The sequence below is a fragment of the Lactuca serriola genome, chromosome 5 (genome assembly GCF_051521515.1).
Source record: "Lactuca serriola cultivar US96UC23 chromosome 5, Lser_US96UC23_V15, whole genome shotgun sequence".
In the NCBI taxonomy this organism is placed as follows: Eukaryota; Viridiplantae; Streptophyta; class Magnoliopsida; order Asterales; family Asteraceae; genus Lactuca; species Lactuca serriola.
Genome location: NC_136412.1, coordinates 233,860,530 through 233,932,618, shown reverse-complemented (window position 1 = coordinate 233,932,618; position 72,089 = coordinate 233,860,530). Strand labels below are relative to the sequence as shown.

Sequence of the window (72,089 nt, the reverse complement as noted above, 5' to 3'; positions counted from 1 at the left end):
TTAATTATTTTAGGTATTAATTGACACCCTTTTTATTTAATTTATTGCATTTTACACCCAAAGAATCCAAATAACTTTACAAGAATTAATTTTCGAGTAACAGAAACCTAACGTCGTTAACGGAAAGATTTTTGGGTCGTTACAATATCAAAATACTATTTAAATTTCTAATCATGTGAGAAAAATAATTAATATTAAACTATTGTATATATTAGGTAATTCAAAAATTAAGTACACACATATATATATATATATATATATATATATATATATATATGTGTGTGTGTGTGTGTGTGCCAAATTTGACTTAACTAATTAATCCTATTTATCCATGTCTAATAATTTGCTAGTTAAATCATGAGAACGATTAATTGAATTCAAATCCCTATATAAATTTTGAACTAAATATGTAATGACCCAGAGTTTCAACACATGTATCTACATGTATATATATATATATATATATATATATATATATATATATATATATATATATATATATATATATATATATATATATATATCAAAGTTTTCTAACAAATGCAAAATTCTATAAAATTAAAACACTTTACATCCCAAGGTAATCGTGGGTTTACAATAAAATCTGACGTATAAATTTAAGAAACAATGGAGAAAAATAAATAAAATTATTCTACTATTATAACTCTTTTTGCTCATATCTTCACATACCTCGACTGCTACGTGAACCTGCAAATCATGAAAATATCTACTACATCAGACCATATGTCAAGTGAGTTATATTTTATTATGGTTTCATGTTTATCTACACGTCTTCTAATATTCACATCTTTAAATACTCTATCTTTCTTCTTTAGTTTTTTCTTATACTCTACAGTATAATCTCTTCTTCTCATAGCTTACACGACTATTCTTTCTCATTCATCTATCTATTCTATCCGTTTCTCATCTTTGTATACTCTACCTTTTGTCATAATTTCTCATACTCTACTCTATTCTCAATCTTTTTCATCTTATATTTCTCTACTCTTTCTATACTCTACTCTTCTTCTCTACTCTTTTCTTCTCATTTCTTACTCTTTCTTAGCCTCTTCTTAGGCTCATCCCATACTCTATGCATACTTTATCTTCTATTTCTTTATCTTTCTCACACCCTTCTTTCTACATCTATTTTCTTGAACCGTACTCTTATCTCATCTCATACTTTGTCTATTCTTCTCATACTCTATGCATGATCTTCTCATAAGCTTACTTTAATCTTCACACATATCTTACTCTTAGCATGGATGTCTCATTCCCTACTTACTCTTCATCTCTCAACTCTTAACTAAAATGCCTTAGCATTTTATTCCTATCTAGACCGAGTGGTACCATCTCATACTGTAATCTCATATATCTTCTAAGGGAAAAAAACATCCCATTAACATTACCGGGTACACTCACCCAAACTTACTCTCCTCTTTTATGATCCCTTATGGATCATTAAACATTCTTCTTCTCTTGAATCCATCAAGGATTCCTTACTTTTAATCCTTCAATAACTACATCTAAGTTCTTTAAAGAACCCACTTACCTTTTTCCACTCATGGAACCTTTCCTCTATTTTCTCTAACAATACTCAATCTTATTCTCATAGGAATCTGTAACGTCCCAACGTTTAAGAGCAAAAATTAATAATAATAAAACGATCATCGAAAACGTTTTCATAAAAACATAGTGAAATTAGAGTATGTCAATAATCAGCAAAATACATCAGAGTCAAATAAAATGCGGAACAATATGGTGTGTGCGATGCGATCAATCAGAGCTCTTCCCTTTCGATCCGGAAGTACATGAAATATAAATTGAAAACCATAAGCATGAAGCTTAGTGAGATCCCCAAAATACCCCATACAATACAATACAAACATAACATTCAATCATATTTGGGTGCTCGCAACCCTTTCGATCTCTTTCAACCGGTATTGGGTATATTTTAACCCTTTCAGTCTCTTTCAACCGGTACTGGGTATATTTCAACCCCTTCAGTCTCTTTCAACCGTTATTGGGTATATCTCAACCCCTTTGGTTTCTTTCAATCGATACTAGGTATTTTTCAACCCCTTCAGTCACTTTTAACCGATATCGAGTCTATTTCACCCCCCACCATCACCACATAATATCATAACAAAAGAGTCATAGAAACATCAAGTAAATACAAGCATAATGGATAATTGTCACGAAGACAATCATCATACAATAAGTATAAACAAGTGGGTCGGAATTGGTGCCTTTGACCCACGAATACAGTGAAGGAAACTCACCTCAACCGGCTGAAAATCAGATAGACGCTCAGACTACTAATCCGGATAATCCTTGTGCTAATCAATCGAATAAAACCCCAATTAATAATTAGGCCATAAACCATAACCAGGAATCTAATTCATTTGTCCAACTCCCAAGGTAAAACACCATTCTACCCTTTCCTTACTTGACCCAACAAACAAAGCCTAACCCAAATGGCTCCAAAAGCCTAATATGGCCCAAATTCCTACATGAGTCCCAAAACCCATTATGGTCCTAAATCCAAGAAGGCCCATATCCTAATAATGCCCCAAGGTCAACAAAAACTATTGGCCCAACAAGGCCTAAACGCTAAAAGTCCAAATATGACCCAAAAATACAAAAGCCAACCAACCCTTCCATTAAGCACTTAATCGGTTAAGCTACTAAGCCAAACTCTCAGATATGATCATAAATGGTGTCTTAACACATAAATTTGGCAACTTTACACTCTTTCATGACTTAATGGGGTCTAGAACTCAAAAAGAACCATAAGAGTAACTCTAACTCATGCATGAGCCAAGATGACTCATCAAGATTGAATTTTTATGAACAAGGGACCTCAAAAATGCCAAGATCAACCATTCCTAGCTTTTGGAGTAGCTCATATTCTCAAACACGACTTAAAGAACCATAAAATCATAAAAAAAAAAAACAAGCCCTAAATAGATCTACACTAAAGATTACAGTAGGAGGTTCTCGTGAGTGTTTTTGTCAGAATGGTTGGTTTCCTGGAGAGTGGCAAGGAGTGATTTTGAGGACGAAATCTAATTTAAGTCGGGGAGAGCTGTAACAACCTGTTCCGAATCATTTCCTAATTCAGGACCGTGACCCAAACATCAATTATCATAAGGATTTAATCCCTTTGGGTGGGGTTAATGTAGATTGGGTGATTCGGGAGTTAGGTTTGCATTTTAGATCCCAAGGGTATAACCGTAAAATATCAGTTCGGGCCTTTTATGAATTTTGGAGTTAAGTTTAGAAAGCTTTAAGGCAAGGGAGAGTTGATAAAAAAAACCAGCCCTAAACATTTGTCCAAGGGCATGCACTGATCATTCCTCGGTTCTACTCCCACTCCCATAATGGCTTACCTCATTCCGGTGAATGTTACAATCCCATCGCAAACTTACAACACTTCCCTGATAGCCTATCATCATTATGTATGTTATGGCTACCACGTAGTCTTAAAACATTCCCACATCAACCTACCAACCTTATGAATGCCTCAGCTACCCGGTAGTCTTACAACACTTCCATACGGCCATGGTCTCAACCCATGGTCTTGCTCTTCATCTACCATACCAGCCCACAACTAATCATAGGTCAGAACACATTGTCTATATCCTAATCAGGATTTCGGGTCATGCCCATAACTCCAATGGCTTCATTAGATATGAACAGATAGAGAGGCTCTAACATAACCCTCAACTTGGATCCAAAATCATATCTGCTATGCATAAGAACGAATGCACCAACCTTTCGCTGGAAGTTCTGAACCTCCAACCTTGCACAACCTCAATCCCAACTTCCACTTAGACCGGTTTCCCACTTGTCTAGGATGTAGAACTTCTCCTGGTTTCGCACCTAATTCTATCCCCAAAATCCAAATAGTTCACCCCCACTTGAATTTGACTAAACCTTGTCAGATTTACAAAATTGATGGGTTTCCAACCCACCTTACTTCCTTACGATTCAAATTATTGACAACTTGAGCTTACAAGAGCTAGCGTTTCATCGCTAGCCAATTTTAGCGATCACACACATTCCTTATCCAGCTAATTACTTCCCGAAATATCAGTTGGTCTAATAATCCCAAGCACTTCCCATGATACAGCTCCAAACCTTTAAGTCATTACTGCTCGTGACAAGATTATAGCCCTTGACCGGAACAGACATATCACTAATCCAACTGCCCACTCACCAAAGGTTCTTTGCATTATAACCGTCTTCAACCAATATGATTAAAAAACTCCTTTGTCAATTCTAACGTCTAAACAGGCCCACATGACCTCCATCATCATCCACTTGCTACCGCCCTGTCCCTAGTAACGATAGTGATCGGACCCTAAAGTACTTCCATAACCATCTTTCATCACTATTGTGTGACACAACAACTCTGAGCTCTGACTCCATTATTGACTAATCAAGCTAATATGTCCACTGAACTCCCAAGTGATACCCTGGAATTGTTTTCACCAATGACCTACAACAACTTCCTAACCATCTAAACCCAGCTCAACAAGACGTATCCCACTCATAACTCTATGCCTACAAAAATAACATATAACAATCCTTGATAATATAAACTAGGCAATCACAAGGGACTATGATTCTTACATGAGGACTAGACTAAACCGAACAGAACGTCTCAACACCTACTTAGATAAGCATAAGCAACTAAAATGCATGAACAAAATACATACCTGTGAGGTCCTAAAGTCTTGTCTCTCCCCCCTGAAAAATCATGGATGATAGGGTTTGAGCCGGCCCAATCAATAATTGTGGTCAACTTGCCCTAAGCTGACTAGGCTGATGACATCGATGACATAATTCTACCTCCACAGTGCATTTTGGCGAAGGTGGCCCTTCCACCCGCACTTGCCACATTTGGACTTGCCATGCGCACACTCATGGGTTCCTCCACCCTTAGCACAAATGTCGCGGCCCCTCAGATCCCTATCACCAGGCATGACTAGATCAAATTGCTTAGATGAAGCTAGCAGCGTCAGATCATGAGTATGCTTCCTCTTTCCTAGTTGCTCCCCCAGACCGAGCTCCCGTTTTCAAGTCACCTCGATCGTCCCATCAGTTTCGTGAAGGGCCGTCATCTGATCCTCAAACTTGGCGACCAATCTATCAGTGACAAGACCAATAATGCAAGGTAACTCCTATTGCAAAGTTCTCAAAACCTTAGTGGCAATCCAATCAAGGAAGCGATCCCCCTGAAAGCATGATGAATACCCTAACTTTGATCTGTCCTGGAAAGATCTAGCAATAAGGTCCTTCTCCCTGAAAAATTCTAAGTCTCCATAAGCCTTGATCTCCCGATGAACATCCAACTGTCATGTTGCAATCTCGACCCGAAAAGCTTCAAGTCGATCATCCAAGAGTTCCATGATCCCTTCCTTGATGGTACCAAACATCACAGGAGTTTGCTCCAAAATATTGCGGGTGATCTCCAACGAGATAAATTCCCACATCCGCTCATCCAGCAGCTCATCACCAGCACTTGAGCCTGAATAAGATCGTTCTCCACGAGTGCTCATCACCATACTGAAAAGCAACCATACACATGATCAAAAGATACCCAAAGAATCCTCATCCATAGGTTTCCTAGATTCTACGTGACTATCCTCGATTCGAATATAGATCATGTGATTTTAGTAGTACGGGCCCAATACTACTATCCACACCTATTCATACTTTCCTCAAGAATCACCCCGAATCCTATAAGTCACCTTCTCAAACAAGTACTCCAAGTACTCGCAACACAACGTATCCGAACCCGCTAAAAACACTTCCTAGGCTCCTTTAGGTTACCGACCTCCCCCTACCTAGGGATTTCAACGGGACCAAATGGGAACGGAATTAGCTGCCCCCGCCCCCGCTCCCTAAATCACTTGTTGCCCCCGCTCCCGGTCCCGCCCCTGGTTCCCCCGTTTAAACAGCCCCCGGTCCCGCTCCCGGTTACCTCCATCGCCCCCGGTCCTGCCCCCGTTCCCCCGGTCCCCCCGGTCTATGGGCTTAAAAATGGATTTTTTTGGTAAAAAATTGCCTTGTTTTAGACTAAAAAGACTATTTTTAATAACTTAAAAAGCTTAAAACCTAATCTTTTAGAAACAAAAAATAACATTAAAAATCCAACATTACAAAACACCAATTCCAACAATCTTACAAAGATAAATCCAATATTACAAATGCAAAATACGACAAATCCAAAATTACAAATATAAAATACCAACATGTCCTACATCTTCAATATCCATTAATTTCCTTCAACCCTTCATTCATTGACATTTGAATATCCTCCCTAAATAAATAACAAAAATAATAATAAAATAAATTGTTATCTTAGTTTATTCAATAAAAAACCACAAATTTAATAATTTTACCTCAATTCCCTCGTCGTCTTCATCGGAATGTAAATCATCACCATCAATAGCACCACCTAACCAAGAAAAAAAATTAAAGGTAATAAGAAAATTATATTAAAATGAAAAAAAACAAATAATGGTTCAAGCAAATTCATACATACATTTTTTTGCATAACTTATGGTGAGAATGCACCCCTTTGGTTCCATTTTTGGTTGTATAAGTAATTTCCTTTCTACAATACTTACAAACCGCCATTTTGGTTCCATTAAATTCTTCATAGGTGAAATGACGCCACATTGGAGATATAAATTTCATTTGTTTCTCGCTACAGTTAACTGCAGAATTGGCGGTATCATTAACTGTGGTTGAATCATTGGGTTGATTCGGCTCTGCTGAAGACATAACTACAAAAATCTGAAAATGGTTCACACAAATATACTAATCATCATTATTTTTTCATAGAAATAGCAAAATCTATACACAACTACACTATGTAAATAACTACAGTAAGATCCCATAATCTGTAAACAACCACTATAAAACCTGTACACAACTAAAATCTTTACACAACTACAATACGTAAACATGAGTATATCATGAAATATAGTGAACAACTACAATATGTAAACATGACTATATTACAGTGAGCAGTGAACAAATTCAGATTTGCAGCCAATCAAAATAAACATGAGTATATCATAAAATATAGTGAACAAGAAACTAGCAGTCAACAACAGTCAACAAAAAACCACAAAAACTCAAAATACACATGACTTATTTCCGATTTAGTCATTAATGTAAGAATAATTTTTTGTATCAGAGATTTGAAGATGAATAACTTAAAATCATTGGAACCAATTTCAAATCTCCGGTTTCAGCCCCTAAGGTAGTGGTTTAATCTGGATTAAACCAACAGTGCAAGCATATTTTTTTTGCCCCTAAGCCCTAAGGTTTAGATATTGGATACAAGTAATTGAACTTGAGATTGAGAAACTGGAATGCATGAGATTGAGAAACTGGAATGCAAAACTTGAGACATTTGTGAGTTATTTATCAAATAGTCAGATCTTTAACAGAGTTAAACTTGAGATTGAGAAACTGGAATGCAGAAGGTTACAACATTACCGTGGAAAATGGAATGCAAAAGGGGGTCGTTGCAAGCCTACGACGCTGCCTCGTTGCCTCATTCGTTGCCTACGGGAGTCGGGAAGAAAGGACGCTGCCTCATCTTCACTCTTCCGATTTCAATTCTTCATTTGTCGGTCCGAAGTCGGAACTCGGATTGTCGCTGTCGGTCGGAACTCGGTCACTCGGAACCTAGTCGTCTTCACTCTTCGACTTCAATTCTTCATTCGTATAAGGAGTAATCGTCTAATCGAGTTATGGAGTAATTGAGTATTGTGTATTGACGGAAGTTGGAACACAGAAAAGTTCAAGCCGTGTCAAGGGGTCTGCGGTCAAGCTCAAGCACTCAAGCCCTAATGGCCTAATTTTTTATTTTAAATTAAATATATATATATATATATATATATATATATATATATATATATATATAAATATAAACGGGGCCCCCGCGGGAGTACGGGACGGTAATACTCACTCCCGGTCCCGGTCCCGAAAATAAACGGGAGTTAATATCGCCCCCGTTCCCGCACCCGCTCCCGAATTTTTTTAAAAATTAGTCCCGTACGGTATCGGGGTCCCACGGGGATTTTTGACATCCCTACCCCTACCATCAGCTGCTGAAGAACTCCCACTAATATCCGCTAACTACTTCATGACTACAATCACATGCCATAAAGCTTAGATAATCCTTCAAGTAACAAACTCAACCCTACAACGGTTAGGCTCAAATGATAATTGCGCAATAGAGTCAAATCTATCTCTCTAAGATTATTTAACCTTTACAACAAGTGACTTGACACATTTAATTAATAGTTAACTCATATCACTAAGAGTCCCACAAAGCACAAACCAAGCAGCATTCGTGCAAAAACACTCTAAACCACAGAACAAACAAAGAACCTCCGAAGCTCACTTACTACCACCCATGCAAGGATCTTCCACTCTCACTACTGGGTGCCTTATGCATGCAAATTATACACAATACAAGATAAATAGACTGTCGAATAAAAGACTCTACCCTAGGACCACAACCAAACGAGGAATAGGAAATAACGCCAAATCAATCATTCTAGGTCTATATGATCCTAAACGTATACAATTTTTTTAGAATACACTTAGCAATTACTTCTACAAATACAAATTTCCAAATCTAGCCTAGCTTCCGATCCTCCTAGGCTACGAGGCATCACAAATCATTCCAATCCATCCAACCATCTGAAAATCTATTATAGCATGCAATTCCATAAGCACAACCAATCAGGCATATAAAGGCATCTCGCCTAGCATGAAATTTAGAAAGATCCTTAGCCCTAACCTAGCATGCAATTTTCATAACATAAAATCATAACAAACATGTATGGGTATTCAAGGAATTGCTTACTTGAGCTCGGAAGATTGCACACACCACACCCCTTTCTATTATTAGAAAATCTTAAAATAAACCTTTTATTTTATGGAAAATCTACCAAACCCTTAGTTTGAGTTCAGACACACCCAAGAGTATGGCTGAATCCCTAGGCTCTGATACCAACTTGTAACATCCCAACGTTTAAGACCAAAAATATCATTTTCATAATAATAAAACTATCATCCAAAATGTTTTCATAAAACCATAGTGAAATTAGAGTATGTCAATCATCATCCAAATACATCAGAGTCAAATAAAATGCGGAACAATATGGTGTGTACGATGGGATCATCCCTTCGATCCGATAGTACCGGAAATATAAACTGAAAACCGTAAGCATGAAGCTTAGTGAGATCCCCAAAAAACCCATACCATACATACATAACAATCAAACATATCTGGGTGCTCGCAACCCTTTCGGTCTCTTTCAACCAGTATTGGGTATATTTCAACTCTCTCGGTCGGTATTGGGTATATTTCAACCCCTTTGGTCTCTTTTAACCGATACTAGGTATATTTCAACACCTTTAGTCTCTTTCAACCGATATCGGGTCTATTTCACCACCCACCATCACCACATAATATCATAACAAAAGAGTCACAGAAACATCAAGCAGATACAGGCATAACGAACAATTATCATGAAGACAATCATCATACTACAAGCATAAATGAGTGGGTCAGCGTTGGTGCCTTCGACCCATGAATACAGTGAAAGAAATTCACCTCAACCCGCTGAAAATCAGATAGACGCTCGGACTACTGATCCGGATAATTCTCGCACTAATCAACCAAATAAAACCCTAATTAATAATTTGGCCATAAACCATAACCAGGAATCTAAGTCATTTATCCAACTCCCAGGGTAAAAGACCATTCTACCCTTTCCTCACTTAACCCAACAACCAAAGCCCAACCCAAATGGCTCCAAAAGCTCAATATGGCCCAAATTCATACATGAGGCCCAAAACCCATTATGGTCCAAAATCCAAGAAGGCCCAAAGCCTAATAATACCCCAAGGCCAAAAATACTATTAGCCCAACAAGGCCCAAACCCTAAAAGTCCAAATATGACCCCAAAAACGTGAAAGTCAACCAAAGTCAAGATGCTGAGTACGCCCGACACATTTAGACTTACGCCCAACGTAGTCCCTCCCGGGACAGTACGCACAATGTACGAGCTGGGTACCCCAGCGTACTCCACAGACAACCAACCCTTCCATTAAGTGCTTAATCAATTAAGCCACTAAGCCAAACTCTGAGATCTGATCCTAAATGGTGTCTTAATACGTAAATTTGGCAACATTACACTCTTTCATGACTTAATGGGGGTCCAGAACTAAAAAAGAACCATACGAGTAACTCTAACTCATGCATGAGCCAAGATGACTCATCAAGATTGAATTTTTATGAACAATGGACCTCAAAAATGCCAATATTAACCATTCCTAGCTTCTGGAGTAGCTCATACTCTCAAACACGGCTTAAAGAACCATAAAATCATAAAAAACAAGCCCTAACTAGATCTACACTAAAGAACCATAAAGATTGAAGCTTTATACCTCTAGAAGATAGATCAAGATTCACAAAGTCTGGATCCACAAGCTTCAAGCAATCCAACATTCCTTTAAGAAGCTCCTTCTTCTTAAATGAGCACCAAAACACATGAAATTACCCCAAGAACTCAAGAATCACACCAATAGAGGCTAGGGTTTTGTATCTAGGGTTTAATGGGATGGAGGCTGAAGGTAGAAGAGTTTGGAGTTGAGTTAAGGAGATTAAATAGGATCCTAGACCCTAAATTAGGGTTTTCACCTAACTGTATTATGCCCAATATACTAAAGAGGGCATCTGCGATCCATCTGCCTAGTACACCCAGCGTACCAGGCATAGCCCTATTACCACCAAACTTTAGAAGGCCATACCTTCTTCATTCTAAATTCAATTTCGACGGTCTTTCTTTCCCTGGAAAGGTGATAAGAAGCTCTACACTTTTATGAACTCCCACTTACCTTAAAGCTTTCTGGACTTAAATCCAAAATTCATGAAAGGCCCAAACTGACATTTTACGGTTATACCCTTGGACTCCAAAATGCAAACCTAACTCCCGAATTACCCAATCAACATTAACCCCGACCAAAGGGCCTAAATCTCTCTTTCCGCAAGGCCCAAAGCCATATGATAACTGATATTCGGGTCATAACCCCAAATTAGGAAACAATGTGGAATAAGGTGTTACAGAATCATACTCTCTATTCCATAAGGAATTATTTTCTTTATTCATGAAGGAATCATACTCTTTATTTCGAAGGCACCTCTATCGCCTTCCCGAAGGAATCATCTTTATACTTTTCTCATAATCCATCTTTACACATGTCCCATGTACATGCTATCCCATTATCTCATCTCAAGATCTTTTATACACATATGGTACTTTACTCATTAACTACTATCTAATTATTCTTCTAACATCTCTTACGTATTCTACACAATAACATATACATCTACACATACATACATACTCATCTAGATTATTATAATGCATATAATCATATTCTATCTTATTCTACCATTTCTTAGGTATTTAACAAATACGTTTCTAATCTAACCATACATTCTCTAAGTATACATACAAGCTCCGATGCATGTTTTCTAAACGTATACCTCATATATACGCTAAATATATGTACACGGTCTGTTACATGATTTTGGACGTATATTCATACTTTATCGTCATCTAATAACTTAAGGGCATTCACTTAGTGCCTCAAGATCCAACATACATATATATATATATATATATGTGTGTGTGTGTGTGTGTGTGTTTGTGTGTGTATGTGTGAAAACATAGGTTCAACTTATCATATTTTATTTTTATATTATATATATATTTTAATTCCAGACACGACCTTGTTTAGTGTTTTGATCATAAAATAGCAGATACATCTCCAAACGGGCTGGTATAGAACTTTCTGGGAACTAGACTCGATTTTCTTTGGTTTTAAATAGATTAAGACTTAAAATATAGATAAATCCCAAACTCGAAAAATTAGCTAAAAACCTAAAACGTAAGAAATCAGCCAGGTGCATCGTGCATACCAGAAGTGTGTCGTGTCTTGTGATTAAACAAGTTTCTTCAATTTTTTTGGTTTTAATTTTAGTCCTCATAACTAAAACCTAATGGCTCTAATACTACTGATGGGTTTTATATGCAACTATACCACTATATTTAAGCAACAAAAGCATTCAAGTATACCCTTAAGTGTACATGCACCTTAAGACCTAAGTTATACTATAATGGCAACATACTTTCATATCTATGAAAATAAACTAACAACAGAGTAGAATACCAACCTTACAAGTATAATAGTATATACTTAGTTCCACTTGAAGATCACAAACACTTGGGTTTCTTCTTGGAAGTTCTGGCACCCAAAACAAGAATGCCTCTAATGTCTCACACCCAAAATACTAAAACTATAAACTTTTAGAGAGATAGATAGAGAAGCGGGAGAGAGGAGAAAGATGTGAGAATCGAAATCTTTAGTATTTTAGGAGGTTGAGATGCACAAAAATATGAAGGCATGCATGGGTCTTTATATAGTTGTGGTGATAAGAAAATAACCCATATTTGAATCAATTAAATATTAAGATTTAATCTTGATTTAAATCCTCGCCTTATCAGTTACCTAGTTGATTCTCGAAGCCCCCAAACCATCCACCACTATAAGGGTTCCAGAACGTTCCCATTGCTCAAATCTTAAACAATTAACATTCAGCCCTTGTACCTCAAGCTTAATTCTAATTAATTTCGATTAATTCCTAATGAATTTCTAATTAGTTTCTAATTAAGTTATTAACTTGTAATAAATCAACTAACTAACTACCTTACTCTCTTAATTCTTTTCTAACTATTTTAGCTCTTGATGGCAACCCAAAATGGACTTTGTTATTATTCCCAAAGTTACACCAATTAGCTATGACACTGGACACATGTTTCCAAAAATTATATCGTGAGATTCGTGAAATTATTGTCCATCAAAGAGAATTAAATTGAATTGAACAGTAGTTTGAATCCTTTCCTGTAACCGAGTAATCGGAAAAAATCAAGAAAAGTAAAAATATGTTCGGATAAAGATGCTTTCCGTACATGATTCGGATGATAGGTGGTCGGAGGTTGTGGATCGATTTTCTCCATTTTCCATGTTTCTCTATGAAACATCCTGAAAATCAAAGGGTAAAAATTTCATTTTTATTATAATCAAAACACCATTGTAAATTTATCCAAACAATTAAAAGTATTTCAAATAAGACAATTATCAGAGTTCATCCCCAAAGATCACACATTGCGGAAAATACGGGTGTATGCGTTACGATCAATCCGATCCTTTTCCTTTCGAAACGGAAGTACCTAAAACCATAACCACAAACTATAAGCACAAAGCTTAGTGAGTTCCCCAAATACCACATACCACACATATCAAAAGAGCCTTACATAACATACATAATCATGATCCATACATATCGCACATAAACATAATCAGTAGGAGTATATATGCCAACCATAGTCTTGCCATTATGCCACGAGCCGCCTCGTGGTCTTCCTTGCCAGGCCCAGGGGCATAACCCTAGGTATTATAGACAAGTGCCAAGAGCCACCTCCTGATCTTCCATGCAAGCATCACAAAGACAACTAGCATATAATTCTACCATTACCAATCAATTAACTGCCAAAGTTTAGACTCTGGACTCGCATACAGATTGCCAAGGGATACCCCCTGGTCTTCCTACAATACACAAACCAAATGGGCCGACAATGGTGCCTTCGACCCATAGAACGGTGAGGAGACTCACCTCTAATGCAGAAACACACTGAAATAAATCCCTAGCTGCTGCCTGACGACACCTCCGAACTATCAGATCGAAATGACACCAAATTAGCAATTGGAATCCATTCCAAGGCCCACTAACCATACTTGGGGTAAAATGACCATTTTTTCCTTGACCCCAACATGAACCAAAACTGAGGCCCAAAACCAAAAAGATCCACAAATGCCCACTAATGGCCCAAATTTCCAAATTAGGCCTAATCCCATATAGATATTACCTAAGCCCATAATTTATTGATTAGAAAACCGATTACCTCAAATACCTCCTTAAAATATCTTGGTCAAAGGCTAAGGTTAAAAGTCAAAGTTAACAGCCTGAGTTGATCCAACTCATCGAGTTTATCCTTCAACTCATCGAGTTCATCTAACAATCTCCACAGTCGGTAAAATCCGAGCCCACTCGCCAAGTTTATCCATAAACTCGCTGAGTTCGCCGGAAACCCACATATTAATACTTTAAGTCCACATTATCGACTCCAGGGATTCCACGACACATATCTCGACCAATATGCGATCAACAAGGGTAAAGTTTCCAACTTTACCTCTAGGATCCACCTAAAGGGGTCAAACCTCAATCCCTAGACTTAAAAGAGCGAGGGCTTAACAATTAAGCACTTAATCATCAAAGACAATACCTAAAATATAGATCTGACCCCATAAGGATAGATGGCGACGTAAAGTTTCCATCTTTACACTTAAGCATGACCAGAAGGAGCTCAAAAGCTCAAAAGGAGCTAAATGAAAGACTTGATGGATGCATGAAGCCCTTAAACCCATAAAGTTGGCACCTTTATCCCAAAAGAGCTCATATAGACCTTAGATCTGAAAGAATAATCATTTGGGACTTCTACTTCCCCAACAACCACCCATCCATGGATAAAAGCATACAATCATAACCCAAGAAGAGATCTAAGAAAATCTTAAGCAAGGTTAGAGCTTTATACCTGAAAATGTGCTGGTAATGGAATAGATAGTCAAGATCTGAAAGCTCTTACTTGAACCACCACCTTGCACCAAGCTTCTTTTCCTTCAATGAGCTTCAAACACACCAAAACACACCCGCAATGAGCTACAATACTCAAGGAGGCTCTAGGATTTCAAGATTAGGGTTAGGGGCTATGGAGGTTGGGAATGAGGCCAACACCTGGGACTTAAGGTGTTTAAATAAGGTGCAAAACCCTAAAATTAGGGTTTCTCAAACAGCGTCCAACTTGTCGAGTTTCCTTCAACAACTCACTGAGTTGGTCCATAGAAACTCATGTCCCAAAAGCCTCTAACTTTGTCCTCAAAATTGCTCCTTATTAACACTCATATCAAAACAACTTGAGGAACACGATCGGAAATTCTGAGACCTAAAATCTATTGTGGTATAACTCTCCGACAGACTACCCACGCTGAAACAACGACTTGCCAAACTTTCGACGAATAACATATCAAACATAACACTTCCAAGCCTGATCAAACAATGACATATCCGAAACTACTGAAACCATCCCTATTCTTCAAGCTCGGTGATGAACGACTCCTCAATATCTTGAAATAAAACCAATCCTACATCACCTGAAATCCGAAACTAAAGTCTCAATGGTCTGACTCCCTGTCAGACCTCCCACATCGAACCGCCACCAAGCCAATCCCATAGATTTTCGTACCAAATGAAATGCTTCAAATGGAGCAAAGTCACTTACAATATATAGCTACGGAACACTGATACTTGACAAAAGGCTCATATAATCCTTAGAGTAGAAGATTCATCCCTGCAGCGGTTAGACTCAGACGAGAGCTGCACAATAGGGCCAAATCAATTACTCTAAGTTTTTTCAATCTCACAGCGAGTGACTTAGCATTTCCCAATCAACCAATTATCCTACTCCCATATGAAACCTCAAATCACAACTACTACCCAAAACACCATGCTACCTCCTAGCTGCTTTCCACAAACAGCCGAGACCTCCTTGGTCCCAACTCATGCCAACTATCTGAAATACCGAATTCCCACCTGGCTACTGAACCAAAATACTCTCCCACAGTCGCACCACAAGACTTCCGAAAGAAAACCTCAACTGACAGTAAATACCCAAATCATCATGCCACCAACCCGATGCCAAACTGAAAGCTACAGGACCAACTGTAGTCTTATCTCGTACCTAGTCTCACACGACCTACCAATTATGGATTCCAAACCTGTTGTGGCCTTCCCACATCCTTGCGAACAGACCACTCTAGCCTAAACCATCTGAAGAAAACCGTTAGCAAGTCATAGATTTGCCACAATTTCATCGTTGCATAGGGACCGATGAATGCTACAGGTCACCCCACAGTCTTACAACACTTCCCACACTAACGTACCACTAATGAATGCTATGGGTCACCCTGAAATCTTACAACACACCCACACTAACCGCTAAGTAATGAATGCTATGGGCCACCCCGCAGTATTACAACACTTCTATACCAACTGCCAGCCTTTCAATTCGAACACAAATAGAATCGAGCATGCACTCGACCAAACACCCAAGCTTAACTCGAGTCATGCTTGGAACCATAACTTGGGTCCCCCAAAGCTTGCTATCCTACACCAAGAAGGCGTGAACCTAGAAATTGAGGAGTTTTCCAAACTTCCATCCACACAATCCTCAATCCAATTGGCTACTTGGGTCGCCCTCCTTCTCGACAGGAATGTGAAACTCCACCGGGTTCCACAATTGCTTCTGATTCTAGATACCCGAACGATTCTCCCCCACATTGATTCGACTAAGCCTCAAAAGCACCCAAGATTGGAAGGATTCCCAATCCCTCTAACATACCAATGATCAAAATGCCAGCAACCTGCGCTTCCCAATGCTAGTGATCCATTACTAGTAGAACTCAAAAGACCGCACAACCCCTAAAGACCAGCTGAACACTCACCAAAACCCAATAGCACTAATAACCCTGAATACTCTAAAATGATACCATACTCAATTCCTGGAATCCAAAGAGCAAATATTCCGATAAAACCTCAGCAACAGACCACTTCCCTCAACACCCTCACAAGTCAATCCAAGCATAATGATTGAAAACCCCGAATCCTAACGATAAAGGATAACTAAACCGCTAAATCCTGACCATAATCTTCCGCATAATTCACCTTAATCAATCTCTCCTACAAACCAAAATAACCATCGAACACTAGAAACCCGCCATATAAGGAAACGACCTCGCACTAGTCTACTAAAGATTCATGGCATGCAAATGGCATATAACATTTCTTGAAGATATAACCCAACATAAGTAGAGAAATAAACCAAATATACGCTTACCCATACAGATGCAAGATTACAAACAACATAAATACTGATATATATATATATATATATATATAATCCGAAAAGAAAACAAAAGATACATACCCGCAATGTCGCCCGCTGGAGTCCTGACCTCTCCCGTCTGACACTGCAAGACCCGACTCCTTTCCATTGAGTATCCTGCCCTACCCTCGTGTCCATCGATGATCCTTAAAGTAGCTGGAGCAGGCGCACTCACTTCTCCTCCCCTCAACATCGAACTGTCGGCCTTCTTGTGGCCTACTTGATCGCAGTGAAATCATAACGGGCTTGACCCTAGAGGACAATCCCTGTTGACGTGAAAAACCCTACCACACTTGTAGCAGCCCAAACCCCTGGAACGACAAACTCCATCATGTAGTTTCCCACATGTGCTGCGCTGACCCCGACCCCGTTGGCCTCTCAAACGATTATCAGAAGTCTGGGTCTCCTTATGGGACCCTCCACTGTATGCACCTATTATGATCCCCTCTTCCCGGCGTGCTCTAAATCAATCTCCTGCTCTCGGGCTGTGGAAACCATATCATTCAGGGTCTCTCACCCTAAAATTCTCACAAACTACCTGATGTCATCCCATAGCGTATCATGATACCTCACCTTCTTCATTTCCTCATCTGCTGCTTACTGCGGAACTTGGCAATGATCTTTGCCACAGTCGCAGTAGTCTGGCAGAGATCCAGAAACTCTCGCGCCAACTGCTACACCTCAATCACAGGAGCAAACTCAGCTCGAAACCTGGTCAAAAAGTCATCCCATGACATAGCATCAACAACATCATCACTCGACTCACTGCCATCCTCTTTCCACCAATCTCGTACCATGTCCTTCAACAGGCAGGAAGCATATTTGACCTTCGCCTCCTCGTGGCAGAAACTCATCCTGAATGCATTAGCCATATCCGCTAACCACCTCCTACTAACAATGGGGTCCCTTTCCCCATGGAATGTCGGAGCGCCACAAGCACGAAACTCCCGGAAAGAAAGAGTGTGAGCTCCAATAACCTCAACACGGAACGTACGAGCTCAAATGATAGCCATAACCTCAACACGGAATGCGCCTAAGCGCTCATCCACTATCTCCAAAATACAGCGAGAAATCTCTAACGAGATGAGCTCCCGGAACTGCTCGCGAATCGGCTTAGTACCCGCACCTAAGCCGAATCCCGAACCAGAACCAGATCCAAAACCTAAACCACCTCACGGAGTGCTCATCTCCAAACCGAAATACAACAAGCCAACAATCAAAACATAACCAGGAATCTTCCTCTCATAAGCTTCTTAAATTCTCCAAGACTCTCACCGATTCAATTATGCTCATGTACTTTTAGTAGTATGGGCCCAATACTACTTTCCACACCTATCCATACTTTCCACAGCAATCCTCCTGAATCCTCTAAGTCACTTCCTCAAACAAACGCGCCAAAACTCACTAAACCGCATCACTAACGCACTGAAGCATATTCTAGGCTTTCCTAAGTTCGCGACCTCACCCTGCCCTCAACTGCTAAAGGATTCCCATTAATGTCAACTAGATACCTCATGAATATAGTCACATGCAATAGAGATCAGATAATACTTCGAGTAAAACACTCAATCCTAAAATGGTTGGACTCAAACGAGAGCTGTGCAATAGGGTCAAGTCCATCACTTTGAGATTATCCAGCTTGTTCCACACGTGACTTAGCATATTCACTTAGTAGATAACTCACATTGCTAAGAGCCCCACAAAGCACAAAGCAAGAAGCATTCAAGCAACGGAAAATCTAACCAACATACACTAATCAAGCCATTCTACTCACTCTTCAGGAATCCATACTAGCATGTAATTCTAAAGCTCATACAATCAGACACATAAAAGGCATCTCCCCTATCATGTAATGCTGAGCAAATCCTTATCCCTAATCTAGTATGTAATTCTCATAATCATAAAATATATCATAACAAACGTGTATTGATATTATGGGAACCACTTACTTCAGCTCGACTAATTGCACGCATTACATCCCTTTCTTTGATTAGAAATTCCTATTTAATTAAATGTTTATTTTATAAAAATTTTCACCAAACCCTCAGTTTAAGTTCAAACACACCCGAGCGTATGTCTGAATCCCTCAAACCAAGGATCTGATACCAACTTTAAACATCCCGAAAATCAAAGGGTAAAATTTCATTTTTATTATAATCAAAACACCATTGTAACTTTATCCAAACATTTAAAAGTATTTCAAATAAGACAATTATCAGAGTTCATTCCCAATGATCACACATTGCGGAAAACACGGGTGTATGCGCTACGATCAAGCCGGACCGTTTCCTTTCAAAACGGAAGTACCTGGAACAATAACCACAAACCGTAAGCACAAATCTTAGTGAGTTACCCAAATACCACATACCACATATATCAAACGAGCCTTACATAACATACATAATCATGAGCCATACATATCGTACATAAACATAATCAATAGGAGTGCTATGTGCTAACCATAGTCTTGCCATTATGCCACGAGCCGCCTCGTGGTCTTCCTTGCCAGGCCCAGGGCCATAACCCTAGGTCTTACAGACAAGTTCCAGGAGCCACCTCCTGGTCTTCCATGCAAGCATCACAAAGATAACTAACATACAATTCTACCATTACTAATCAATTTACAGCCATATTTCAAACTCTATTCTCGCATACAGATTGCCTAGGGCCACCCCTTGGTCTTCCTACAATACACAAACCAAATGGGTCGTAATGGTGCCTTCGACCCATAGAACGGTGAGGAGACTCACCTCAAATGCAGAAGCACACTGAAAGAAATCGTTAGTTGCTGCCCGAACAACACCTCCGAAATATCAGATCAAAATGACACCCAATTAGAAATTGGAATCCATTCCAAGGCCCACCAACCATACTTGGGGTAAAATGACCATTTTTCCCCTGACCCCAACATGAACCAAAACTAAAGCCCAAAACCAAAAAGATCCACAAAGGCCCACTAATGGCTCAAATTTCCAAATTGGGCCCAATCCCATATGGGTCTTACCTAAGCCCATAATTTCTTGATTACAAAACTGATTACCTCAAATACCCCCTTAAAATATCTTGGTCAAAGGCTAAGGTCGAAAGTCAAAGTCAACAGCCTGAGTTGACCCAACTCACCGAGTTTATCCTTCAACTTGTCGAGTTCATCTAACAATTCGCAAAGTTGGGAAAAGCCGAGCCAACTCGCCGAGTTTATCCATAAACTTGCCGAGTTTGCCAAAAACCCACATCTTAATACATTAAGTCCACATTATCGACTCCAAGGACTCCACAATGCATATCTCAACCAATATGAGATCAAGAAAGGTAAAGTTTCCAACGTTACCCGTAGGATCCACCTAAAGGGGTCCAAACCCTATCCCTATACTTAAAAGAGTGAGAGATTAATCATTAAGCACTTAATCATCAAAGATAATACCCAAAATGCAGATCTGACCCCACAAAGCTAGATGGCCATGTAAAGTTTCCATATTTATGCTTAAGCATGAGTATAAGAGCTCAAAAGCCCAAAAGGGACTAAATGAAAGACTTAATGAATGCATGAAGCCCTTAAGCCCATAAAGTTAGGACCTTTATCCCAAAAGACCTCATATAGACCTTAGATCTAAAAGAATAATCATTTGGGACTTCTACTTCCCCAACAACCACCCATCCATGGCTAAAAGCATGCAATCATAACCCAAGAAGAGATCTAAGCAAATCTTAAGCAAGATTAGAACTGTACACCTGAAATGTGCTAGAAATGGAGCAGAGAATCAAGATCTAAAAGCTCCTACTTGAAACACCACGTTGTACCAAGCTTCTTTTCCTTCAATGAGCTTCAAATACACCAAAACACATCTACAATGAGCTCACAACACTCAAGGAGGCTCTAGGGTTTCGAGATTAGGGTTAGGGGCTATATAATCTAGGAATGAGGCCAACACATGGGACTTAAGGTGTTTAAATAGGGTGCAAAACCCTAAAATTATGGTTTCTCAAACAACGTCCAACTTGTCGAGTTTCCTTCACCAACTTGCCGAGTTGGTCCATAAAAACTCGTGTCCCAAAAGACTCCAACACGTCGAGTTGCCCACTATCAACTCGACGAGTTTTCCTTAGAAAAGGGGATTTATTCCACGGTTGATCTTCTAGATTCCAGGTGTTACACTGTGGAGAGATGATTAGGGCATAATGGGAATAACCGATATTTGCCCAAGTTTGTATCGATCCTTCAATGTTGCCTAGGGGACCGAATCAACAAAGTTTCATGGACCAAGTCCACCATTTTAAAAAGAATATCAAACATGCAAATTTGATATTTTAGACATAAACACACCCTAAGTTGACTTATGATGTTTTCCTGATGAGAGGTGATATTTATACTTAAAAATCAATTCATCCACATAAAATATATGTTTTACTAACTTGTACTATAAGTACAAATCTATTGTACTTATATGGATAAATATGTAATGACCAGATTATGATGACGAATGCAGAATAGTAATGATTATGTGAATCAAACAATATCAAGAACACAAGAAGTAAATAAACCGGTTTAAGCTCTCATTAGTCTAGAAAGTATTACAAAGTGGTCCGTGCAATATTTCTCTCACTAGACTAATCTCTCATATGGGTTCTTACATAAATAGGAGCTACTCATTTCCTATTTGTTGGAAAAGCTCAACCCGTTACACAATATAAGAGGGTAAGCATACATCACATCCAATGAGAACTTTGTATACTAACATTCTCCCCCTCAAATTTAGGATTGGATGTCCCGACTTCAATATCTAAACAACAACCAAGCTATCAAGACCATCTCCCCTTCAAAGTAACATTGGTCTTCAAATCCGCTTTGAAAAAGAATATCTAAAAAGCTTCGAATACCCACTTCAATTTTCTCCCCATTTTTATAATCAACAGATGATTATAAAATGCCAAAAGGCATGAAAAACGCTCGAGGAATAAAACATACGAAACTCCCCTTTGATGTGTGACAAAAATGAAAGTTTTCAATCGGAGAAATTCAAAAGATGCATCATATCTTTGACTTCCTGGACTTGAAAATAAACACACATTGTTCTTAAACCGCGAAAACTCTTTCACCAAAATCAATCACGAAAAGACAAGGGAAAATATTCAAAAGTTGTGAAAATTTTGACTTTCGGGTGAGAGTTGCAAGAATTTCAAAAATTGGGTACAAACAATGATTTTTGCAAGTACTTCAGGGACCAATTGCAAAAATTCGGCTTCAAATTCATTCCAGATGCAAAAATTTACCATCTGGGAAAACGGGTATAAAGTGCATTTTTCACATAAACTTCAGGGACCATATTCAAAATATCTTCCCACTTCATAGAAATATACCCCTGATTCGAAACTGGGTAGAAACTGTAAGTTTCACAGATAGTATAGGGACCAAAAACGAAAATTTCTATCTTCTTCTTCCCAATTCGTTCCAAAAGTGAAAGAGTCCAACAAAATTAATCGAAACTACCAACACCAAAAAAAAAAACGAGACTCCAAACTCTCGATTCACTTTCGACTCCAAGCAATTTGGCTTTGGACTATGGACCTCAAAACACTTTCGATTGCATATGCTTTTAACTACCAAACGCATTCTTGATTCCATTCATTCGACATTGACCATTCGATTCAATTAAAGTCGATTTGAGACTTCACTCTTGATTATCAAGTTTGAAATTCGACTCCATATCCTCATAACTTTCGACTCTCGTTCTAACAAATTTCGATTATCATCAATAAACCATTCACAGATCATAAAGTTGCTTTTTTGATTTAATTAAGAGATATTTTGATTAAACAGTAAAAAGTTAGGGTTAATTCAAAGAGCTTGTTTTTGTTAACTAATTAGGTAAAAGAGATTATACTAGTTCTTGTTAGTTTTTCTCAGTAGCAGCCTAGATAGAACGCATTCTGAATAACTAGATCTGAACTTAGTGTATGATTAGGAAAGTCGCAGCATAACTCAAATCGTTTATATTATTGATTTTCATTTAGTTTATTTTCATTGCAATTTTTATTTTTAATTTAAGTCAAAACCCCTTATATAATTTTTGTTTTATTGACAAAAATGTGCCTAATGCAAAAAGACATTGACCGTTTGACTATGTCCCTAAAGATTCGACCATGCTTCCCTGTCCTATATTAGTAGTACAACCAGTAGTGAAATTGTATTTGCTTAATATGCTCGCAACAACGTGTTAACAACATCCAAGGAGAATTTTACACCCTAACAAAATCAATTTTATAAATAAAAATATTATGAAAAGATACAATTTAATTTCGACCATTGATCATGAATGTTTATATTTAAACTAAATTAAACAATTGCATCATTTTCCCAACATAAATATTACATTTATTCCATTGGGTATAAGTTATTGTGTATTTTTGAGATATACTTATGGTAGTTATTACTCTCCATGTCTGACATAAATATTACGTTAATCAAATAGATAGTAATTGACATTTGAAAATTATAATTATAGTGTAAATTTTTTGATAAACATAATTGTAACTTTTTTGAAGATGTAAAAAGTTACATAAAATTAAAAATTTAAAAACTTTAAAAAATTGAAGTAGTTTTCTTATTAGGGCTTTTGTTTAATTTTTTTTTAAAACTCGTATTTTCAAATGATTTTTTTATCTTTAATTTGTGTATTTTTGAAAAGTAAATAATAAAAGTTTGTAAAAAAATAAATTGACGCTAACCTACTTCGCTAATGTCTAATTAGGAGCAGGCCCGACCCTGATATTTCGGAGACCTTGTGTAAAAACTAAAATGAAGCCCCACAAAAATTTCTTGTAAATATTATTAACTACATATGCTACCACTAATTCAAAACATAAAGTTGCTAAAAAAAATCTCATAAATTCACTACCACAAAATAATGTCTTCATCGCTCATTGGTAATCAAATAAAATTGTAAAACTGTTATAAACAACTTTTCAACAAAAAAAACAACGCATTACTATTTTCTAAACATTGATCTTCTAGCATTTTTAGAAGAAAATTCATCTATGAGACTTTCATAATCAATATTCTCAAGAAACTCGTTCTCAATCGAAATCAATACCAAAGCGTTTAATCTCTCTTGAGACATGGTCGAGCACAAATAAGATTTTAAAAGCTTTAGTTTTGAAAAATTTCTTTCCGCTGATGCAACTGTAATAGAAACAATCAACAATATTTTGTATGCTAGACAAGAAACTAGATAAGTGTTCATCGTTTTTAGGAAATTTAGTATTCCGTTAGCTATATTGTGTTCAACCAGTAAATGTTTTTGTAAAAACTCCAGTTTGTTGAATAAATCATCAACATTAATGTCTGAGACATGACCATTTTGCAGCCTATTTTCCAGATTTTTGCAGCATGACTTTAACTCACTAGTATTCATTGACTTCAACTTTTCTGTTGTGAATAAGAAACCAAAAATGTCTTCATATTGTTTGTATTGTTCAAACCTTCGCTTCAATGAACTAATAGCTTGATCAACTAGGTACACAAAATATTGAATCCTAAATGACTCTTGAGGTGAAAGTTCATGTACCGGCTCTGATGACCCAATGTCATTCTCATCGAAATGTCTTTTTTAACAAGTTTTCTTTTATTATTTTTCTCAACAAAGACTGGATAAATTTCCAAATCAGAAGCTATAGCTCTCGCACAATCCAAAGCCTTCCCAAACCCATTCTCTCGATAGTCTTTAAAAAACTTAATAAGTGTTCCTACACTACTCATTGCCTCATCAATACGCATAGTCTCAGACTGAAGTTGTTTGCTTAGGTTATGTACTTTAGCCAATATATGATACCATATAACCATACTTGTTATAAAGTCAAATCTGCCAAGTTCATACTCTGCTAGACAAGTAGCTTCACTTATGATTTTTATGTATGTCTCTTCTTCAACAAGTTTATGCAGAGCTTTTACTATTTCAGAAACTTGAGTAACTATTGCTTTCACACTTTCAATCATACTTTCAGACCTTGTAGTTGACAATGATTTTAAAGTGAGACTTTGTTTCGATAATTAAAACGCATCGGAGGCCAAATGTTAAAACGCATCTAAAATTGGAACCAAAAGTTAACGGACTAATTTTATTTATTGATAAAACATAAAAATAGATTTTACAAAAATACCAATATTATAACTATAAATTATCCTAAAAATCGGAGGGCCCCTAAAATCGGAGGCCTAGTGCGACCGCACCGCCGGCACCACCCCAGGGCCGCCACTGATTAGGAGTTTTTTTCAATCTTAAGAATATACTAACATGCCATTATTTTTTTTTTTATAAAATACAAGGTGATATTTCCAAATTCCAAATAGTCCCTAAATTTGTTTGTATTATAACAAAAATATGCATAAGGGTGGTACGAATGAAAACTATTCAATTCATTGACACACAGTTATATATAAATATCTCTTTCTTATGTTCCTTCCATCTTTAGATTCATTTCCAACCCACGAAACATTAAATTTTTTTCCAACACCTTACAACATCATTATTTTTAATTAAATTAAAATAGAAAATACAAAAATAAATACACCATAACATTTTTATAAATTTTTAATCTTTAAAACAAACATATACTAATTTAAAACCAAAAAAATATTAAACAACATTTAATTAAAAAGCAGATTACAATAATATTAAATAAAACCACACTACAATAAAAGGAGCGACAAACGGAAACTAAAAGAAATACTTAATTTCTAAAAAAGAATGGCGATTTTTACAATATTTCCCACCGTCTTGTGCAAAAACTCTTTTATTTTATGGTGTTCGTGATATTTATTTTTTTGTTGCGTTTAAAACTTCTTTGTCGGAAACTTCGGGCTCACAGACGGATATTCATCTTGTGGGTAAAACTTAAACTCTTTCACTTTCTCTGCATATCTTTCCACTTTGAAAAAGATTGATTGGTTGAACGATCTGAATCCTCAAGGTGTTGTTTAAAGTGATTCAGAATTGACCGTCAAAAATATGACGACCTATGTTGATTCAGAGGCCTATTATCGAAAGTGTCAATGCATGCTTGAGCTAACACTACTTCGATTTTCAAACCATTATGTAGATACAACTAATCTAGAAATGACATATATTTTCAAATTTTGAATTGAAATGTAATGAAAAATAGAGTAAAATGGAATGAAATTGAAAAAAAAAGTATAAGAGAATGAAATGGAATTGAAAGAAAAAAAGATATGGTTTTAAATTGGTAGATAATAGTATTTATAATAGAAAAATCATTTTTTTTTAATTAGAACCGTTGGAGAGGAATCACAAGTTCTTTAACCGTGTTGAATGTCAAAGCCTCAACCTACCATGGGAAATTGTAATCCCCCTAGCGCTATTGCCAGTATCGTCAGTCTAAAACCGATTTTTTGAAACACTCCGACCATCCTAACCTACCTGTGACGGGAAAGTAATTATGATATGTTTGCTTATTAAACTATGATATATTTTAATTTTAGAAAATAATAAAAAACAAATCACAATAAAAGATAAAAAAAATTACATTACGTTTAGATGAAATATAATCCACAACAAATATATTTATATATATTATATAGAAAATAATTTACTAAAAATGTACAAATTCGTCTAAAATAGTATATTTTTTCTTTGGAACGGCAAATATAATATATTCAGAAACTATAATATAATGATATGTTTGATCATTAAATGATATATTTTAATTTTAAAAAATAATAAAAAATAAATCACTATAAAAGATAAAAAAAGATATATAAAAATTACATTACGATTTAGATGAAGTATAATCCAAAACAAATATATTTGTATATATTATATAAAAAATAATTTACTAAAAATATACAAATCCATCTAAAATAGTTTTTTATTTTTTTTAAATAACAAATCTAATAGTATATTCATAAACTATTCTTCAAATTCCATCTATGTCATGAAATTGAACCCTCAATCTCAAAAAATAAAAAAAATAAAAAAAATAATAAAAAATAAAATAAAATAAAAAAAATATCTCATACCGCTATAAAAGTATTTTAGTCCTAAAATAGTATATAACCTCTAAAAAATAAAGAAACAACTAATATCTATGCTGGCCAAGAAAGGGCAAGGGTCCAATATTTTAGTGTACAAATAACGTTTTGCTTAAAAAAGTTAGAGAGAGAGAAAGGCAGAAAGCCCGCCATTAATGCTGAGCTCAACCACCAGTCCAAATGTAAATGTATCATCTATATACATTGTAGAGTACCATTACAAGCTAATTTTCTTTGTGACCTTATCTACTTGATCAGGTTTACCCTCAAATCTAGGGTTTTTTTTTCGCTTGAATTTAGAGCCGTGTTGTAAACAATGTGGAATTCGGCGGAGAATTTATCAGCGAGATCGTCGTCATTCCGGGAAGACGGAGACGACGAGGAGGCGTTACGATGGGCGGCTATCGAGAGATTGCCAACTTATAATCGAGTTCGGAAGGGTATATTTAAGAATATCGTTGGAGATTCGAAGGAAGTTGAAGTTAATAAGCTTGAAGTGGAGGAGCTGAAGGTGGTGTTAGATCGGTTGTTGAATTCCGCCGATGACGACTGGAAGCGGTTCTTCGATCGAATGCGGCGGCGATTTGATGCGTAATATGAATTTTCCTTTTTTTTTTTTTTTTTTTTTTTTTTTAAATTATAATTCAAAAATTTCTTCTACTTTTTGACGTTTTTCTCGTCTTTTTGTGGCTTTGCTTACTGCTTTTAGCTCGGTGCCGATGAAGCGAAAAGCTTGAACACGGAACCGCTAAACTTTTTACAATCTATCAAGCCGATTATTTTCAATCGAAACTATAATTATCTTCCAAAAAAATTTAAAGCATACATGAAAATTTATTTATTTATTTTTTAAAATATTGTTTTGCGTAGCTAAAGGAAATCGATGCTTTTTATAAAATTAAAACAAAGGCTAAAATTCTGGCTTTGAAGAGAAATAAAGAGGTGTAGGTGCAATAATTTATTTCTTCTAGCCTTTGTTTTTGAATCGAGATTAGGTTGGTGTTAATGTTAACAATCATTTTTGAATCGAGAGGTTTATTGTAGTAAATTAGAAATGTGTCTTTATCATAGGTTTCCCATCATAGCTTTCGTAATATTCAGAATCAACACTAATTATGATATTACAAAAAAAAAAATGGGAATAAGTCCAAATGATGTGGTCATTGTTATATACAAATCAAATTATTTTTCTGAATTTTCCGTTTAATTTCAAGATAGATTCCAAAACCCATTCAGTTGTACGCTTTTTAAAGTTTTCTTTTACTCAAATTGCAGGGTAGATTTGGAATTTCCAAAGATTGAAATCAGATTTCAGAACTTGAATGTAGAAACATATGTTCATGTTGGTAGTAGAGCATTACCAACAATTACAAATTTCATTGTTAACATGACCGAGGTATGTTACTTACAGAAAAAAAATTATTTTTTAAACTTATATCTTCTTCAATAAAAAAAAAAGCACTTGAAAATGCTTATTGGTTATGGACTTATGGTTACCCTTCTCAAAATCTCAAACAGGCATTCTTAAGGCAATTGAAGATATACAAAGGGAAACGAAGAAAACTTACAATTTTGGATGATGTCAGCGGAATAATTAGACCTTCAAGGTGCAACATCAAGACAAAACTATATAATATTATTCTAGTAAAAAAACAATTATACAATTAATGATGGATGATGTTATATTTACAGAATGACCCTTCTTCTTGGTCCTCCAAGCTCTGGAAAGACAACTCTCATGTTAGCCTTGGCTGGACGTCTTGGACATCATTTGAAGGTATGCTAATTGCTATGGACATTTAATTTTTAAATTTTTTAAAGTTTAATGTCATAAATGATAACACACTATTTGTTTTTGTTCACAAAAAACCAATAAAATAGTTCCGGTTGCTTACCTTCTGATAGTACTTTTAAGAAAAAAAATGGTGTTTTGTGAATTAAAGTATAGTTCTTTATCCGTTTATGACTTTAACCCTTTTTTAAAACAATGCTGTTTTCTGAAGAAAAAAAAAAGTTTGTTATGCTTTTATGATTCTATATATTTTTTACTAAATCCCTGTCTTTACACATTGATTATGTCAAAGATGTCAGGAAAAATCACCTACAATGGGCATGGTTTAAAGGAGTTTGTTCCTCAAAGAACATCAGCTTATGTCAGTCAACAAGATTGGCATGTTGCAGAGATGACAGTTAGGGAAACACTTGACTTATCTGCACGTTGTCAAGGTGTTGGATTTAAATATGGTAAGTTATTTGAATTTCTGATTATTTTGTATTTTTTTTATATATATATATATGTTTCTTTGTGTACAAAAAAGCTGAATGATAGGTTTTAATGGTAGATATGCTAATGGAACTTACAAGAAGAGAAAAGATTGCTGGAATAAGACCTGATGAAGATCTTGATATATTCATGAAGGTATCAAACTTTCATTATTTGGATTCATTGAGGTTTAACTAATGAATTTTTTTTTTCGTTTTCTAGGCATTGGCTTTAGGTGGACATGAAACAAGTCTTGTTGTGGAGTACATTTTAAAGGTATTTGCTATTTATTCTATCGTGATTGGTTGTTTTCTTGAAACATACTGTGTTAACTAATAAATTTAATTTGAAAAAGATTCTAGGATTGGATACATGTGCGGACACATTGGTTGGAGATGAAATGCTGAGAGGGGTCTCTGGGGGACAAAAGAAACGACTAACAACAGGCGAATTATTGGCGGGTCCCTCTAGAGTTCTTCTGATGGATGAAATATCAAATGGTCTTGATAGTTCAACCACATACCAAATAATCAAGTATCTCAGACATTCAACTCGTGCACTTGATGGGACCACATTGATTTCTCTTCTTCAACCTGCTCCAGAGACTTATAATTTATTTGACGATATTATCCTCATATGTGAGGGCCATATAGTTTACCAAGGCCCACGAAATACTGCTCTTGATTTCTTTTCGTTTATGGGATTTCAATGCCCACAAAGGAAGAATGTTGCAGACTTCCTTCAAGAAGTAAGTTGTTACATTGTTATGTTGTGAGATCATGTTCTCAGAGATTCCCAACGAAAAATAATAAAGAAACTTGAACACAAGAATATACGTGGATAACTCCAAAACTAGAGAGAAAAAAAATCACTATATGATAATTTGTTACAATCACATAGACTAATCTCTCAATCTAACCCCCTGATTACATCTACACTCTCCAAAGATTTAACTCGCTTTTCTACACTATAGAAAAGAACAATATACTTGAAGTGTATTTGATTGGGGAACTTGTGGTACTTTGAAACCAAAGCTTTGGACTCCTTTTATAGGCATGAAACCTATTCCGCTTTTTCTCTTGCCGGTGGATAACTACTTTATTTTTGCCAAATAATTTCAAAAGTTATGAAGTGAACGAATTATCAATAATTCTATTTCATTGAATTCTATATGACACAGGTTGTTTCTGAGAAAGATCAAGAACAATATTGGTCTGCTCCGGATCGACCTTATAGCTACATACCTGTTAAAAAGTTTGCAGAAACATTTCGTTCATATCGAGTGGGAAAGAATTTAGTTGAAGAACTCTCTGTTCCATTTGATAAGAAATACAATCATCCAGCAGCCTTGTCGACTTCTCGTTATGGTGTCAAAAGAAGCGAACTTCTCAAGACAAGTTTTAATTGGCAGTTGTTACTCATGCAAAAAAACTCATTCATCTACGTGTTTAAATTCATTCAGGTAATGCCACTCTTAAATTTTATCAAACAGAAATTTTATTATTGAATTCTTAAGTACAATGAAAACATGATCTACTGTTTTTGCAGCTTATATTTGTTGCAATCACCACAATGAGTGTTTTCTTCCGGACAACTTTGCATCATAGAACGATTGATGATGGAGGTTTATATCTTGGAGAACTTTATTTTTCTATGGTGATTCTTCTCTTCAATGGGTTCACAGAAGTGTCAATGTTAGTAGCCAAGCTTCCGGTGATCTACAAGCATAGGGATTTACACTTTTACCCTTGTTGGGTTTATACACTTCCTTCTTGGATTTTGAGTATCCCAACTTCACTCATAGAGTCTGGTATCTGGGTGGTGGTTACATACTATGTGGTTGGACTTGATCCGAATATTGTCAGGTACATTTTATAATTTTTTTGATGGTCAACACAAGGTCAAACCATGCTGATTCTTAATTTCTTATAAATAAATGTTCAGGTTTTTAAAGCAGTTTCTGCTTTTTTTCTTCCTTCACCAAATGTCCATTAGTCTTTTCCGTTTGATGGGATCCTTGGGGCGTAATATGATTGTGGCTAACACATTTGGATCTTTTGCAATGTTGATTGTTATGGCTCTTGGTGGATATGTGATTTCAAGAGGTAAATTTGGATCTTTTTTTTATTTTAATACTAATTTGTGTTCTTTTAAGTTGTAACCTTTTCTTTTCTTCTCACCTTGTAACAGATAGTATACCGAGTTGGTGGATTTGGGGTTTTTGGATTTCTCCTTTGATGTATGCTCAAGAAGCAGCATCTGTGAATGAATTTCTTGGCCACTCTTGGGCTAAAGTAATAATCTCTCTTTCACCTTTTATCACTCTATCATTTCTAAGAGATAACATACTTTATGTTTTTTACAGACAATAACAACCTACTTGTATTTTTCTATTGATTTAAGCAATTTGTTTTACAATCTTAGTTTTCTTCATGCAGAGAGATAACCAATCAATGATGACATTAGGTGAGAAGTTGTTGAAAGCACGCAGTATATTCCCTCAGAGTTATTGGTATTGGATTGGTCTTGGTGCTTTGCTTGGATACACAATTTTATTCAATGTTCTTTTCACTTTCTTCCTATCTTACCTTAATCGTAAGCCATCTCTCCTCTCTATATAACTTCTCTTTTTTTTTTTCTTTTACATTTCTTGTTTATTGAGAAATTTCAAACTTATAGCCTTGGGAAGGAGCCAAGCCATTGTTTCAGAAGAAGACCCCAAGGACAAAGATGGAAAGAAGAATAGTGAAAGTGTTGTCATTCAACTCAGAGAGTTTTTGGAGCATTCAGGCTCTTTCACGGGTACCCATTGCTTCATGATCCAAACTCTTCCTTAATCAATCATTATGTACATATAATCCGATCAATAAAAAAATGTAAAAATATCATTTACAGGAAAGAATATAAATCAAAGAGGCATGGTTCTACCCTTTCAGCCACTTTCCATGGCATTCAGCAATATCAATTACTACGTTGATATCCCTCTGGTTTGTAAATTTCATACTTTATTTTTTTTTTTATATGAAAGACTTAACAATTTAACATCATGTGATTACTTATATAGGAATTGAAGCAAGAAGGGGTTATAGAAGATCGATTGCAGTTATTGGTGAATGTCACCGGAGCATTTAGGCCAGGTGTCCTTACCGCATTGGTCGGAGTAAGTGGGGCCGGTAAGACCACACTGATGGATGTCCTTGCTGGAAGAAAAACTGGTGGAGTAATAGAGGGAAGCATCCATATTTCTGGCTACCCAAAGTCACAAGAGACTTTTGCTAGAATATCTGGTTACTGTGAACAAAACGATATTCATTCACCTTGTTTGACAGTTGTAGAATCACTTCTCTTCTCTGCTTGGCTTCGTTTACCTTCAGATGTTGACATCAAAACACAAAAGGTATACTTTTTTTTATCAATTGAGCCAAATACAAGACATAACAATGTACTTCCGTTTTTTTTTTCCTTTTTCGAAAAATCCATCCGTTTATAGCAAATAACATTCCTATAATCGGGTGGATTTCCCAAAATACAACGATCTAATATAAAGAAGTTGAGTTCTATAATAAAAACCCTAAAGAAAATAGGTTGGTATTTCCTACCATTTAACCCTTACAGACATAACAGGATTGTTGTGCCTTCTTTCATAGGTTTTTGTTGAGGAGGTGATGGAACTTGTTGAACTGACACCCTTAAAAGGCGCCTTAGTTGGTCTCCCTGGTGTTGATGGGTTATCAACAGAGCAAAGAAAACGTTTGACTATAGCTGTTGAGTTAGTAGCCAATCCTTCAATAGTATTCATGGATGAACCCACATCAGGACTCGATGCCAGGTCAGCGGCTATAGTCATGAGGACAGTCAGGAACATTGTTAACACCGGGCGCACAATCGTCTGCACCATACACCAACCCAGCATCGACATTTTCGAAGCATTCGATGAGGTTCTTCACTTCCTTCCATAAATAAAATCTATACTGTCAGTCATCTAGTGGGCCACCGTGTACCTGATTTAGTGTGGGCCCAGCTGGCAGGAAAAAAAAACTTATTTGTTAAATTTGAAATGCAGCTCTTGTTTATGAAGCGTGGAGGGCAACTTATTTATGCGGGTCCACTTGGGCCTAGATCATGCAAACTTGTGGAGTATTTTGAGGTTTGGTTTTATTTTTATTTATTTTTCATTAATTCAACTGGGGTAGGTAATTAAATATATATATGATATGATGTGTAGGCAATTGAAGGTGTTAGGAAGATTAAAGCTGGACATAATCCTGCAACATGGATGTTGGAAGTTACTTCACTAGCAGAAGAAGCTCGTTTGGGTATAGACTTTGCTCAAGTCTATAGGCAGTCCAAATTATTTATGTATGTTTTCTTTCTTTTTTACATTCTTTCTGATAAAAGTGTAATATTATATGAAATAGTTAAGTGGCTGTGTGTGTCTGATGAGAAATATATTATTTATTACCCATTGCAGACGCAACAGAGATTTAGTGGAAAGGCTAAAGAAACCAAGAAACGATTCAAAAGAATTGCATTTCCCAAGCAAGTACTCTCGATCATACACAGATCAATTTGCAACTTGTTTTTGGAAACAATACCTTTCTTATTGGCGAAACCCACAATACACTGCTGTTCGCTTTTTCTACACCTCCATCATCTCACTAATGCTCGGAACAATCTGTTGGAAATTTGGTTCAAAAAGGTAAACTAACTAACTAATTATCAATTCACTACTTTTTAAACATCATTAATTTATTATCTTTTTTTAGGGAGACCCAACAAGATCTTTTTAACGCAATGGGATCCATGTATTTAGCTGTACTTTTCATCGGAATCACCAACGCCACCGCTGTCCAACCCGTTGTTTCTGTTGAAAGATTCGTTTCATATCGAGAGAGGGCTGCCGGAATGTATTCGCCACTACCCTTCGCTTTTGCTCAGGTGAGTCGCATTTACATTTATTTTTTTATTTTATAATGTGGTAAATAAATATATGTACTTTATTTATAGGGTGCGATTGAGTTTCCATACGTGTTGGCACAAGCGGTAATTTACAGTACCATATTCTACTCGCTGGCTGCATTTGAATGGTCCACGTGGAAATTCATATGGTACATGTACTTTATGTACCTCACAATGCTTTACTTCACCTTTTATGGAATGATGACAACTGCTATGACACCTAATCACAATGTCGCTGCCATTATTGCTGCTCCTTTTTACATGTTCTGGAACCTCTTCAGTGGATTCATGATCCCCCATAAGGTAATTTATTAATTTATTTATTTTAATTTTATAAATTACATGATATGTTATGATTTTGCAGAGAATTCCGATATGGTGGAGATGGTATTACTGGGCGAACCCAATCGCATGGACTCTTTATGGGTTAGTTGTATCCCAATATGGTGATTTAGATAATCCTGTGAAGTTATCAGATGGAGTGCAATCTATGCCTATAAAACAGTTACTGAATGTTGTGTTTGGTTACAAACATGAGTTCCTTGGGGTTGCGGTTTTTATGGTGTTTGGCTTCTGCTTCTTGTTTGCTGTTGTCTTTGCTTTCGCTATCAAATCGTTTGTCTTCCAAAAGCGATAAAAAAAAGGGGCTGAAATCCGTTTAATATGCAATATGGTTTCGTATTGAGGTAAAGGTATGTATCTAAAACACAGTAGAAAAGCACTTTGAATTTGTGAAATTAGTTATATATATGTAGAATGTTGTAGATGGCATGTTATGATTTATTCTTTTTCGGGGGTGGAATAATAGTGACTAGCGTTGCATTTGCATCAAAGTTTGTCGAGTTGTAAACGGAACTTGCTAATTTATAAGTTTATATTCTTTATGTGCAAAGAATTATGATAGCTTCAATTGTTTATATTTGTCATGGTGGTTATGTTTTGTTGGAAAGTTGGTTATTTGTTAGTTAGCTTTCTTTCGTTGAAATGTTTTGTACATGTATTATGTATGTAATTTGCATCGTTTTGAGAGTTTAAACGACATAAGGTAATGAAAGTTTCAATTCTCTCTTAGCTCTTATATGGTATCATCTGCTTTTCATCATCAAGCTGAAGGTAATCCTGCATGGGAAGAAGCTACGATAGAAGGAATTTGACGAATTGAGTGCTAATCACATGGGGCGTTGTTAAACTCCCTAAGGGTAAAAAGCTAATTGCTTGTCGATGAGTTTATGAGAGCATGTGTCATGATGATGGTTGAATTGAAAGACAAAAAACTCGCCTGTTAAGGGTATTGCACAAAAAGGTGGATTATCATATTTAGGTTCCCGATTAATAAATAACCATTGGGCCTGTAGGAATATTGACGGGTACCGGATATCATATTTATGATCTTTAATAGGTTAAATTTTTACTTATTGGAATTTTCATTACCTAAAACCCAATTGCAATTTCATCTAAAAAATGATTTGGAATTTTTAACAGTTCTATTTTCTTACACTATCAACAAGTTTAATGTCTAACAAATATTATATAAAAAAAATCATCACCATAACATCTTTTAAATATCTGAATTTCATGATAATCTAATTCATATAACATAAATAATAAAAGGGAAAAGTGAATATACCCTTAAGGGTATATAAGCTTAGGTACCCAAACTCATCATATTACGTCGTTTTGTATCATATATACACATTGTAATTGTCCACTGTTATTCTAATTCAACTTCTAACTTGATTTAATTTCAAGATTTTTATAAATTTTACGTTTATCTTCCTTTTACATAATTTTCATTTTCAAGTATAATATATATAGCCTAGTAGGCGTTCGGCATAAAAATGTGATGTAAGAGGAAGATAATAGTGAAATTTCGAAGATCTTGAAAGTAAATCAAGTTAGGGGTTGAAATTTAAGAACATTATAATAAATATATAAAACCAAACGACGTATTATAGTGGGTTTGGGTACCTAAGCTTATATACCCTTAAGGGTATATTCACTTTTCCCATAATAAAAACAATATCATTGATCTCTATTGTAGGTTGTAAGTGGTAATTACATAACAAAATTTCTATTTCTAATCACATACGTATAACATTATAATATAATATTGAAATCACACACAAACATATATATATATATATATATATATATATATATATATATATATATATATAGGGTTAGGTTATTTTGTTTCTTGTAACTATTATGTGACAGAATGCTCAGATTTGGACCATTGGATGAAATATAATCAAAGGTCATGATATGAGGGTCTATGATAGTAGAATAGGATAACATGTATCATATAATCACACAAATTTGAGCATAAGGGTATTTTAGTCAGTTAACCTATATTAAAAAATGAAATTTTCGGATTTTTAGGGATAATTAATTCCTTTATTTTTAAAAATATGAATATTATAAATTAATTTAAAATTAAAAATCCGGTTTTATTCTGTCAAAATGATAGAATTTTAACCATAAACTAGTAAATATATTTTTTGATTTTATTCTGTCAGAATGACAGAATGCCAACCATAAACTAGTAAATACATTTTGAAAGACTACACAAAATCGATTCTTGAACTAATAATATACCAAATAATTACATTGTATGATTGTGATTCATTGAATAATAACAAACATTCTGAAAGAATAACAAGTATAATTCTTAAAAAAATAACAACATTCTTAAACAATGAGTGTGATCATTCTTTAATTCATTCTTCAATCCTTTCCCATCAGGTCTTCAAGCCATCCTTGAAGCCATTTCTACCAGAAATTCATTGCCAAATTTGTAGTGATACACTTGTAACAACTGCACATTAAACATACAAATAATTAACTACAATTCTATCAGAATCCAACAATAATATTCTTACAAAATAAACTATTCTGCAAGAATATTCTTAAAGAATTTGTATTATCAAGAATAAGGAACTAGCATCAACCTATTCTGACAGAATAAGGAACTAGCATTCTTCGGGTTCCCTGTGTTTCTTCTCGATATGCTTAATGTATTTAACTGTAAATTCTGACAGAATAAGGAACTAGCATCAACCTTTTGTTATGAAAAGGGCATCCAACCCAATCTAAATTAAGTTATATAGTTCTGAAAAGAATAAGGAACAAAGTGAAGTAAAAACATTAAAGATTTTTAACTATTTTTTCATTGAGACATTTTATCGAACACATGTCACATGGAGGGCATGACAGAATGTTATTGTTTGTAAACAAAAATTCCAAATATGTTAATGGATCATAACTCATACGACTTACATTGATGGATGAAAATAAGGAACGAGTTCTCTGACAAATGTAGGATGAGGAATACTAGGCAGATTACAACTTATACTGATGTACACTGGTTTGCTTTCTTTCAACGCAGTTGAAATTGCAGTGTCAATTTGTTCATGTGCATCTTCCAAGTTATTCACGTGCATCTTCCAAGTTATTCACTACTGCCTATTGTTTCATTCATCATAAATCCATCAATAGTCATATAACAAGAACAAATAAAAATCATTGTTACTTAATTTCAAAATCGATGAAATACAAAAGCTTTGGAAATTAAAATCAACATACCTGAGCACAAATGACATTTTGAAAACACTGCATTTCCTGTGTAAAATCCGGCAACCCAATTATATGATGAAGAATCTTATTTGTCCCATAATCATTTGAATTGGGTCCACCGACTATACAAATCACGAGCAGATTCTCACCGTAAGCACCAGTGACATCGATTGATTATGGAGCTGACGGTGGAGAGACAGGAGGAAGAAGCGGCAGCATGTGTTTGTCGATGATGATGAATGTGTTCGACCACATACATACACACACGAATGAAGTGAGGGAATAAGAACGACTGTAAATAAAAAGGGGGATAAATTAGGTTAAAAGTCAATTTGACTAGCATGATTATAGGAAATATTTATGGAATTTATATATCAAATTACTAAATCACCCTTATTTATTTATTTATTTTATTATTTCCTAAATTCCTATTGGTGCATTTATGCACACAATAGTTGCTAAAAACATTTGAACCTAACTAACTAACTAACTAACTAACTATATATATATAGGGTGAGGTTCAATAGAGAATCATAATTAACCAATGAACCAAGGAACCAATCTTTTTTTCAACTTTTAGAACTTATTTTTTATAAAAAAAAAACTAAAAATACAGAAATTCATAACTTTTTATCATTTTTCCAATGATATCAAATTCGATTTTTTTACGTCAAATTCACAATGTGAATCCGGATTCACACGGTGAATCCGAAAAATATTTTTCACATTCACAATGTTAATATATGAATTTGGATATTTTTAGATTTTTTTTTTCGATAAAGAATAAGCTCTAAAAATTTAAAAAAAGATTTGATTCCTTGAAGAACCAATAATTATGGTTCTCTATAGAGAGAGAGAGAGAGAGAGAGAGAGAGAGATGAGTTATAGTGATAACCACAAAATACTAAGAACTTGAGAACTTTTTTTTCTACATAATATTTTTTAAAAATAACATACTAAAATCATCATTTGCTAAATCTAAAACATTAAAAAAAAGATTTTTTTTCATATTTTTTTAACTTTTAGAACTTAATTTTTATAAAAAAAAAAACTAAAAATACAGAAATTCATAACTTTTTATCATTTTTCCAATGATATCAAATTCGATTTTTTTACGTCAAATTTACAATGTGAATCCGAAAAATATTTTTCACATTCACAATGTTAATATATGAATTTGGATATTTTTAGATTTTTTTTTCGATAAAGAATAAGCTCTAGAAATTGAAAAAAAGATTTGATTCCTTGAAGAACCAATAATTATGGTTCTTTATAGAGAGAGAGAGAGAGAGATGAGTTATAGTGATAACCACAAAATATTAAGAACTTGAGAACTTTTTTTTTCTACATAATATTTTTTAAAAATAACATACTAAAATCATCATTTGCTAAATCTAAGACATTAAAAAAAAGATTTTTTTTCATATATATATATATATATATATATATATATATATATATATATATATATATATATATTATAAAAGAAATCTCACTATTTTTAAAAATAGATTTAATATAATAATATTATTTTCTAAGACTAAAAGTTTTTAAGCTTAAATTACAACTAACCAACAATAAGATAATAATATAATCTGAAGAATCTAAGGTGCTGTTTGTTTTTTGGAAAAAACTTCTTCAAACCTCTTATTGTTGCGCGGCGCAGCACACGCGCAACACTTTTCATCTCGCAGTTGTTTGTTTTTTAGAAGTCTTCTGAGTCAAAAACCTCTGCGCGTGCTCTTTTTGGCGCAACACTAGTACTGTCTCTTCCAATCTCCTCTTCTTCTTCTTTTATTGCTGAAATTTTGATTGTATTTTGTTAAAATTTCAGTTCACATTTTTTTTTGTTTTTTTGTTTATTTTTGTTGAATTTATTTTTCGTTTTTTTATATTCAATAATGATAATTTCTTGATGAAATATCATTATTTTTTATTAAAATATCTTTATTTTTTTGTTGAAATGTCATTATTTTTTACTAAATTATCATTAATTTTTACCGAAATGTTATACATTATTAAATTTTACGTATTAAAAAGCTATTTTTGGTTTATAAAATTAGTTTATTTTAATTTTTTAATATATGCAGCAGTATGCAGATGTTAAAAAAACAAACACGTTTCTTATTATAGTCTGCAGCCGTTTGGTCCACCTCTTCTACTGCAGAGTGTTGCAGAGGTGGTCCGCAGACTTCATAAATTTTTGCTTCAGAAAATCAAACAACACCTAACTCTTTAAACGAAAAGTACAATTATCCTATGCATATACCTCTTACCCGATCTTTTTATACTTTGATTGAGTCAATCTCACCTCCCTTTTTGTACGGGAAGCATAAGGTAGGTACTATGGGATTCAAATTTGAAATCCCAAACTTTTCGGCCTAGTCCCTTTATCGGTTCCCTTCCCCTATTATCTCTCATCCTTTTCTCTACAACCTCTTTCATGCTAAATCGTTTTAACTGTCAAGCTTTCTTTTTTGTTGTCCACTGCCATCGATTGAGAAAATAGGTAAATACTTTCCCCCAATTCAAATATTGTTTTTTACTCAAAATCTCAGAATGTAAGTTGATTATGTTTTAAAGTAAGGTTACGTTTTGATTTTTGTTTCTTGAATCCATGACGAAATCTCTATGAAGGTGGAAAGATGCACGAGGTCAAGTTTTCTTAGGTGGAGATTACCTCTACTTTACCTCTTTTCCATCAGGTTCAAAGATTCTCTAAATCCCCAGATCCCTCAAAACCCTATTGTAATCAATCTACACACTGAATGTTCTCTAAATCCTTGATCATGACCAGAAGAAACCCACCCTACTCCTCCTTCCTTCGTTCATCAACACAAACAACCCTAGAATACCACCAAACAACGACCACTACATCCCCGGTTTTTTCCTATGCTCGCCAACCTCCACCCCTGGTTGATCTTACTGTGTTCCACCATCACAACCATAAACATTCAAACACTCATCGTCTGCTCTCCCTCCCAAAACCATTTTCGTATACACCACCTTTCTCTCGATCTTTTTGTGCTTTTTTTTGTTAAACACGTAGATTTGTAGTTCATTTCTTCTGTGTTGTCCATAGAGAATATATCATCAAAGGTTTATTTGTAACTTCTTGGATCGGTTAATGTTTCTAATGTTTAATATCTCTAATTTTGTCTTTCTCTCAGATCTTTGTCTCAATAAGCAAAATCCTAAGTTTTTGTTTTTTTTGTGATGGTTGATTTATGGTCGGGATGGATGGAGATAGGAACATTGGGGTTGGATGATGAAAATACATATGAGGTGACTTTTTATGATTAATCTTGTATATTTTACTTCTTATTCTTCATAGGAAAGAACACTGCATAACCAATTGAGGTAAGTTTACCACGTTAAAACACACCTTTACTATGAATGTTGTCTAATCTTTGATTGATAGTGAGATTAGATCTGAATTGTTTTGCCAAGATACAAGTCAAGCTTTCATATGAATTATTTATTCCTCAAATTTCCAAAAAAAAATCAAATTGGGTTGGACATAATTGTACTTTTAAGTTTAACTCATGATATAATGTTTTAAATATGTATGCCTTTTAAACCATCTTTTTTTAATAGATGAACCAATCACTCAGTATATTGCTTTTCAGCTGTTTTTGTAATGCATATTGATATTCCTTATTAATTTATTTCTTCATTAATTATAATATTTGTGTTTCATGATTTCAGGTCCAACAAAGAAAGTGAGTTGAAAGATTGCTCCACTATAGAGAGCTTGGATTTTGGTTGTATTAATTATAATATTCTATAAACTTTCGCGGATTTTATCTTATAGCATCCCACGGGAAATTTATTTTGTTTAAATGAATCGTTGCTTCATTTACAAGGTTAATTTCAAGGATAGGAGTGCCCATACAATAGTTAGTAGGACAGAAGTACCACTTGGGGGAAACCTTGACAAAAGGTATATCAAATGTTCTTTTATTCCACATTCCATGATGATTTTAAGATTGTTTCTCCTTTTTGTCTGTAAAATGACTTTTCATCAGGTTCTCTAATAGAAACAATTATAAAAAGCCCTTGGAAATAGGCATTACATATATTTTGTCAGCCTGACATGGACATATCTCTCACTTTCTCTCATACACGCATGTATACTATGAAGCATGTTAAAGATGATATTTATGTCATTTATAGTTTTTATGTCATTTTGTAGGTTCATATACTCTGCACCCAAGGGCTTAAATTCGAAAATTAAGTTCTGTATAAAATCTGGTCACAAGGGTAATACAAATTTAGTTCTGTATAAAATCTGGTCACAAGGGTAATACAAATTTAGTTCTGTATAAAATCTGGTCGAAAAGTAAGTTCTGTATAAAATCTGGTCACAAGTGCTTAAATTCGAAAATTAAGTAGAAATGGTTATTATCAAAAGAAAAATTGATTTATGTTATCTTCATGGGTAATACAAATTTAGTTTTTAGATTTATCTTGGTGATAACTGGCTACTCTGTTTTCTGATTGCACAGGAGTGAGATTTGGAAACTCTTAGATATCAAGGGTAGAATTGTCCAAAATAGGAATTAAAAAGATGCTTGGGAGTTAGGATTTTTATGGCGTGAATAATAAAATCATGGCAACAAGTTTCAGATTTAATTTATTTATGGATGGAGATGTCAAGGGCAGGACAATTATAAGCTATGGAAAGTACCATCATTTGTTTATCATAACATATTTCTTCCATTTTTCTTCTATTACGACATTCTACTTTTTATATATTTTTTATTAAGACATTGTACTTTAAAAATCCAACAAATTATAAAATTTTACTTTGTATTAGCCTTGGGATATTGTGCTTTGGATTATGGAGTGGTGAAATCTAAAACAACTAAAGATGTTTTGAATCTATTCACTTCAAATTTTAATTAGATGAAACAATTATTTGTTGTTCAAACCCGCATTAAAATCTTATTTTGTTGACCCTAACACTTGATTCTTTTTGCGTTTCAATCATTTTAACAAGTCGATTAGTGACAGAGCTAGATGGAGCGTTAGGAGTATTACAGTATCTCCAAAAAAATTATTTTATATATATAAAAAAAATATTATTTGTAAACATGTTTCATGTTATCGTACCCCAAGTAAAGAGATTATAGCATGTTTTTAATGTCCGATATTGGATAACTACATATAATATATCGACAATGTTTGTACCCCATATCAAAATTTCTGGTTCCACCACTGAAGTCGATAATCAGTTTAGAAACTTTTTATAAGCATCCAATTTGAAAACTTCCAAGACTTAAAGTTTCATGTGGGATACAATGTATATACTACTTAACTTCCTAAAAACTAATAAAAAAATTCAATTAAAATCAATTGTGAGAACTAAACCTTAAAAGATTTTGATGAACCTTATTCATAGTTAAAAGATAAAAATCCTAACGGTTCTTATCGTTGTTCATAGTGAAATTCAAATGTTATTATCATTTTTAAGACACAAGCCTTTCAAAGAAAAATAGTACAAAATTGGTAAATTATTTATATTATATTATATTATTTTTATTTTTTTTAGAATTACCAGTGTCCTTTTAAGTCCAACCAAAAAATGTTTCATGTTTTGTAAAAACTACTTGTGGGGTGAGCATTTTTCGATTTAAACCGCAAAACCGTTTGAACAAAATGTTAATCAGATTTTCAGGTTTTGGTTATTCGGGTATGGTTTGGTTTTTGGGTTAGCGGTTTCCTTGAACTAGGCGGTTTGGGTTGGCGGTTTTCTTAAACGTGATGCATGTATGATCATTTGTGTGCAACATTTTTTTCGTTGAACACACTACCTACAACCATCCCATATGCCACATAATCTCTAAAAACTATTCGCCGAAAGGAAATTAGCATATCGCACGCCACATTGCTATCCTTGTTGTTGCAAACGGAGATCGTATTGATTAAAGTTAGATACACGATTTTGTTTTTGTTTTGTTATTTTGTTTTTTTTTTCAAATTGGCCAATTTTAAAACACGGTAAAATTAATTGTCGATAGAATATGATTTAAGTGTGACATTAACAAGTGTGATTTAGTGAAAATTTTAAAATCGTTAGTTTAAATTCATAAACAAAATTGTTTTTTGCTTCCCAAAAAAGATTTATGATGGCCTTTCTAAAAGTTCCAAAAATTTTTGGGTATTGTTTCATCTAATCTTTTACATGTATATTTTTTCTTCAAAATCTTTTATATATATATATATATATATATATATATATATATATATATATATATATATATATATATATATATATATAAAGTCATAACTATCATTTTCTAAAAGTTTTTATCACTTAATGTAGACAATAATATCTCCATATTAAACTCCTAACCTAGGATCACACCACGAACAACTATAATACTAATGTTGGTCACATCCTAAACAAAAAACTAAAAATCCATAACACAACCCTTAAGGGAACTATTTTCCAAAATAGCATACAATGAATATTCTTTAATACGCCATGTTTCTGAAATGGAAACTAGCTATAAAAAAGAAACTATTCGCTTAAACATAACTATTAACCGATCCTTTATAGCCGCAAGAAAACTATTCACCAAAATGAATTAATCACCGTCTAAAAATTATTCGTCGCCGCCGCTTTGCGCGGGTACACGAATAGTATATATATATATATATATATATATATATATATATATATATATATATATATATATATATATATATATATATATATATCAATGTTCTAAAAAGTTCGCCATGACGCGTCATGGCTCTAAGACTTGTATTTGCCGTCAAACTTTACCAAAACGCCACATTGACTCATATATGTGTATAATAATGAATAATAGTAGAAAATACATATAAAAATATGAATTATATACAAAATTGCCGCCTTAAGTCACGTCTTACAAACGACGTGGCTCGCCAAGGCTCGAAAAAGTTTGACGCTTGACATTGCCGCCAAGTGACGCCTTATGTTATATATATATATATATATATATATATATATATATATATATATATATAAATTTTATATATGAACAAAAAAAATATTACTATGCATCAAAAATACTTTTTTTTTGAAAAGTTCTTTTTTTTTAAATATTAATTTCCAAATATATATATAATAAATTTGATGAATTAAAAAAAATCTCATTTATTCATTTTTCTATATTCTACGAATATTTTGTATATATTTTGAAATTAATATTTAAAAAAATAATTTTTTAAAAAATATGCTTGTAATGCATATTCATATTTTGTTGTGTATATGCATTTTTTTTAAATAAATGTGCAAGTGCATAATCGATATATATATATATATATATATATATATATATATATATATATATATATATATATATATATATATATAGAGAGAGAGAGAGAGAGAGAGAGTTAGGTTCATATGTACCTAGCATCTATTGTGTGCTCGTAGAACCAATAGGAATTTAGGAATAAATTAACAAATAAATAATCAAAATAAGGATAGTTATGTAATTTTGCATATAAAATAAATAACATTCAAATTTAAATCCCTTGATTCATGGGTCAATCCCCTTAAATCAAGCCATCGGTAACCCTATGCCTCCAAGAAGTCATCATCTTCTTCACCCAACAACCATCATCAAAACTCAATGTGGTCATCATCTTCTTTACTACAACCCATTGGATAACCCCATTAATCCCTTCTGATTACATCAAGACTGACGCAACTACTTTATACCAAGAAGAAAGTGTTAGATTAAGTGTCTAAGTCCATAACTATAATTGTTATATACTTGATTTGATAGTAGCATGGTCCTTTTTGGTTGCCTTCATACTGACAACTAGACATGATGACTATTAGAGAGAGAGGCTGATTTTATTATTTAGAATAATAAATTGGTGCATAAATATGATTTATTAATATATTATAAGAATAATATATTAATTAGAAATCATATTGTTAATAAGTATTTAATCATAAATTAATTTGGAATTACTTCTGGGATTAAAGGAACAGACTGAAAGTGCAGGGGCTATTTTGTAAATAGTTGATAGTTGAGGTTTTGAACCATTGGATCATCCTTATTAGGGAGGGACAAAAATCCCTAGAAGGTTCTAGAGATTTTCGTCCAAGCCCTAAGGAAGGGGTCCATGGACTTGCTTAGGCCCTAAGCTAAGGAATTAGGGTTTCCACCTTAAAACCCTAGCTAGCCTCAAGTATAAATAGAGCCCCTTGGCTCTTGAATTCGACAACCCTTTGAAAACACTAGAAGAGCCGAATTTTTGATCAAGTCACTCATCTCTCCTCTCTCTCATATTCATCCTCTTTCCCTAGTGTGTTTGTGAGCCATTAGAGGTACTACACTTGTGATACTTGTTCCCAAGAGCAAAGGATCTTCAAGAATTGGTTGTTATTACTATATAGAAACAAAGGTATGTGATCTAATCTTTGTATATTTCTAATTCTTAGATGCATAATAGGATTTTCCTTTTTGTGTTCAATGCTTGTATGTCTAATAGAGAAAACATAGATCCTATCTAGGGTTGCATGCACACATAGGATTGTTTGTATAAAACTCATTAGTGGTATTAGAGCTTTTGGTTTTGTTTTCAATTAGATTTGATACAATTGATTTAACTTGACAAATTAGGGTTTATGACAATTAAACCCTAGGGCTTGGATTTTTTGAAATTAGGGTTTCTAAACCCTAGTTTCAAAAACTGATTAGGGTTTTCGAACCCGTTCCTTTGGCCTCCATTTTTTGGTTTCTACAGTTTGCTAACCCTAGAATTTTCGAAAAATGCATTCCCTAAGATTAGATTTCGAAAATCTAGGGTTTTGGGTAGTATTATCTTTTAAATTGTATAAATGGATAATCCTATGAGATTTAATAATTTAAATTAATTGTTTAATTTTGGATAATTATTAAATTAAGGTTTTTAATATTTAAGATATTTTAAATTAAAAGGTATTAATTTCAAAAATTAGATTAAAAACCCTAGTATTTTGAAATGTTTAAAATACACCCTTATACTATATATATAATTAAAAGTTTAATATTATATATGTATAAGAAAAGTTAGTCTTACCGTTAGTAGGCCTCATTCACGAATCTAGTCTATAATGGGTGTTTAAGGAAGCGGCCTATAAAAACTGCCATTTGGTATCCATTCTTACCCACCGTACTCTTGACTAGTGGAGGGTCGTTAGTCGAACGGGTATGATAGGACATTAATTCTCTCATTAATAAGTATAATGATAAATATAAAGTAACTAAATATTTTTATAAATTTCCAATCTTAGTTACTTTAGGAAAATGTGAATTTGATGCTAATCCATGAAATTGCACATTGTCAAGTCGTTAGTGGAGCGTGTGTGGTTAATCGGCTGTGACAACCGTCAATTTCCGGTCAAGTCAAAGTCAAATAAAGTCAACAAGTCAACCGGTCAACTCCGTTAACCCTTGTATATTAGGGTTTCCGTTATGTTTCCTATTGTACAACTCGCGATCTTAATACAAAGTATCACTTAGATTTTTCACGAGTTCGGAAATTCTAAAACCTAATCAGGGTAAGTGATGAAACTACTCGACAAAACATTATTCCATACCCCTTGAGGGCGTATAACATTCATAACGAGGCTTAACGGGATTTACAAACCTTGCGTTACGAAGCCAAACACTCAAAAAGGTCGCAAACGAAATCTCTCTCAATCTTTCTCGCTCTATCTCTCTCTATCCCAAATCTCTCTAAGTATGAGAAATCTCTCCAAGAATGTGAAATCTCTCCCAAATCTCTCTAAGTATGAGAAATCTCTCCAAGTATGTGAAATCTCTCCCAAATCTCTCTCATAACTTCTTTTAACTTTTTATAATCATTCGGGTTGACCCGACCCTAAACCGGGTCAAAAACCGCTCGAAACGGGAAGATTTCTTGAAAAATAGCCTTAGAGAACCGAAACCTTCCCTTAAGGGGCGAAGCCTCTTGGACCAAACTATCAAGGACCGAAACCGAACTGCTGAACCGAAGTGGCTTGAACCGAACCCGAAGCCTGCTGAGGACCGAATCCTCTGAACCGAACCCGAACCTCCCCACTTCGCCTTCGGTCTATTTCGGACCATTTTTCCTTCGGGCTATTTCGCTCCTACTCACCTTCGGTCCATGGCAGCAGGGACCGAACCTCCGGCCCACATCCGAGAAGCTTTGCTGTAAGGCCCATTTCACCCGGTTTTCGACCACGACTTCGTTTTAGGCCCATTTTTCATGATTTTAACGCGGGATTTTCACCCAAACATATATTTTGACATATAAGACCCCATATTTCCATAATCTAATCACATTTTGAGGGTAATCATTATCTAGGATTAAAAATATAGTGGGTAAGATATTTAGGTGGAGTGTTGACTTATCCTTTGGGCAAGGACACAAGTTACCTCCCATACCCACTCCATGACCATCCCCAGTCACTATTCCACCATACCTGGTCATTCCATCATCCTTTTCCCACTCTTTCCAGCCAAGCACCTTGATCCAAGGATAGAAAAATCCTTATCTCTCCTCCCATTTCACTCACACTCCACCAAGAAGCAAAAACTCATTCTCTCTCACTATCCCTCTCTAATCTCAAAAATTCAAGGCTGATCACAAGTTCTTCAATAGGGAGTTAACAACTCAAGAGTCATAGGATCTTAACGTCTGGAAAACGTTGTTGCAAGTTATTTCTCGTTGTAGTATGGTTATAACGACTCAAATAGGGAGTTAACAATCTTTCAAGTTTACAGGGAAAATTCTACTTTAAAAAGGGGTTTTATCTATTTAAAACTACAAACACGTTATAAGTGCAAAACACACACACATATTCTCGGTCCTGGGATTTAGGACTACATGACTTTATAAGGAAAATATTGGATTTTCTTTGGAATCACATTTCTATTGATGCTGCATTTCATCTAGAATTGTTAGACTTCATCTATAATTGCTAAGTGTATATGCTAGAGTTATATAAGAATCTAGTCACAATCGACTTAGAATTCGTGGGCTCGCCTTACTTCCTGTTCCTTGTTTGGTTGTGGACATAGGGCAGACCCATTATATTCAACGGTTGATTTAACTTAAATTTTATATAACTTATATACGTTGGGTTATTATAGAAGGAATCTACGGGTCTTTCTAGGGTACATTATCGCATAACATAGGAGCTTTCATTTCACACTTAATAAAGAAAATATTGGATTTTCTGGAATCATACTCTATCGCTTTTGCAAGGAAAATGAGTTCTTTCTCAAATAAAACTCTTATGAACTCACCAACTTAATTGTTGACACTTTTTCAAAACTACTTGTATTCTCAGGAAATCAGTGAAATAGGAAATCAACAACATCTTGAGGATGGGACGTTAAATCGTCAAACAGTTAATTTTGTCATCATAATGTAATTGATTTTGAAACATGTAAACATATACCATGGTGTAACCTTTTCAATTATATTTATGATGGTTGTATTTACTTTGAGCACTATTATACTTGTTGTTGTGATACTATACATGAAGTCCTCCACCCCCGGACGTTTCCGCCATCCTTGGTTTGGGGGTGTGACACCGGCACACTAACTTGGACTAACAAGGGTTGCAATGGGTAGCTCGTAAATTATCATAGATAAATGGAGCGTGTGTGGTTAACCGGCATATTGATGAAGTGGTAAATGACATCGAGAGTACCAAGCTAATTTGCATGGTTATTCACACCTTGTTTGTGATCCTCGGTATCCCAGTCACAAACTTGAAGGGCATAGTCGAGATTAAACATGCCATTGAAGAGTTTAATGAATCTCAAAGGATCTAGGAATTTCATTTAATAAAACCTAATTTATTTAAATTTTGTTTTTCATGGTGGAATTGGTAAATCGTCATTTACCTACCTTCAAATAATTTACAATTGGATTACGGCATTCCTCTTCCGAATTGTGAATTATTGTGTTGGGTCCTAGCCTTAATATTTCATTTTGGATGTTATATTAAGGATTCATTATCTAATCAAAAATTTTTCCTTCTTCTTTTGCAGATGTCTACCTCAAACAACGCTTCCGGTTCCTCCAACAACAACTCCAACAACTCCTTCTCGCTCTTGAACATTTGTGTGAGGATCACGTTCGATGGTTCCAATTTTAATGATTAGATCCAGAACATTCGAATGGCCTTGCGTTACGAGGAAAAATAATATGTCCTCGACAAACCGTTGAACAAGATTGATGAGTCCAAAGCTACTCCCGAAGAAACAGCTGAGTATGGGGCTCACTACAAGGATCTATGTTTCATAATAATAGCATCCTACTTTGAAAAACTACATAGAAAGAAATTACTAACCTTTGGTTGACTTCCTTGCTATCTCCTACGTGCCAGTTTAGTTGCAAGATGAAGGATCCAAAGGAGAACCCCTCTAATGGAATCAAACCCATACACCAAATAGCGAAAAGAAGAACCCACAAATTAGGGATTGTTCGAAAAACTCAAGAACCTTAGGAGAGGGGATGAGATTTTAGTTATGGAGAGGGAGGAACAGAGTATGCAAGATTTGGACACTATGAATAAATCGCCCTAGAGTTTATCCTAGCCGTCTACTTATAGTTGAGCTGAAACGTCCCAAAAATAACACCCAAAAAAATCATTTTTAATTTAGTAAAAACATTAATCCAAAATCCCAAAAAGATCAAAGTATGTCATTACATCAGAACATATCAATAATGTCGGCTTAATGTATTAAGACGTGGGTTTCTGGCGAACTCGGCGAGTTTATAGATAAACTCGGCGAGTTGGCTCGGTTTTTCCCCAACTTTGCAGATTGATAGAGGAACACGGCGAGTTGATGGACAACTCGGTGAGTTGGGTCAACTCAGGCCATTGACCTTGACTTTTGACTCTATCTTTGACCAAGTTGTTCTAGGGGGTATTTGAGGTAATCAGAATTGTAATTAAGAAAATTATAGGCTTAAGATAAGACCCATATGGGGTTGAGCCCAATTTGGATAATTAGGCCATTAGTGGGTCTTTGTGGATCTTTTGGATTTGGGCCTCAGTTTTGGTTCATGTTGGGTCAGGGGTAAAATGGTCATTTTACCCCAGGTAAGGATTATGGTTTATATCTTGGAACCCAATTGCTAATTGGGTGTGTCGTTGGTATTGATATCTGGGAAGCCAACAGGACAGCAACTAGGGATTTCTTTCAGTGAGCTTCAGTATTCGAGGTGAGTCTTCTCACTATATCCATGGGTCGATGGCACCAATGCCGACCCATTATGTGTTATGTGGTATGCTAGTTTTCTCTGTGATACTTGCATGGAAGACCCCGGGAGGATCCCGTGGCATTTGGATATCAGACCACGGGGGAAAGCCCATGGCATTCCAGGTAAAGACCATGGGGGGAGCCCATGGCATCCTAGATAAAGACCGTTGGGGGAGCCCATGGCAACTATATGTATGTTGCATGATAATAGCACTTTCTATCATATGTTTGATATGTTCGATATATTTGGTAGGAATGACATGTTTGGCTCGTTTGATATGTATGATATGTGGTATTTTGGGGAACTCACTAAGCTTTGTGCTTACGGTTTTTAGTTTATGTTTCAGGTTCTCAGTTTTCAAATGGAAGAGCTCTGGATGATTGCAGAGCACACACCACATGTTTATGCATATTGTGAATTACTCTGGTTAATTGATGTTCTGCTAAATATTGGTTACTCTGGTTTTGTGAAAACAATCTGCATTAACGAATTATTTGAAAACAATTTTTTTTGTGTCGTGACTTTGGGTCGTTACGAAAGCATATTGGTTATCATCCACAATGTTACAAAGACAACTCATTATCCTATTGACAAAGACTCCTTATCTTATTGAAAATGAATTTACTATGTATTTGTATAACACGTTACAAAAAGTAACAGGTCAATAATCAAAAACCTTCTAGGGGTATCACTTTTGGGACACAAGCACAATAGGTGTGGAATTAATTTCTTTAAGCATCTTCCCACTCCAAAAGAATTCCATAACAACTTTATAAACTTCATGACCCACAATACTCCATGATGCTTTGAAAAACAGAGAGGAATAACATTCTAGCCCCGAAGCTCTATTATCATCAATATCAAACATAGCATTTTTTTTATTTCATCATATGTAACCATTCTGATCATTTCCACTTCAATCCTATGTTCCAAAACATTTTCTAAAAAAAAGAAGGAGATTGATCAATTGACAAAGACACTTCTTCCAAACCCAAAAATTCCTAAAATGATCGACAAATCTACTAGGAACCATCTTTCCTCTTAGCCATCTACCATCTTCATCCATCATATTTTCAATTCTACGTCTATTCATTCTACTCTTTAAAGAATTATGGAAAAATGCAATATTTATGTCCCATTCACACAACCAATTAAGTTTATACCTTTGAATCTTAACCTTTGTTTTGTTTTGATTGCTACATGTAAGATCCGATTTTGGGATGTTTCTTATTTTGGAATAGTGGGATGTTATTTGATCAAGTAAGGGTCTCGAGCTTCAATGGACGAAGTTTGGACCTTAAAGGAATAAGGTTCTTATGCTAAAAGTATAATTCGTTGGACAAAAAGGTAGGGTTTGGGCTATTACTAAATTGGGCCTTGCTGGTTTGGGCCTTTCACGACGCGGCATTGAGGATGTGACGACGTAAATACTGGTGTAGCCCAGGCCCATGATTTTATGGTTTACCATGTATTGTTTCCGAGCTTTAGGTCATTTGCAGCCCCCATCACCTCAAAGAGCCTCCTTAGAGTAAAACCTAACCTTCATATTGTTCTTCCTACATTTCTTACAAGTTTTGATAATCCTGGAAGCTTCATTTGGAAGATTGAAGAAGAAGAAGGATCATTTAGCGATTGTGAGTTGTTTTCCCTGGAGTTTATCTTCAACCATTTAACTTTTAGACATTGGTATGATGCAAAGCTTCCACCTTTATGCTTATTTGATGCTAGATCTAGGTTTTAAGATTGTTCTGCGGTGCCCTTTTATTCCCTTTCATGGTGTTCTTGGAGTTTGGATAACTCCATAACCATATGAGCGAATTATTCAACATTTAGACTTGATTAGTGTTGGAAAAATGTTTGTGCATGTTTGTCCTTAAAATGTGCATTGAGTTTTGTCGTTATAAGTGGACTCATGAACTTAGGGTATGAGATTTTGAGTTATTAAGCCCTTGGGATGGATAAAGTTGAAAACTTTATCCATTAAGTCATTGAGGAGTATCAGATCTAAAAATTAGAACTTTTGTTGTTAAGGATTAAGAGTTTGATGAGTTAAGTTATCAAGATGGAAATCATGACGCGACACATAGAGTGTTATGGCGTGATTTTGGAGCATTCCGACTATTTTGTCATTTAGTGGTTCATGACATGACTGGTCAAGGTTTACGGTGTGATTGGTCATTGACCGTTAACTTTGACATTGACTGTTGACTTTTTGACTAGTTTGACTGTTGGTCAAACTTTGGTAGAGTTAAGTATTTGTCTAATGATTGGTCTCTATTTGACATTAGGAAGCTTGTGTTAGCTGTTTCGGTTGCTGAGGTTGTTGTTGATCTTTTGTTGTTTAGCTCAGGTGAGTTTTCCCACTGTATTACTTATGGCATAGCTACTATGACTAGATTGTATGTCTAGCCGAATCAGTAGGAATTTGTTTGTTTCTTGTATGTTACATGCTTCGTTGGGTCAATATGGACTCGAGGTTGATATAGATCGGTTCGGTTAAAACACACCGGTTGGGTTGATACGGACCCGGGGTTGATACGGACTCGTTGGATTGAAATAGACTCGTTGGGTTGAAGCGGACTCGTTGTTATGTGTTGTACGTGATATTTTGGAAAACTCACTAAGTTTTATCTTATAGTTGTGGATTAAATGTTTCTAGGTACTTCTTTGGATTGTGGGAAGACGAATGTGTGACTATACACACATATCAACAGTTTTATGATTTGAGATTCCACAGTGTCTTTCCTATAACCATGATTTTGGTTTATGGTTATTGAACAAATGGTTTTATGTCGATTATAACTTTATGAAAATGAGCATTTATCTTATTTTAAAAATAAAAAATTTTACTGTGAGCAAACAGGATGTTACATTACAACTTGCGCTTTTCAAACATTAATACTAGGTTTGAGATCTATTTCCATAATGTAAACTCTTTCAAATTTGGAATTTGAATTTTCAAATGGTTACTTTAAAAGGCCCATGTGAGGGTTGTTACATACGTCTCATTTTAGACCTTGTAGAAATAGTTTATCGATAGTTGCTTCAGAGCAAAACTATTGTCAAGAAAGAATATTAGGTCATTTTCCATAAAATCAATGTAATAAAAAAAAACGGCATTTTCCCCATATCTTTGGTTTTAAAACCGATCCAATCCATAAAAGCCGATCCATACATTTTCGGTTTTAAAGTCTTACCAAACCCATAGAAAACCGAACCGAGGCTAAAATCCAAATAACGGTCTATGGAGAAAACTTGAACTGAACCGTGCTCAGTGATAATAATCTGATATGCTTTTTGAAAGAAGAACCCTACATAGTTGAAAGATGATTTGTTTTTTGAAAGAAGAACCCTACATAGTTGAAAGATGATTTACTGATGAGGAAATCGTACCTATTTATACTAGAGTCTCCACACTCATATGCTAGGAGACATTGAAATGACATGATAAGCAATAAATGAGCACATTTGCAGAATATTTATAAAGATCTTTCCCAAATACTTCCACCACCTTAAAGATATTTTTTGAATACTCATGATCTGTGTGGAATTCTTTAGAATCTCTGGTAACCTTCTTATATAATGCTCGTAGCTCTATTACTTTCAACTTCTGTAGAAGAAATTGCAACTCCTAATTCTCCCCATAAAGGTAACGTGTTTATACTTTTCTTGCAACTTTGAAAACAAATTTCCATATGTGAAATACCAAAAATACCCTTCAATGAAGACAAAATGATGGGTCCTTGAGGCCTGCAATCACCAAAATTCGATTTATTTGTTCTTAAATAATATAATGACATTGATTTGCAGATTGACATAGATGATTTCTTCAACTATGGACCGCTGTTGATATTTAACATTTTTCGTTTTGTAGTTCTCATTTATATGAAATAAAAAACAGAGCAAAATCAATATACAACTTTTATACATTATTTGCATTTCATTTTTTTATAAAAAGATTCACACTTTGGAAATTGCAAGTGTTCAAGCGAGTAATATCAATTATTGTTACATCTCATTTGATGGAAAACTGGTCCCCAATTGATAGGTAAGACAAATATCATGGGTTCAAATTATTCAAAAACCATAAATGTCTTTTATTGAAAAAAGTGTCACCCTTTTCACATATACCATTTTGTGGTGTATTATAAAAGTTGCAAATCTAGTCCAAATGCTTGATTTGTTGCCAAAAGAGCCTTTAATATGTAGTTCCTCGGTTAAGTCTATGTACAATGACTGTTTTACCCATATCTTCATTTTCTTCAAACGCAAACCCTAAAAGCAAATCGTCTCCTTAACTCTAAACTCTAAATTCACAACAAAATCGACCAAACCCCAAACCAATTATAAAATCAAAACAAAACAAAATCCACAATTAAGGACAAAGCAACATCAAAGATAATACTACTACGATAAAATCTATGTGTATATACATCGAAGAAAACTATTCCCTAACCTCTTCTTTTTTCTTTTTTAAAGATAAACATCACCAAAAGATTTATTTACGTGATCGATATGCATCCAAAATACCAAAAAACTACTTCCAAATCTTAACCACATTGTCGTTATGTCCCGCTGAAGCTATTAATCCAGATGCACTCGATACTGCAAGAGCGGAAACAGGTTCCTCAATTGGCATCATCATCTTGTTCTCCGCCATGTTCCATAGCTCCATACTCTAATCCATCCAAAGGGTAAAACGGTAAATTTACATTACAAGGACGTTTTATGCATTACTTATAATACGAACGAGTCTAATCGGAATTAATCAGAATCCTTCAAATTCCATGTTTTAGGGATTTCGATTTTCAACGTTCCTGAGGAATTTTGTGGAAGGATATTATGATTCTTTGAAATTCCAATTCCTTTTGACGGATTCCATTACTTCCAAAATCTTTTATCTTTGTAAGTTTGAAGATTTAAAGGTGGAAATTTGTATACCTGATAGCAACCGATTATGAGTAGAGAAGGGTATGCAGGATGAAAAATGCCACAATGGAATCTTTTGCCATTAACACTTAACTCATGAATGCAATTTGCTTTTCCCCCTGAATCCATTCTCCACACCTTTACCAAATCCTCACTTACTGATATCAAATTCTCACCCGAAGAATCCCAGCATATAGACTGCACATTCGATGCATGCCCCTGCATTCCAAAAAAAAAATGGAATTATTGTTTAAATTTTATAGTAAAGTACATAAAACTAGTGAACTATGGAGGAAAATGGGGTGTGTTAAAATTGATGGAGACTGTTATAATAGTTGAATATTTTTTTAAAAAATTGCCAGAATGTAAGGGTAAAATGGTCATTTAGTCTCATTCAAACAGCTTATTCAGTCGCGAAAAGAAACACCCATGATAAAAGTAGGAACCCTAAAACATTGTAAAATAAAAATCTGGATTTCAAAAATTAAAAAAACCAACCTTTAAAACATGCTTACGAGCTTGAGAATTCTCCAAATCTGTTAAAGACACCGATTTTCCAACAACAGCTGCAAGAATCCTCCCAACACCTGATTGAAATCTAATTAGATTTGCACCACCCTAAAAACCAAAAAATAAAAAATAAAAAATTAAATTAAATTCTTGAATTTAAAAGTACAATTCTATAATTAGTATTTCTCAAACCTTTGTCACTTTAACACAACCAGCATTCTTAATAGTCCAATAACGAATCTCACTTTCATCACAAGAGCAAACAATGTCATCTTTTTTAGGGTGAAAATCAATCGATATAACAGATGCAATGTGCCCTGTAAATGTCCTAACTGATCCACCTCCCAACTGCATTAAAAATAAATAAATAAATAAATAAATTGGATGAAATTTTTTAAAGTAGAATAAGAAAAATGAAATTACATTTTCAAGATCCCAAATTCTTATGGTTTTGTCTTGAGAAGATGTAGCAAGTAATTGCATTGAAGGACTAAAACGGATATCAGTTATTTCTTGCAAATGTTCATCAAGTGTAGCTTTGTTCTCCCGTGTGCTCGTGCACCATAACCTTGCCTGCACCACAACATTATTAAAAAATATTAAAAAAAAAATGTTTTTTTTAATTATTGTAAAATTATTAAGTTCAAGAAATGACCTTTTTGTCTTGCCCACCAACTGCTACAAGTTTTCCATCAAATGAAATGTGACAACAATTTATACTTGTGGCTTGAACACTTCCCACTTCCAAAAATGTGAAACCTTTTTTAAAAAGGAAATACAAATAAGTATTTCCAAAAATGCCCCTTTGAAATAGGACTCAAATTACTAGTTAAAGTTTACCATGTGAAGTGTTTATTTCGGATTCTTTATCGGTTTGAGGCAACAAGGAATTGTCATTATTTCCATCAAAAGCTCCATAATCAATGAAATCATCAACATTAATCTGCAAAAACAATTTTTCATTATATTACTTGAAAACAAGAAATGGAAATTTGTTTTCAAAAGGTGAATAGAAATACAAATACCTTTTCATTTTGTGGGGAATTAGGCTTTGAAACATTACTTGAAAACACTCCAATTGCATTTGAGATTCCAGAAGTCATTGGTTGTTTTCTTTTTCTATCAATTGAAGACTGAATTTGTCCCTCATTTTGAGATCTATAAGGTTGTTGTTGTTGTTGCAATCGAGTCTGGATTTGATCCAATCCTTGTTGCTGCTAATTTTCCATAATATAATTATAAATATAAATTTATAATCACATTAAAATAATATAATCAACTCTGGATTTGATTCAATGAAAAAGAGTAAATTGAGTTTAAGTTTGAAGCTCACAGTTAAAGGCCATCCTCTCAGAGGCATACTGGTTAATCCTCCACTTGCTGTTGAAAAAGCAAATAAATGAAATGATGATTTTTTAAGTATATACAGCTCTATTCTTGTCCAAAATCTTGGGTCTCACATCCTAATTTTCCTTTTTTGTAGTTAAAGATACAATAAATTGTTATTGTAATGCATCTTCTAAAATCTTTATGTTATAATATCACATACCCTAATTGGAAATTTTTGATCTAAATTATGGAAGTTTAGGCCCAAAATCTCTATGTAATTGTAAACCCTAGCAGTATTATATGATATTATCAATAAAATACTTTTGTTCTTTAAATTTGTATCTTACAAATATTCAAGATTTGAATAAATGTACGAGTTTTAAGGGGCTATTTTTAAGATTACCATGAGCTTCAGGAACTTGAGCACTTTGATTGATCATGGAATTTGTCACATTAGTTATTTCCTGATTCACCAAAGTAAATGTTAGAACATATTGAAATAATTTAATATGTTCCACATATTCAAGATCAAAATAATATTGAAGAAATAATACTGAATATTCAGATACACACATGTCTAGGCACCAAAGCTTGCTTTTGTTGTTCAATTGGAAGTTGATTCATTGAATTGATGTGATTCATAATGAGGGCTGCATTATCTCCATACCATTGCTATACAAAAATAAAAACAAATTTTTTTTTTATAAATATATTATATTATAACTTATAAGAAACTTGTGAATTCAAATTCAAATACCTTTGGAACTGGTTGCTTCATAATGGTTGATGCCTCAGCAATCCATGGGCTTTTCCCAATATTAACATTGTTTGCATTGAAGCTTTGACTTTGATGTTGACCACCTTGCTGCTGATGTGGGACCCGAATAACCTGTCATTATAATTTACATAAGTTTATAGTCTTACAAAGAGCTTTCTTGATATTAATGATATTCGATCACAATTCAAAAATTGCTAGATCAATTATGTTTATAAAATATTTAGGTTTTAATGAGAAAAGCTTCATTTTCCTGACTTTGTCTATTAATTCATTTTGTCTCCATTAAGTCAAAAAACATTTGTATGGGTTATGTGGTTGGATGAGACTAAATGACCATTTTACCCTTACATTCCAAAAAAACAAAGTTCATAATATTCATCAATTTTAACATGAGAGGAGTTGAGATTGAATATGAATCTACACATTATTGAATCATATTTCAATAATGTCTAGATCAATAAACACAGAAATATGAATCTAGAAATTATTGAATCATAATCTTGAAATTAGAATTATAAACTCACCTCATTGGAAGATTCCATGGAGCCTTGGTGGCGTTTGTATCTAGAAATAAAAGTATCCCAAAAAACAGTCCACCATTCAAACAGGAAACCTCGAGGAGCATCAATGGCTGAAGTAATCACAAACAAAAAAAAATAAAAAAATAAACAATCTAAAGTTTTAATCATTTAAACAAAGATTCAAATAAATAAATTTCCTTTTATGCAAAAGTTGTATTACCACGAACATTAGCAGGGACTTTTGCTTCACCTTCAAATGCCTTTGTGGAATTACCATAGTTTTTCTTGATAAGATAATCAAGAATATAAACATCCAGCCTGTTTTTTCCAACAAAACAAGTCAAAATTATGAGAAAATCACAAAAACTAATGATATAATATAAACATTTAGCAACTAATAATTAAATATCTGATAATACAAACAACAAATTTGAAGAATCTTATGCTTATGCAGCAACAAAGCGAATGCAATGCGTATTTTATAAAGATTTTTCCAAAAGGAAACTGTGCATTTCACTTGGATTCTTACATACTGGGGTAAAGGGAGTATTATATAACGACAAATTCAAAATAACACTTAAAAAAATGGGTTTTTATGTATGTATATGTGTGTATATATACACCGACATGTATATTACACACAGTCAACGATCAATGGTGGCTCGATAAACCCTCAAAAAACACCGACACATTTACATAGAAGCACACGTCAAGTAACATAAGTGCTTCTTCAAGTAATACACTTAAGAAATCTTAAAAACACCGATACACACAATGCAAAAGGGCAAACCCCATTTGAGTAATCATCGATTAAGAATCATAAATTGAAAACCCCAGTAATCATCGACAATGAAATAAAAAAGGAAAAAAAAGGAAAATGAGAAGAAGGAAGTGCTTAAGTTACATTGTATCAGCATCCATGGCGGGTTGTTGTTGTTGTTGTTGTGGTTGAGATTGCGCCATGATTGTTAAACCCCAGAGAGAGAGAGAGGCACAAAACCACAGACGTCGGAAACTGCGAAAGGAAAATGGAAAGGAATTGTTAGAATGAGAATGTTGTTTATTAATAGTGAATTTTAAAAAGGGTTCTTTTTGACTCAAAAGAGTACGGATTTGCTTTTCTCCAATAAGCGGTTATACAATGAGGACTCCCCTTCCTTTGAGTTTCTTCCATACACATGAAAATAAATGCAACATAATAGGTCTGATTTTCAAAATAATTATTACTTATCAATTGAAAATTAAGGCACTATCCACAAATATAATTAAAAATGGGAGCCAAAATTAATTTTAAACTTGAACAAAAAAAAATTATATATTTCATGAAAAATACTTCATGACTCAGAAAAATTTATTTTCAGAAAAAAAAAATATTTTGAGAAGAAAGAAAAATACGTGTTTTGGTTAAATATTTCTTTCCTGTAACATTATTGGATAATAATAAAGACTAGTTGTGAGACTTGTGTACTACACGGGTTTATTAAAAATAAAAATTTAATATCAATAATTAAATATTAAATATTTTATAAAATAATTTTATATAACATAATGTAATCTTTTAGAACATTTATAAAAAAAATCAAATATTCTTTAGAATATTTATGAGACTTTATTATCAAATTAATAGAATGATTCTCTTTCATTATAAAACTTATAATAATTTATTTAAAAAAAAATCTCAAAAAATGACAAGTGGAAAATAATAATTCTAAAACTCCCACAAAATTACATGTGACAAAACTCTTAAGAATTTAACAAGTGACAAAAAAAACCTTCATTTATTAAAAAGGAAGTCACATATGCATAAAGATGGATGATGAAAACAAGTTGTGTCATTAATACTTCTAGATGATTATATTATGTATGAATTATGATGTGTTAGACTTTATTGAAGAGCTTCACAACATCCAGTGCAAAAAAACAAAAACTATAAAACACGAATAATATAAACACACGTTTATTTTAGATGCATGTTTTCTCGTGTTTTGTCAATTTAAGTGAGACTGATTTCAAAGTAATATGTCTTAGAGTGAAATCATCACTTCTCAAGCTCGCAAAAAAAAGATAGGCATGTAGATCCGTATGTTTGTGTTTCTCTTGTATCCATCCAAAACCAAAATGTAGGTTAATCTAAGTAAATGAGTTTGACCGAGTACATGAGTATTTACATGTTATAATCGATTAAGGTGTTTTGTTTCTTGAGGGAAGATTGTAGGTTTAAATCTTATTACAAATAATTCTTTTACAAATTTTGCACTGGAAAAATATAGGAATTCTTTTCAGTTTTGTCGCATCTAAACAATTTGTTTAAATTTAAAAGAAACAATTACATTATCTATTTCGTGTATTTTTATTTTTATTTTTATTTCATTTTGTGATTTTTGAGAAATAGCATCATTTTAGTCTAAAAGATTACAAAAGAAAAAATGGGAACTATGTGGTGGGAAAACTGATTTCATAATTTATAAAATATTTTTTATAACTCGCCTTTGATTGACTATATTGATTTATTAATTACTAATCACAAAATAATAAGTAAGAACATAAAAAGACAACTTATGCCGCTAAATCTTTCCATAACATAAATAATTATACAAGATGGAAATTCAGTATTGTATAATAACATGGGTTTCATTTTTTTGTCCTTTTGGGATTTACTTTAGAAAAGTTCTTCTCGACCAAAAGAGTAAGGATTGCTTTTTCCAAATGGCTCCAAGATGGTTATATAATTAGTAAAGTATTCCTTTCTTACATACATGAAAATAAAGGCAGCATCTTTTCAAACAATTATTATCGGCTAAAAATTAGAAGTAGATAAGTATGATCAATTACTAGCTCTACGTTTATTATTAGTGATAGATATTAGAATATTAAAATGGAAAAGTATTATAAAATAATTATATCTTTTGTGAAATGTATTTTGTCAATTATTTTATAGTACTTCCAATGAGAAAAACGTTTTATTTGTTAAAAGGAATTTCAAAGAATAAGATATTTTTTGTAAAATAAGAGCAACTTGAAAGAAGGATTTGATTGAAAGGAAGGATCTGAAAGGTTTGTCGTGGGGAGCATCATAAAGCAATTTTGCAAAAGGGAAAATAATTTCTCAAAATACATTTTACGAAAAGGAAAAAGCAATAATTTATGATAATCGGTCAAAATGTGGTTAGCTCGGTTGACGTCAAATTCGTTAATCTTTTGAGTTTTTTATAATATAACTAGTTTATAACCCGTGGAAACCACGGTTACAATATAAGTTAAATTTTTATAGTAAAAATTCAAAAATTATTTATCAGTTACTTTAAATAAATCATTAATTATGAGAGATACCAAAATTTTAAAGTTATTATAACTTCAAATTTAAAATATAATTAAAAAAATAAATTTGAATTTTGAAGTGTTGCCTAATATATCTCTTTGACATGTGACATAATATTAATGAAAAGTAGTATTAGAGTGACACATGTCAAATAAAGATTAAAACTGTTCATTTATTACAATATGGATGTTTTATAAAATCACAAAATTAGGCTATCATTTTTAAAATCGATTTGAGATTATTTATTAAGTAGTTTATGGGACTTTTTCTTTTGCAAGTTTTCTCGATATATATGCTTATTTTTAAATATACTTTTATATGTTTTTGTATGTAGTTTCATATTTGTTATCTATTTTGTCACTAGTGTTATCAAATGTTATTACTTTATTAAAATTAGGGATGAGTGCGGTGCGGTTCGGTGGTTATTAGTCAAAACCCCATCGCTAATCGCAAATACAGTTAATCCATTTTCAAAACGTTTGGTGCGGTTATTTTTGCGATGTGGTTAGACGATTATTTTTGCGGTGCAGTTTTGTTTTTTTTTTTTTTTAGTTTCGGGTATTAACCGCATAGATTTGGTATTGTTATTTTGTGTGATTTTCGACTGCAGTTTAGAATTCAAACGGTTTTAAGAGTTTAAACATATTACATGTAATAATAATAAAAAGAATAATGTATAAGACAATTAACTTAAATCACAAACAATTAATATCTTAAAAACATGAAATCACTAGTCATTAACAATAAATATCTTAAAATTGTAAAACTTCATCATTTTCCAAAGTTAAACATAACAAAAAACCAATATTTTTGCTTTCTATAATTTTATTCTTCTTTTATCCATGAAACTTATCTTATTTTTAATATTTAATATATTAATAATTAATAAAAAATTGTATATAATATATGTGGTGCGGTGTAGTTTTTGAAAACTAAAAACCGCACCGCACCATAAATTTGTGGTTTTTGAAAAAACTGAAAACCTCACAATCGGTTTTTATTGCGATTGCGGTTTATGTGGCTTTTGCTTTTTAATTTTAGTTGTGGTGCAGTTTTTGCTCACCCCTAATCTAAATGATAGAAAAGGATGATAACATGAGGTTGAGATGACACATAAGATAAGTACAACCGGATGAGTTTATAATATGACACATTAACTCAAGAGTTATTTCCAATAAAATACATATATGTCCCTAATGTTTTTAGTGGAAACACATTCAAACTTGTTAGAAAAAATACAATCATGTATATTTAATTATTATTTTTGTTTTTTCACATGTGTAACACACATATGGTACAACTTGTGATTATTTGTTGTATTGAGTTAGTTGACCATTACATCGATACCATTGTTCACGGGTAAAGAAAAAGGACATATTTTTGCTTTATCTTTATCTTATAAAAAGGTTTAATAATAATACGACTTGAGGACACTCATGTGACCCTTTATGTACATTTGTTAATGATCCTAATTGTTGATGCATAGTTCACCATTACATGATCTCATACTTATATTTCCATGTGTCATCGTTTTTTGCTAACCATTTTTCATGTTTTTGGATGTTTTGTAGTTTGTCCCACCACATTTAGTCCATACATGATTTCTCATGTCATTCATTTGTTAACTTGTACATAATCAAACTATTTCCTTTCTATATTATGACCAAGGCATACGTGGTTAAAATGCTATCAACATGCAATTACCGCAAAAAGAGTTGTGACATATAGCCTTTCTCCTTTGGATATATACAAGAATTGAGTTATATTAAGAAGTTTTTTCAAATTCATTTGGTCATAAATCATGCAGTATTATACATGTATCTCAAGTAAGACATTTATCCTCTTTGTTTAACACTTGGGGTGAAAAAGCTCATTTTTTTAACTTTATCTCTAATTCTTTGAATGAGTTTCTCCAAATATTGCCATATAAATAATGGATATCGATCATTTGTAATTATTTACTTAATCTCGATACTCCATCATGTTCTTGACGTAACATCCTCTAAAAACATGGTATTTAGGTTCACTCTATTGGTGACACGAATCAAACTTTAACAGAATTATATAACTTATGGACTTCAGAATGTATGTATTATGGAATTGTAAGCATTCGAAGTGGTTGTGCTCTTCAATATGACAATTATACATATAACTTTATTATTGGTAAGAACTTTGTTTAAGACTAAGTCTTTGTGGAATGGTATAATGAAATTAAGTGTCTATCTTATATGAAATTATATTTAGAGCTTATGTATTGAATTGCATTGTCACCTATACATGTATGTATATTAGTATCTTATATGGAATTATATTTAGAGCTTATGTATTGAATTGCATTGTCACCTATACATGTATGTATATTAGTATTATGTAACACATGTAAATCCGAGTTGTATGTTTTAGTCTTAAGATGCTAAAATACTCATTTAATGGAAATTAAATGAATTATGGTGTAATTGGTATCTTTGGATGTTGTATTATAATTAAGGACTTTAGAGATTTCATATTGAAAATGTTTCATTAAATACTAATGTGTGGTGAAAACCTTAGATTTGTTGTTATTTTAAATTTTCATCTTTAAATTGTGACTAGATATAAATCAGATAAAACGTCTTATTAAAAGGTCTATGACACAATATTGAAGATTATTTAATAACTATATTAACTATTTGGTGAATAGTTCATGCAATTTTGTTATTAAATAAGTTTGAAGAGCTTTATGTTTTAGGGGCTAAATCACACTTTTATTAACGAGTAAGAGCTAAATTATGAAATGTTTACTATCTATTTAATTTCTCAAACACTAATTAATGGATTACAATAGGCATTGAATAAAGGGTTTACTAATGGATACTCAACTAAGGATGGAGAATAAGGGAATATGAGTCAATTTTGAAGATCCATGAGACACAATCTATGTTTTATGATCATTGTAGTCTATAGATCAGAATAAATCTCATGGATGTAAGATTGTTGATTAGTTTTCTTTTGTTTTTATTATGTTTGTTAAACCATGTAAAACATAATGGTTTTAATGGTTTGGGACTTATCATTTAAGATTATTACTAAAAATAATATATTCATCGCCTCATAATATTTCTTCACTTGAAGTATATGTAGCATGCATAGATGTGTTGACATGCTTCCTCAATCAGTCTTTAAACTCAGACAAATCTTTATATTGATATTGAAATAGAAATCTTCATTGTCAATTCCTATGGTCACCGATCCAACAAAGTCGCTACACAAGTACATGAAAAATAAAATATTCAATATAGAATTGAAGCATGGATTTGTTGGGTTTTCATCATAGATAAGTGTTACTAAATTCCTTCACACTGAAGTAAAATTATTCATAAAACAACAATGTTCAATTTTCATGATTGTTATCATCAAAATAAACAAGATCAACATTAAGTATAAGTCACATACACAAAGTACACTAATAGATGAAAATGACATGAAAGTTTGTAATTGCATGTGTACTCTGTGAAAGTTATCTTTGAACATAAAATAGAATTTTATGAAAGCTAATATATATTATGTAACATCAAAATCTTTATAACCAAGATTTTCATACAAACATGTCATCCAAATTGTATTATTTGTTAATCAGTTCACATGTTGTGAATGTTCCTATATAATGGTTATTATGGCATTTGACATTATAGAATGGCATAGCATTTATCAATCTTACTTAGTTATTTTAAATAACATTTAAAATAGTATGTTTGGAACCACATTGTCTGTTGGATCATGATGGCTTTCAAAACAACAATCAAAGAGTAATGGAAACAATACAAATCAACCATCATCATAAATCCATTTGATATGTTTTAATAGAATTTAAGCATTAAAAATGGTTTATTATCTTTTGTGATGATCAATAAGAAAAAAAAATCCAAAGTAGAATCTATTTATCGTAGTTGCACGCTAAAGTGACAATTCAATCAATCAGCCATACAAGAGATCAAACATTCGTTTCAGGAAAAAAAACAAGTTGATACCCTTGTAAGGGGTTGTCTTCTTAGTCGACAAGAAAGGAAAGTAAAGAGAGTGGGAGAGAGAAAAAGATGAAAGAAGAGAGAATAACAATTTTCAAGATTATCATATTCTATCAAGAGATTTAGATGTCTTTTATACATGTCTAATCCTTATATATTTACTTGTTATTTGTGCTAGGTTTAAATTAAGGTATGTATCCAATTAAGATAATTATATTAATATAATTATCCTATAGTTTAATCCTTTTCCCAATTATAAAACAATTCAGTCTATTTTAGTTTCCGGTTAAGCTATCATGTATTAATGAATAACAAAATATCCCTATATAATTATATTTCGTGTTTCTAAGTAGTTGGAATGTACATTTATGTGTAACCTATTGGGCTTATGTATTAATTGGTATTGTCACTAACTTGTCGTGTTAGTAGGAACATTTCTAATATATTACCACTTGTACATGCCACAACAAGTATATAGTGGTATTCCCCAAACTACATATGTTATGTCGTCTAAGACAAAGATCAGATCCATAAGGTATGATCCAGTTCTTAAGGTAAGTGCTCAAATATCCCTCTGTTCTCTCTCTCTCTCTCTCTCTCTCTCTCTTTCTATATATATATATATATATATATATATATATATATATATATTTAAGCAGTAAAAATGGTTTATTATCTGTTGTGATGATTAAAAAGAAAAAAAGATCCAAAATAGAATCTATTTATCGTAGTTGCACACTAAAGTGATAATTCAATCAACTAGCCATACAAGAGATCAAACATTCATTTCAGGAAAAAAAACAAGTTGATACCCTTACAAGGGTTTGTCTTCTCTGTCGAACAAGAAAGGGAAGTAAAGAGAGTGGGAGAGAGAAAGATATGAAAGCATGAGAGAGTAACAGTTTTCAAGATTGTCGTATTCTATCAAGATATTTAGATGCCTTTTATACATGTCTAATCCCTAGATATTTACTTGTTATTTATGCTAGGTTTAAATTAAGGTAAGTATCCAATTAAGATAATTATATTAATATAATTATCCTATAGTTTAATCCATTACCCAATTATAAAACAATCCCATCTATTTTAGTTTCTAGTTAAGTTATCATGTATTGATGAATAACAAAATATCCCTCTATAATTATATTTCTTGTTTCTAAGTTGTTGGAATGTACATTTGTATGTAACCTAGTGGGCTTATGCATTAATTGGTACTGTCACCAACTTGTCGTATTATTAGGCATATTTCTAATATATTACCACATGTACATGTCACAACACGTGTATAGTTGTATTCCCAAAACTACATATGTTATGTCATCCAAGACAAAGATCAGATTCCTAAGGTATGATCCGGTCCTTAAGGCAAGTACTCAAATATTCCTATATTTTCTCTCTCTCTCTCTCTCTCTCTCTCTCTCTCTTTCTCTCTCTCTCTCTCTCTCTCTCTCTCTCTATATATATATATATATATATATATATATATATATATATATATATATATAGGAACATATGATATATAATTTTATCAATCTTACACACTTAACATTTTGTTTCTCCATAAGGATTCATGGCGAAGGTAGATTGCATATTGATTGAATGCCAATCTAGTCTAAGTATTACCATACTTGTATTGTCGGTTTCGAATCATCGAGGAATGATATCACTTATATCATAGTTCATAAGGAACAAATCAACATTGACTACATAGACCCCACCCCCACATCATGTCACACTTGACCATTCCATATATGGATGCTAATTACGATAATCTTGCAGTATACTAAAGTATAACAGATTGTAAGTCAAGAATCATATATATATATATATATATATATATATATATATATATATATATATATATATATAGGACATAAGTTATTAGCATATTATAATTACTTATGACATATTCCATGAAATGATCTCTAAGTGAGGGTTTCTCCAATACTTAATCTTTATCAAGTACATGTGAGTGCATGCATCTCAATGGTATATCCATCTCCATGGATAATCAACTAACATCTCATATTATTCTCAATTCACTACTCACTTCCATGAAGAATGACCTACTGTGTAGATTCTAAACAAACCATTATTAAGAGAAGTAAGATAAACATGCAAATTAAACCTAATATTTAACTAATGAGAATAATTTCTCCTAACATATATTAAGATCGCATTATAATAACGATTACATCATTAAAATTTCATATTATTTTATTTACTCAACATCAAATCAATAATAAAATCATTCAAACCAATTCATTTGAAAGTCTACTGCCTTCAGATCTAATGTGATCATCATGCTTTGTTTATGATAGTATCTTAGTAAAAAGATAAGTCATATTCCCTTTTGATGCGACTAACTATAATGTCTCTATCTTCGCGAACCTTCCTAATCTATATCTATATATCTATATATCTATATATATATATATATATATATATATATATATATATATATATATATATATATATATATATATATATATATATATATATTATAAAGCTAGCATTTTTCTAAGCATCACATTGATTTGAAACTCCTTTGTCCTTTCATATTCTCAAAACTTATAAAAGAGACAAATTTCCAAGCACCATATTGATTTGAAACTCCCATGTTTTTTCATATTCTCCACTGACTTTTCAAATGCGTTTTAGTAATGATTATTAATTGTCTATACATCAAACATGTTATATAAGTTGTTACATGTGATTTATGAATCTTTGTTTCTCTCTTTAGTTCTTGGTTTCCTAAACATCTCACTTTGAGTGAAATTCTTTTGTATTTTCTTAGTTTATAATGTCATCAACTTGAAGCATTACAGTTTTAACAACATTGCACCATACTTCTCCAATCACTCATGTAAGAAGAATGTTGATTACATTGTGTTTTTATATAGAAAGGGCAAAATATGATTTGTTGTGTTATGGATTTAAAAAAAATGGTGGTCGGATATTGTATATTTAATTGTAGTGGATGTCTAATATTATGATTTGGTTCATAATATTCTTTTTATATGTTAATATCCTTTTGTTTATGTTATATGAAGATTATTGTGCAATGTGGTGGTTGTGTGGTAACTTTATGTTTGTAATTATATTTTAGTTTTTTATTTATGGGTGGTTGTAATTATACTTTATATTTGTAATTGTATTTTAGTTCGTATTTTACTTTGCGTTTATGGTGTTTACAGGAAGAAAAATATGAGAATGATCGATACTTTGATTGTTGGTGTTTTTTGTTGTATGCATCATATCCACGTTAAACATAGATGGACATTTAACCCTATGGTTTATGTTATGATAGAGTAAAAAAATTATATTTGTTTTATTTAGGTACCTTTATCTTTTAATAAACAATATTTAATTAATTATAAAAATATAGTTTAATAGATATCGATTGAAGGCAAACAGGCAACAAGTTGCACCGCTAACCCTTTCTGGATGGGAAAACCAATTCTTTTGAAAAAGTCTTGCTACACAAGTTTTATCTTTGTTCCACTTATATAGAAGAAATTCTAAAACGTTTACCTTTTTGTAATATTGGAATGCGATTGTCCTTTCTATTTTTTCTCATTGGTGTACGACACAAATGAACACAATTAAGATTTAAAATAATTAACAATATTAATAACTTTATTTATAAATAAATTAAAATTCCATCCAGTTGTAGTATATGAAGTATTTTCAACCAAATGCTCAATTTCCTTAACAATTAAACACCAATAGCTGTTTATAATTCACATTTTATTAACAAATATTGTTTTTTTCTATGATAAGTAAATAAAATTTGTTATAACTATTTTCTTGAAACAACATGATAACAATAATAGTTTAAACAACATAAATTAAAAAAATAGATTATGATACATTGGAAAAACGATTAATGTTTGAAATTAATCATAAACGAAATAAAAAAAATGTTTCAATAAATGGTTTTCCAATTAACAATGTCAATAGTTAAAAAATGTATCAAATAAAAAACTACATTTAACTAACTAAATTCACACACAACATATGAATAGATACCACTAAGATGATATGATCCTAAAATACATCTATCTAAATTGATTGACCATAAATTTATTGACCATAAGTAAATGCTATTATAATGATTTGGTTTTAAATATATATATATATATATATATATATATATATATATATATATATATATATATATAGAGAGAGAGAGAGAGAGAGAGAGAGAGCTAGGTTCATATATGGTATATCTCCCTATTCTAATAAATGAATAGTTTTTAATCTCCATTTGACATGTGTCACTCTAATACAACTCTTTATTAATATCATGCTACATGTCAAATAGATATATTAGACAAACACTTTAAAATTCAAATTTACTTTTTCTAATTATATGTTAAATTTAAAGTTATAATAACTTTAAAATTTTGGTATATCTCATAATTAATGATTTATTTAAAGTAATTTACTATGAAAATTTAATTTATTTTGTAACCGTGGTTCCCACAGGTTATAAACTAGTTTAAAATAATTATAATATTTTATAACATCTTAGTGTAATATTCATTTGAAACCCCTATTTTAATTAATACCACTAAAAATTCTTCTTAATAATGACTTAAACACTCAAAAAATTTATAACATATATATTATGTTTAATATGCATTTAATGAAAATATTACTATAAAAGGTCAATATTTTATGTAGACAACTATATAAATCACATACAATTGAAAAAGAAAACAAGTTTAAATATTTTTGTGTTGGTTCGAAGTATTTTGACCGTTTTTTGAATTATTTTATTATGGTAGAGCTTTTAATTTATATGTTTGCTATATGTTAATTCTTTTTTTTTTTTATATTTTTTTGGTTATAGTATTCTTTTAATACAATTGTTGTATGTTGTGTTTGAATCAATGTAAATTATATTGTATACAGGTTATCGATCATATTATATATGTTGCTTCAAAAAATAATTAATTAAAATTCATGTATATGCTATATTTTCTAGGGGTGTGTATGAGTCAGTTTCGTTCGGTTATAGGCTAAAACCAAACCATAATCATTGCAATCAGTTAATGAATTTTGGTAACCAATGTGAATCGGTTAACATTTTAGTCAGTTAATGGCAAGGTTCTATATAACGTAAGACATGACTTGGCGGAAATGTCAAGTCTCAAGCTTTTCCGAGCCTTGGCGAGCCATGTCGTTTGTAAGGCGTGACTTAAGGCGGAAATTTTGTATATAATTTATAATTTTATATGTTTTTTTCAATTTATTATTTATTTCTATACACATATATGAGTCAAGATGGCGTTTTGGTAAAGCTTGGCGGCATATACAAGCCTTGGAGTCATGGCGCGCCATGACGGAGCCACGACGAGCTTTTTAGAACCTTGGTTAATGGTGTTCGGTCATCGATTAATATTGGTTAACGATAATGGTTCAAAAT

The 72,089-nt window shown here is 33.2% G+C and overlaps 2 protein-coding genes and 2 long non-coding RNA genes across 5 annotated transcripts; 2 read left to right on the top strand and 2 right to left on the bottom strand.

The window, feature by feature from the left end:
- Positions 1 to 6,167: 6,167 nt before the first annotated feature.
- On the bottom strand, positions 6,168 to 6,472 carry LOC145051486 (uncharacterized). Its single transcript, XR_013683650.1, has 2 exons — positions 6,414 to 6,472; positions 6,168 to 6,331 (listed from the first exon to the last, which is right to left on the bottom strand). It is a non-coding gene; the product is annotated as an uncharacterized LOC145051486 (long non-coding RNA).
- Positions 6,473 to 27,345: 20,873 nt separating this feature from the next.
- On the top strand, positions 27,346 to 35,316 carry ABCG32 (pleiotropic drug resistance 4). Its single transcript, XM_079001827.1, has 23 exons — positions 27,346 to 27,801; positions 28,486 to 28,606; positions 28,729 to 28,817; positions 28,903 to 28,987; positions 29,295 to 29,454; positions 29,553 to 29,629; positions 29,696 to 29,749; positions 29,829 to 30,221; positions 30,654 to 30,935; positions 31,022 to 31,338; positions 31,418 to 31,578; positions 31,664 to 31,767; positions 31,912 to 32,068; positions 32,153 to 32,275; positions 32,369 to 32,460; positions 32,538 to 32,870; positions 33,121 to 33,411; positions 33,537 to 33,620; positions 33,699 to 33,832; positions 33,945 to 34,172; positions 34,240 to 34,411; positions 34,481 to 34,735; positions 34,797 to 35,316. The coding sequence occupies exons 1-23, from the start codon at positions 27,527 to 27,529 to the stop codon at positions 35,067 to 35,069; spliced, it is 4,260 nt and encodes a 1,419-aa protein (XP_078857953.1). The 5' UTR covers positions 27,346 to 27,526; the 3' UTR covers positions 35,070 to 35,316.
- Positions 35,317 to 40,361: 5,045 nt separating this feature from the next.
- On the top strand, positions 40,362 to 42,224 carry LOC145051484 (uncharacterized). Its single transcript, XR_013683649.1, has 3 exons — positions 40,362 to 41,293; positions 41,717 to 41,951; positions 42,204 to 42,224. It is a non-coding gene; the product is annotated as an uncharacterized LOC145051484 (long non-coding RNA).
- A 13,365-nt stretch (positions 42,225 to 55,589) lies between these two features.
- On the bottom strand, positions 55,590 to 60,448 carry LOC145053734 (transcriptional corepressor LEUNIG-like). 2 transcript variants are annotated; one of them, XM_079001825.1, is made up of 15 exons: positions 60,237 to 60,448; positions 59,553 to 59,650; positions 59,336 to 59,442; positions 58,791 to 58,922; positions 58,607 to 58,705; positions 58,437 to 58,497; positions 58,038 to 58,084; positions 57,730 to 57,921; positions 57,545 to 57,647; positions 57,360 to 57,463; positions 57,128 to 57,277; positions 56,897 to 57,052; positions 56,693 to 56,812; positions 56,207 to 56,413; positions 55,590 to 55,943 (listed from the first exon to the last, which is right to left on the bottom strand). In XM_079001825.1, the coding sequence occupies exons 1-15, from the start codon at positions 60,293 to 60,295 to the stop codon at positions 55,803 to 55,805; spliced, it is 1,776 nt and encodes a 591-aa protein (XP_078857951.1). In that variant the 5' UTR covers positions 60,296 to 60,448; the 3' UTR covers positions 55,590 to 55,802. The 2 variants fall into 2 exon arrangements, with proteins under 2 accessions (XP_078857951.1, XP_078857952.1); XM_079001826.1 differs by having other exon boundaries at positions 57,730 to 57,918; positions 60,237 to 60,447.
- Positions 60,449 to 72,089: the final 11,641 nt, after the last annotated feature.

Coding starts and splice junctions, on each gene's coding strand:
- ABCG32 (XM_079001827.1), top strand. CDS start 27,527: ATGTGGAATTCGGCGGAGAATTTATCAGCGAGATCGTCGTCATTCCGG. Junction 27,802..28,485: donor ATGCGGCGGCGATTTGATGC/GTAATATGAATT, acceptor CTCAAATTGCAG/GGTAGATTTGGAATTTCCAA. Junction 33,412..33,536: donor TTTTCGAAGCATTCGATGAG/GTTCTTCACTTC, acceptor TTTGAAATGCAG/CTCTTGTTTATGAAGCGTGG.
- LOC145053734 (XM_079001825.1), bottom strand. CDS start 60,295: ATGGCGCAATCTCAACCACAACAACAACAACAACAACCCGCCATGGAT. Junction 57,648..57,729: donor ATTCCCCACAAAATGAAAAG/GTATTTGTATTT, acceptor TTGTTTTTGCAG/ATTAATGTTGATGATTTCAT. Junction 57,053..57,127: donor GAATTTGGGATCTTGAAAAT/GTAATTTCATTT, acceptor TTTTTAATGCAG/TTGGGAGGTGGATCAGTTAG.